A 72,089-nucleotide genomic window follows, 5' to 3' on the forward strand; every position below is an offset into this window, starting at 1 on the left:
TAAATAATCAAATAGGGAGAAATTGTTGGGTTAAGATTTTTAATGTTGAAGTATGTTTAAATCACGAACTCGCGTGGTTTTGATAATTTAGCTTAAATAATCAAAATGAGAGAAATTTTTAGGTTAAATTTTTTAATTGATTTAAAATAACTTAACAAACGTGATTTTAATGATTGATGAAATTGTTTTTAATAATAAATTGATAAAACTAAGTTCAATAATTGTTATTGTTAGATAAATTCATACCGGTTCAAATAAACCTAACTTAAACAAACTTCCTACGCAGGAACAAGGAACCGGACCGGATGAACAAAAGAAAACCAACTGAAGAAACCGAACCGGTCAAGCTACCAAACCGATCAAGAGTATTCGGTACGTGACCGCACAGAGGAAGGATCGGCCAAAGCCTAAAAGCCAGATCCATCAAATAGCCGATCAATCCTCAAGACAAACATAACCGGAATAAGCCCGGTCACTTCACTATCAAAAGATATTCGGCCAAGTCAAGCGGCCAACCTAGGCCAAGTCAAGAGGCCGACCTGCACAAGAAGACAATTTGGGTATCTGTTGAGAATGATACCAAAGGAACAGACTGAATACTTCCATATCCATGCAAGTCTGAGGAAAGACTGTAGGCTGCAGAAAAACAGTACTACCGGATCCTTCTACTTCGGGATAAGCCAGAAAGGAAATCTTCAAAGTACAGACAACTGTCCAAGCAGACAGTGTCTACATTGAGTAAAAGACAAACCCGGCAGGTTTGCTTTACAGACCGGCAGGTCTGAAACAGGATGCCAGGTCTGAGATTGACCGTCAGGTCTGAGGAGAAGACCACAGGTCTGAGACACTGAATCACTGCATCTCTGATCAGCCAATCAGATTCAAGGCTTTGAAATATGACCGTTGGCATATTTCACCTATAAAAGGAGGCAGTTGCAGAAGAGTAAATGCGGGACATTAAGCGGACATTAAGGCAGTTACTAAGAATTACAAAGAGAGCATTTACTACAAGTGATAACAGTGTGGTATTCTAAGAAAGCCTAAGTGCTAAATTCTGAGTGTGTGCTACAATTTCAGTGAGAATTGTAAGAGTGTTATCGAGCAGGAAATAAGTCTCGATCGAATTGTATTTGTATTCCTTAGTGAATATCCTTCTCGCGGTTTCGAGAGGAAGGGGTGACGTAGGAGTTTTATCTCCGAACATCCATAAAATCTGTTGTGTTATTTACTTTCTGTTGGCTTCACTACAAAACCGACTAACCTAAACATACCGCCACAAACCAACTTCATACTGACAATACCGAATATCCAGATAACCGAAACCGACCCACCATCCTTCAAATCTCCATCATCCGAAACCGATTCCGCCTATCATATACGTGTACCGCTTCAACTTGAAAGCAAACCTCTTCCGCGCTTGAACCTAGTTCAAGGGTTTGTGACAGGTTGTGTAGTATTGAAACCCCGGTGTTAATCTCTAACCGGATTAACCACCACCCTACGAGTGAGAACCGCTAACCGGTCCAACCCCCGGTCCACCAGCGGCGACCTAGATCCTAACAATTGGTATCAGAGCAGTTAGTTTCAATACTCAAGCAAACATGTATCAAGATAGGCCTCCAATGCTAGAAGGTGATGACTTTGCCAACTGGAAGGCACGCATGCACCTACATCTAGTCACCTTGGATGATGAAATGGAATCCGTTCTAACCGAAGGACCGATAGTCATTGATAAAGACAGAAAAGAATGGACAGCTGATGATAGGAGAAGGAACAATCTGGACAACCATGCAAGAAACCGGATCTCCAACAGCGTGGACAGAAATACATACTGCAAGATCAGAGATTGCAAAACCGCAAAGGAGACTTGGAACACGGTCATCCAGATCTTTGAGGGAAATGAAAGAACAAAGGAGAACAAAATAATGGTGGCCACACAGAGGTTTGAAAGCATCAAAATGAAACCAGGGGAAACTATGAAAGAATACAGTGACCGGTTCACTGGCGTATTAGATGAGTTGGCAAATCTGGGCAAGAAGTACGACAACAAAGAGGTCATCATGAAGGTTTTGAGATCTCTTCCGAGTGCTTGGGATATAAAGACGATGGTCATGAGAGAATCAAAGAGCCTACGTAAGATGAAATTATACGATGTATTCGAAGATCTTAAGGCATACGAGTTCGAAATGAAATCCAGAACCGAAGAGGAAGTTTCGGCCTCAACATCAACCAGAGCATTATTCACATCTACAGAACCGGCTGTACCTGCTTCTGTACTCACACCTGCACCGATACCGGTCCCTGCACCCGCACCTATCAGAACAGCCGAACAGTTCACTGAGGACGCCATGGCAATGCTTGCACAGAAGTTTGGGAGGTTCATGAAAAGGAGCCAACCGACAAACAACTACTATGGTGACAAATCCAATATAAGATGCTACAACTGTAACTGTATGGGACACTTTAAGTGGGAATGCAGGAAACCAAGGAGGGATACCCAGAAACCGGAATATCAAAATGACAGAAACAATTATCAACAAGCCGGCGAAGGAAGTGAGGTGCCGAAAGCACTGATAGCCGATGATGGAGGAAGCCTATGGGCTCACAGTGACAGTGACGATGACCTCACATGTCTCATGGCAAATGAGGAACAGGTATTTGACTCTCCCTGTGATGAATTTACTAAAGATGAGTTATATGAAGCATTGAATGACATGGTAGAAGAATATAAGAACCTATTGACCATGTTGCCTAAGCACCTCAACATCAAAACCGATCCTATAGTACTTATCCCAGAAGAACCAGAGGTACCTATCATAACCGAACCGGAGGTCATACAATCTGATGATACTCATACCCTAGAAACCGAATTAGACCTTAAGATCGAACAACCTAGTGAGCCGACTAGAGACCTAACCGAGAAAGAGAATGCCAGATTTCAGTATACGATGGCCGCCTATAGGAGATCTAGCGATATAGTAAAGAACCTGAATAAAGAATACAGGCATCCACGTTGTAAGAATGGCCTAGGATACACAGAGAACAGATCTAAAAACCGAAAATCCATATGGAAAGCGAAGCTTACAAAAGGAAACCTTCCCTTTATAAAATTCCTTAAGAGCACCTGTACAGCTGAAGAAGAGGAGACCGCGTATTATAGGGAAGAAAAGACAAAGTATGACTATGTTGGCCCAACCGATTCATGGCTTGACCTTGAGAAAAGGAAAGCAGAAATCCTCAAATATAAGAAAGACTTCCCTGAACCACGTAGATCAAACTATAGATCATCAAACCAAAGACCATCATCATTTAGGTCATCTGTAGGGAAACCGAAATACACCAGACCAAGTGTGAGGAGAACAGTTGAAACTTTAGCAAAGAAGACCGTTCGATTCATCAAGGTTTGGGTACCTAAGGGACTAATCGCATGTGGACCCAAGTAAATGTGGGTACCAAATAGTTGTAAATATGTACTTTTTGCAGGATCCAAAGAAACGGCTAGGAAACTCCGAATGGTTCTTGGACAGTGGTTGCTCCAGGCACATGACCGGAAATAGCAATTTGATAATCGACATCAGATCAGTAACCGGTGCTCCAATTACCTTCGGTGACAATTCTAAAGGTAAAACCGTGGGCAAGGGTAAGATTGTCCATGGTAACCTAACTATTGATAATGTACTTCTAGTTGAAAACCTACGTTTTAATCTACTTAGCATTAGTCAGATGTGTGATGCCGGATACACAGTAGAATTCCTTAAACATGCATGCTTAGTTAAGAACTCTCAAGGAATAGTACTACTAACCGGAAATAGGATAGGTAACATCTACAAGGTAGACTGGAAAACTAGAGTAGAACATCCTATATGCATGATAGCTAAGACTGATCAAACCTGGCTATGGCACAAAAGACTAAACCACCTAAACATGAAAACCTTAAACTACATTCGTGGTAAGAAACTAGTTGAAGGCATCCCAGATATAGTATTCAACCAGGATAAGGTTTGTTCAGCATGCCAGATGGGTAAACAAACTAGGTCATCATTTAAAAGCAAAGGAAATCTACAATCTAGCCGATGTCTAGATCTTCTTCACATGGATTTATTTGGACCCATTCAGGTCATAAGCCTAGGAGGTATGCTTTACACCATGGTAGTTATTGATGATTACTCTAGATATACATGGGTAATATTTTTACCATCTAAACGTGAAACGGTATCAAACCTAATCAACCTCCTTAAGCGTTTGCAAAATGAAAAATCAACTCGTATAAATTGCATTCGAAGCGATAGAGGTACCGAATTTACTAATAGCACATTAACTGCATATCTTGATGAATCCGGCATTAGACACGAGTTGTCTAGTGCTAGGACTCCTCAACAAAATGGCCTGGCCGAGAGAAGAAACCGGACTCTCAAGGAAGCCGCACGGTCCATGATAGCCGACTCCGGCATTGCTCAGAAATATTGGGCTGAAGCTATCAATACTGCATGCCATACACAAAATCGGTCTTTGATAAACAGATTTCACAACAAAACACCATATGAGGTTTATTTTAACAGAGTTCCTAAACTTAAATACCTCAGGATTTTCGGCTGTAAATGTTATATTCATAATAATGGTAAAACCCAACTCACTGCTTTTGATGCAAAGACCGACACCGGCATTATGCTAGGATACTCGTCGGTAAGTAAAGCATATAGAGTATATAACAATAGAACTGCAACCATGGAGGAAACAATTCACGTTGTTTTCGATGAATCGGTTGAAAGCAACACTGCTTCATGCTTTGATCTACACAACAGACTGGAAAATAACGATATCCATTCTGATAGCGAAGATGAGACCCCGGTCTTCAGGGGATTTGTCCATGACCTAATGGGTAACATTGATACCCAGCCGGATCAAGCTGTTTCACAACAGGAAGCTGACACTTCGGTCCAACCCGAGGAAGCCGGTCGGTCTGACAATCTCGGTCAGCCTACCGACATGTCTAGCCTTGATCAATCAAACGGTAACTTGGTAGACACCCTTGAGCTGAATCTCAGAAGAAATAGTAAACATCCTCCTGAGCAAATTATAGGTGACCCTTCAGAACCTGTTCGAACTAGGAGTCAACTTCTGGAAGGATATTTTAACTCTGCTTTTATATCCCAGATTGAACCGAAAAGAATAGATGAAGCATTGTCAGATCCGGATTGGATCTTGGGAATGCAAGAAGAGCTAAACCAGTTCGAGAGTAGTAAAGTCTGGTACTTAGTTCCCAGACCGAAAGATAAATCGGTCATAGGAACAAAATGGGTATTCAGAAACAAACTCAATGAGGACGGTTTGGTCACGAGGAACAAAGCCAGATTAGTGGCTCAAGGCTACAAACAGGAAGAAGGCATTGATTTTGAAGAGTCATTTGCTCCTGTGGCCAGGATTGAAGCCATTAGAATTTTTCTTGCATTTGCTGCTTTCAAAAATTTCAAAGTTTTTCAAATGGATGTTAAAAGTGCATTTCTGAACGGTGATATACGTGAAGAAGTGTACGTTGAACAACCACCCGGTTTCAAAAATGCTGCATTTCCAAACCATGTATACCGACTGAACAAAGCTTTATACGGTCTAAAGCAAGCACCAAGAGCCTGGTACGATACACTAACCGCATTCCTATTAGAGCATGATTTCACCATCGGTTCAGTGGATAAGACCTTGTTCAAATTTGAAAAGAAGGAACATATTCTACTTGTTCAAATCTATGTAGATGATATTATTTTTGGTTCCACTGACCCCAAGCTTTGTGACAAATTTTCAAAAATGATGACTGACAAATTTGAAATGAGTATGATGGGAGAATTAAGTTTCTTCCTAGGTCTTCAGGTTAAGCAACTCAAGGAAGGAACATTCATCAGTCAACCGAAATATACCAAGGAGCTTCTAAAGAAATTCGGTATGGACACCTGCTCCTCGGCGGCCACTCCAATGAGTTCATCCATTAAATTGGACAGAGATGATGAAGGGCAATCAGTAGATCAGATTGCATACCGGGGCATGATCGGTTCCCTGCTGTACCTGACAGCAAGTAGACCGGACATCCTGTTTGCAGTTGGTGTGTGTGGGAGATTCCAAGCAAATCCAAAGCAATCCCATTACACAGCAGCAAAGAGGATATTGAAGTATCTAAAGGGCACACCTGATGTCGGTCTGTGGTACCCAAAGGACTCATCATTCAATCTAACGAGCTACTCAGACGCAGACTATGCAGGCTGCAAAATTGACAGAAAGAGCACCAGCGGAACATGTCAGTTCCTTGGTGACCGACTGGTATCATGGCATAGCAAGAAGCAGACATCCGTGGCTACATCAACCGCAGAAGCTGAATACTTGGCGGCCGGAAGTTGCTGTTCTCAACTTCTCTGGATCCAACAGCAGTTGAAGGACTTCGGTATTACAGCCGAAGAGTCCCCAATTTTCTGTGACAACACAAGTGCCATTGCGATTACATACAACCCGGTTCTCCATTCCAGAACCAAGCACATCGACATACGGCATCATTTCATTCGAGAGCATGTCACGCTGAAGCATATCCGGCTGGAATACGTACCCACCGACCAACAAGTAGCCGATATCTTCACAAAGCCTCTACAGGAAGCTAAGTTCTCTCAATTTAGACTTACTCTCGGTTTAACCGACATCAGTCAGATCCTTCCTAAGGATACTTAAAAGGAAAACCGGCTTCGACAGATAAAACATGTAGTTCTTCTTAAGCTGCTGATCTTTGAATTCTCAAGATGCCTATGGAAGAACCGCCCAGCTCATCAGACAGAGTAAACCGACCGGCTACTTGGTGGAGACACCAACTAACCGCATCGGGATGAACAACTGATGACTGACCGGTTCGGAAGCAGGTCATCCCAGATTATTTGAATTTCACAGATGTGGAACAACTACCAATGTTTGTAGATATCTGTTCTGAAATGTTGCCTTTTCAAAGAAAACTGGTCGCGCCTAAAAAGACGTGAAGATCTTTTGATATCTTTCATGGTTCAGGCCTATGACCGACACCTAGACTGCAAACATACCCATTTTGGTGAAAAACCTTTTATCCTGCAGTTAATACATGTCATTCCATTTAATGCCTGGACAATAGGTTAGCCCCTAAACTAGTATTTAAGAGAGGGAAACACTCACCACAAAACTCACAAGTCACAAGAATACTCTCTCACTAAGGCAAACTAACCATGTCTCAATTCCCAAACATCCTCCAAGTAGATTTTGAATCCTGTACCGGTACCGAACACTATGAAGTGTATCGGATGATTAAGAAGTTAGAAGATACTGGTCTCCAGTATTTTCTGGATGATAAGCAAATCATCTACCCTGCATCCGTTATGGAATTCTACTACAATGCCAGAGTATTCCGGGGAACACCCCATTTTGAGACCCACATCCAATCCAAGGTTGGGGGTGTAATTTTCGATTTCACCGAGCAGGACTTTGGTCGGTGTTTCAGTCTGCCCAAGCAAGGGATCACAGATCTCAACCCTCCTGCAGACATTAAGGCTGAGGTATCCCTAGCCTTTGCCCGGTCGGATGAACCTGTCAATGATCATGGTTCTAAATCTCTCTTGAGGGTTGAGTATCAGCTCCTCAATGATGTGTTAGGAAGGGGCATCTTTGGAAGAGATGTCACTAACACCTACTGCGTGGCAAGTTTCAATATGATGGCCGCCATCATTACTGGCACACCGGTAAACTGGTCCCGGGTGCTGTTCGACACCTTAGTTTGGATGATTAACGTTCAGTCAGTCGGTCTCATTCCCCAAATGAGCACCCTTCTGGTGGAACTCGGCGTCCCAACTTGCCCTGGCGAAAGCCTGAACCAAGCTCAGGTGCTAACTAGGGAAATGACCGACTCTTTCTACAGTCGGTTTGAAAGAGAATGGAGGAGGAGGAACTTCAACCCTCCTCGCTAAGTCATCTCGTCTGGCATCCGGTCGTTTTGCTGCATGTACCGGATGCATCATTCATCTATTCAACTCTGACCATATCGGCCACATCCATGTCCACTTCGGTTTTATTTGTGCTTTTCTTAACTTCATCATTTATGTATGTCATTTTCGGTGTTGTCTCTACCGTTTTCGGTCTCCATCTAATCTATATCATTATGTGTTAAATGCATTTAATGAGATAATTCCATTTAATGAGATAACTCCCAACCACTCGCATATTTAATTCCCAACTAATCTGGTCACTTTCCAACTACCATTTACCTCGAGATCTGCAAACCGCCACTTCCCAATGCACTTTTAAAAGGAAAAGATTCTCTTCCTTAATAAAACAAAACTGACCATCAATGCACAGATTTTCCCTCCAAAAACGATTCTATATAAGGAGCCATCCTCCTTTCATTTTCTCACACCCACAATCACTAGTATTTCTCTTGAATCTCTCTCTCTCTACATCATAATCATGCCAAGCCGAACTTTGGGAAATTTTCTAAGTGTTGACTTCGGCTCATGCTTGGCCGAATGGGACTATGACCACTCAAAGAAACACATGTTTGAGAGTCTCATTGTTACCGGTCTTCAAGCCTTCCTTGACGAATCCGGTCCCATACTGACTGAGGATGTCAAGGAATTTTTCAGAAATGCCGTGAACTGGGGAGATCGCATTGTAACCACGGTAAGGAATCATACCTTCCGGCTTGTTGAAGCCGAATTTGCCTCCCTCTTCAATCTGCCTAAAGAAGGGTTCTCTGACTTTCCGGCCATGGAGGGAACTGATGAATACTACTATGTGTTCCGCTGTCTTGGAACCTTCGATACGGTGGAAACCTATGGGTTAAAGACCCGTCTCGGTCGTAGCACTCAGCTACTTCTTGAGATTGTCACTCGGTCCATTCTGTGCCAATCTGTAAATCAGCGGTTTTCAAAGAATACCTACAATATGATGACCCACATCTACAACCACACGCCCATTAATTGGGCAGCGGTCCTCTTTCAAACTTTGAGGAAAATGGTGCGGACCAAGAAGGGTCTCGGCTTTGCACCCCACATCAGCAGGCTGATTCTCAAGTACCGGCCAGATTTTGGACCGGGTACGCCGGCATCCCCCTCAAATATTCTCGATAGAGATGCCGTGGTGGAAAAGTATTCCAGAATGGTGTTTACTGCTTAAACATCTTTATTTCAATGTCTTTCTTTCGTCCTATCGGTTTCCATTCTAATGAAATATCGTTTCAGTTTTGATCGCTTCTCTTTACTCTATGTATCTATCTAACATAACCGGCTTCATATCGTTCGCATCCGGTTTCTTAAAATCTGCTTAAAACTGTTAAACGCCGATAAATCAAAATATCTGAATAAGCTTTGACATAATCTACCATTCGGTCTCGTAGAAAAATATGTCATCCATGACATAGGCAAAGTTTTGGAGGGAAAAACTCCCGCTCAAAGACACCGCACACCGTTTCGCACGAAACCACGTCCTTTCATTTTGGAGGGAAAATTCCCGCCCATTCATGATGGGACGGTTTGGCTTCCAAACCGTGCCTATAAAAGGAAAGCCTTCATCACATTTGTCATTTTCACAGAAATTCACTTTCTCTCTCTAAGCTACTAAATCCTTCGAAACCGATTTCTCTCATTCTCAAACTCCTCAAACATGGGTCGTGATGCGGCATTGTTCAAACTATACTCTCAAGTGGACTTTGATGAGATTCGGCAAAATGGAACAACCGAGGCAAAAGACGTAATTGACCGACTCATTAAAACCGGTCTGGGATATTTTCTGGAGGGACCTCACGTAATCTACAAGAACGCGGTTGAAGAGTTCTTCAAAACCGCAACCGTTTCCTACGACAGGATCCTCGCAACGGTTTGCGGCTCCCAAATAGAAATCACCGAAGCCGTAGTGGCCGAAAGTCTGCATCTCCCAACTACCGGTATGGATGCAACAGCAGAAATGGACGATGACGTTTTTAAGATGGCTTGTCACCGTGTATCAGCAACAAACAAGCCGGTTCCCACTTCCGGAAAGAAACAACTGCTGAAACCGGAGCTCATCCCGGCGTGTGACGTTTTTGCCAGGGCGATACTGGCAAGGGGAGGAAATTTCAGCAATCTGACCAAAGACAAAATCAGAATGATTTTTCGTTTAATGGAAGGCACAGAGATCAACTGGGCGAGATCGGTCTTCGGCAATCTTATGGAAATGGTAAGACCGGACTCAGATAGGTCTTGGGGGTATGCAGTTCAACTCGGTAAGATCTTCTTACATCTGAAGATCAAAGTCGGTCCCGGTGTTGGAATACTAAAACGCAGCATCATCCGATCGAGGCATTTTCTTCCAAGAAAGCCATCAGCCTCCAGTTCCTCAGGTGGCCCGCAAACAAAGAAGAAAGCCGCGAAGAAAAATACCCCGGCAAAAGCAAGCACCGGAGGAAAGAGAAAAGAAAAAGTAATTTTCGAAGATCCACCTCAACAAACAGAGGATGAGGAGTGGGACGATGAGGACGCCGATACAGAGGGAACCGAAAACAGAACGGACCATGACGATGATCTTTCGGCTCGGAGTCCGACCGATGCCGAACAAAGCTTCAATCCTGAGACCACCGAGGGTGAGGACGGGGTTGATGAAGGAGACAATGATGAAAGAGCCGATGATGGAAACTTCAATAGAGAGGAGGCCGACGAAGCGGAGGCCGAAAGACTAGCCCAGAATATCTTTCAGGGCATTATCAGAAGAGACGAAGATGTCATTGACCTATATCTGGAGTGGCATGAGTACCGGTTTAATACAAAGTATAAAGACATCCTATCGGACCACTCGCAAGAACACTGCATCGCCAGATTGGAGGAAGTGGAGGACAATATCCTACGTCTCACCAAATCCAATACCATTCAGGAAATACAGTGCCGAACTTGCCTACTGATACCGAGAAGTCATCTTCGACAGATAAGAAGGCGTATCAGAAAGATTAAGGAAGAATATGCCGAAGGGGGATCGGTGTCTACAGTAGCACCGCTAGTATTAGAAAAGCTTGAAAAGGGCAAATTGGAAATACGCCAAGAGATAGAGCGGTTAGAAGCTGTATGCAATCAGAAACAAGTTCCGGTGTATACCGCTCCGGTCATCGAAGATTTTCAAACAGACTGGACAACAGAAGACACTGTGACACCAAGGGACATTGAGACACCACTGCCAGAAAATGATGAGGTACCGACTTCAAAGACTGTTGAGGTACAAAGTTTAGAAAATGTCGAGGTACCGATCTCGGAAGTTCCGGCTGCGAACTTGGAGGAGGCGGTCACATTAGAAACACCTACTGAGGTTGTTGACATAACAGACTCCGATGAGAGAGCCGATCCTGATCCAACCAAGCAGTCCCATCCTACTCCACCACCGGCAGCCACCGCTTCAGTTCCCCCTAAGGAATGGATTGAAGACCGGCTCCAAGAGTTTGAAGCATCCGTTTCGGGGCGGGTTGATGAACAACTCAAGAAATTTGAAGTGTCCACGTCGGGGCAAATGGAAGACCGGCTTCAGAAATTTGAGGCATCAATATCAGAGATGATTGATGACCGGATAGTTGAACACAACACCTCTAAGCTTCAACCATTCAAGGATAGCGCCGATAAAATATTTGACTCGGCCATAAAGTTCGCCAATGCGACGAAGCTGGTTGTGGATCACACTCAAACACGCCTGGAGCAACTCAGCACCGGACTATGGGAAGAGGCCGGTGAGCGAGAAAACTGTGCTCAGCATATTGTAGCTCTGGAGGGTCTCACTTCGGAATTAAAGAAGGATTTCGAACGGGTCGACCCAACAATTGAACGAGTCTCGGTACTAGAAAAGAAAAACGATGATCTCGTGGCCGAAGTAAAGGCACTTACTGCACAGATGGCCGAAATCCTGAAAGCTAAGGAAGCCGCGGATGCCGCGGCTATAGAGGCCGATGCTCTGGTTGCTAAGAGAGTCCAGGAAAGGCTGGACGCCGAGGTTAGCAGAGACAAAGAAGCGCCGCGAGCGACTCCGCTGACCGAGGAAGAAGTAGAGGCCGAGAGAATAAGAAGGGCTGAGATCATGTATCCAGGGTATGCTGAGCAAATAGCAAGACAAGTTGCGGATGATGCCGAACGGCTGGAGAGACAAAAACGTGGGCTGGAAGAGTTCTCCGAAGCAAACAAGAAGAAAAGGAAAGTGGCTCCTTCTGCTTCAGCACCAGCCGCCTCTGCCTCAGAACCGAAGAAAAGAAAGAAGCCGGCTAGTAAGAAAGTTCGGATTGTGGAGATGCTCAATATAATTTCTGACCCGGTCGAGACGGGTACTTCGCAGCAAGACGACCAGGTCGAGGATGTGCTCGAAGAACAGCTGCGGTACCGATCTAAAAGACCACGACACTCCACGCAACCGCAACCGCAACCGCCACCGCAACCAAAGAGAAAGAAGAGTGCCTACGAATTCACGGACTCAGAATAGGGACTATCCTTCTTTTTCTTACTTACCTTAGTATCTTTGCTTAGTACTTTCCGGTTATCTATGAATATATAAAGTTATTTTTGAATACCGGCCTTATTTTGCATTTCTACATGATTTTGATAATTTTAAATAAAATAATCAAAAAGGGAGAAATTGTTAGATAAAAGATAGAGATCCCTCCAAAACCCCTCCCCCAAAATTTTTCGAAAAATTCTCTAAATCTTTTTCAAAATCGGCCAAACAAAACAACCGGCCTACGGTTGCAAACTTACATAGTTTTGATAATTTTAAATAAAATAATCAAAAAGGGAGAAATTGTTAGATAAATTCATACCGGTTCAAATAAACCTAACTTAAACAAACTTCCTACGCAGGAACAAGGAACCGGACCGGATGAACAAAAGAAAACCAACTGAAGAAACCGAACCGGTCAAGCTACCAAACCGATCAAGAGTATTCGGTACGTGACCGCACAGAGGAAGGATCGGCCAAAGCCTAAAAGCCAGATCCATCAAATAGCCGATCAATCCTCAAGACAAACATAACCGGAATAAGCCCGGTCACTTCACTATCAAAAGATATTCGGCCAAGTCAAGCGGCCAACCTAGGCCAAGTCAAGAGGCCGACCTGCACAAGAAGACAATTTGGGTATCTGTTGAGAATGATACCAAAGGAACAGACTGAATACTTCCATATCCATGCAAGTCTGAGGAAAGACTGTAGGCTGCAGAAAAACAGTACTACCGGATCCTTCTACTTCGGGATAAGCCAGAAAGGAAATCTTCAAAGTACAGACAACTGTCCAAGCAGACAGTGTCTACATTGAGTAAAAGACAAACCCGGCAGGTTTGCTTTACAGACCGGCAGGTCTGAAACAGGATGCCAGGTCTGAGATTGACCGTCAGGTCTGAGGAGAAGACCGCAGGTCTGAGACACTGAATCACTGCATCTCTGATCAGCCAATCAGATTCAAGGCTTTGAAATATGACCGTTGGCATATTTCACCTATAAAAGGAGGCAGTTGCAGAAGAGTAAATGCGGGACATTAAGCGGACATTAAGGCAGTTACTAAGAATTACAAAGAGAGCATTTACTACAAGTGATAACAGTGTGGTATTCTAAGAAAGCCTAAGTGCTAAATTCTGAGTGTGTGCTACAATTTCAGTGAGAATTGTAAGAGTGTTATCGAGCAGGAAATAAGTCTCGATCGAATTGTATTTGTATTCCTTAGTGAATATCCTTCTCGCGGTTTCGAGAGGAAGGGGTGACGTAGGAGTTTTATCTCCGAACATCCATAAAATCTGTTGTGTTATTTACTTTCTGTTGGCTTCACTACAAAACCGACTAACCTAAACATACCGCCACAAACCAACTTCATACTGACAATACCGAATATCCAGATAACCGAAACCGACCCACCATCCTTCAAATCTCCATCATCCGAAACCGATTCCGCCTATCATATACGTGTACCGCTTCAACTTGAAAGCAAACCTCTTCCGCGCTTGAACCTAGTTCAAGGGTTTGTGACAGGTTGTGTAGTATTGAAACCCCGGTGTTAATCTCTAACCGGATTAACCACCACCCTACGAGTGAGAACCGCTAACCGGTCCAACCCCCGGTCCACCAGCGGCGACCTAGATCCTAACAGTTATCATATCAAATATATGAATATATATTTAGATATTAACATTTTAAGTGGTGTAATGGTAAGTACACCCGCCTATCATACGTGACCTGGGTTCGAGTCTCATTAGGTGCAGAATTAATAATTGGATTTTTGTTAATTTGCAGACACAACTCAAAGTCAACGCGCGCGAGCAGATGTCTCAAAGTTAACGCGTAGTTAGACGTCGAAGTCTAACTCCATTAGACGTGGTAGTCTAATGGGACGCGTAGTTAGACATCGAAGTCTAACTCTATTAGACGTGGTAGTCTAATGGGACGCGTAGTTAGACGTCGAAATCTAACTCCATTAGACGTGGTAGTCTAATGGGACGCGTAGTTAGACGTCGAAATCTAACTCCATTAGACGTGGTAGTCTAATGAGACACGTAGTTAGATGTCAAAATCTAACTCCATTAGACGTGGTAGTCTAATGGAATGCGTAGTTAGACGTGCTAGTCTAACTCGAGCTGATGAGCCGTCTAAGCAGATGGAAGACACGTGCCCAAAAGGAGGATTCGACCGTTGGTGTATTTCAAGTATATATATGGAAGACAAAGGACAACGGTAGAACAACTGCTTCATTCATTTGATTCAAGAAAGTTTCCGAAATCAAATATCTCACTTACTATCTAGTTGTGAATACATTGTAATTACATACTGTCTTTTCTGTGAGAAAACTTGGGTGATGTAAGTTGAACAAAGGTTATTTTGTTCAATAAAGAATTAACTAGATCAATGAGTTGTATTCAATTAAGATTATTTAGTGGATATCCTTCCAATTGTGGAAGAAGAGGTGATGTAGGAGGGTTTTTTTTCCGAACATCCATAAACAACTCCCTGTGTTCTTTACTTTCTACCTCTTTCATTCGATTGTTCAAAGCTTCAAATCCGACGAACACTTCCGCACTTGAATCCTTTTCAAGAGTTCGAATGATTTGCGAAGAGTAGAAACACATTTTAACTTCTAATAGAGTTAAAATCGAACTGAAGTATATATAAGCTGTTAATAATAGTTAGACCCTAGTCTCTATTTGTAGCACCAATCCTATTAAAATGAACTTATTTTCAAACTGGCGCCAAATTTCCTCTTTTAATAGTGTTTTGGGAAGCGCACTATTATAAATGACAGTTCAAATTCTTGGAAGTTTTTAAAACACGTACAACACTATTCCTTTAAAAACAGCATGCTACCGGATATTTTGGATTAAAAAGGAACATCGGTAAACCCTAAAACATACTTGCTCTACCTTCTCTCTAAACATATATTGTCTTCTTCGCGACTCTTCATTATCCAGATTTAGATTCCAAAATGGGAAAGGATAATTCTTTGTTCAATCACATTGTGTAAGTAGATTTTCAGTCTATCTACGAGTCAGGGAACATCGAAATCTGGCCTAAGATACTTCCTGGAGGGGCCTCCGATCTATTTACCGAAAGCTGTTTGGAAGTTTTTCAACTCCGCCAAAATGATCGAAGGTTCCATCGTCGCCACAGTAAACGGTATGGAGTTTACCATCACCGAGGAGCTGTTCGCTAAAATCTTGAAACTTCCAACCAAGGGAAGTGGTTTCTCTGAAGCACTATCGTCGTCCAGGTTACAAACATTATTTTTTGACAGCGATATTCCTGTAAAACTTAGCGAAAAGAAGAATGAATTAAAACGTGAATATCACGTTCTGTGCGATATTGTCTCCAAAGCGCTATAGGGAAAAATGGGTAACTTTGATAGTATGACCCAGTCCAAATTCGACATGATAGGTGCCATCGTCAGGGAGATATCATCAAATGGGGGCTTATTGTTTTCAACACCTTGTGCAAAATAGTATCCCCCCTTTAACAAGCGAAGTCTTGGGTATGCAATGCAGATCAGATGGATCTTATCACACTTAAATGTACCTACAAACCCAGGTACATCTCTAGTTTCCAACAGGATCTTGAATGCTCTCACCACCAGTCGATATTTTACAAGGATAAATAAGGACAAGGAGTCTAACTCCGAGGCCTCTAGTCAACAAACAAAAGGTGGAAAGGCTTCTAGTCAAAAGTCAGCAGGAGGTTCAAAATGCGTTCATATTCCACCCGTACAGCTTCAAGACTTGGATTAACTGCTGAAACCACTGTTAGTGCCGCCAATTTTTTTAGAACAAAACCAGAAGATGTGAATGTGTTGGGTAAAATTATTCTGACTAAGTGTTGAAATAGTTTGACTATTGGAATTTTGATGATGAATGGATATCTATGCATCTAATTATCTTTGGTGCAGATGTATCGAAATCAGACTTTATTAGACGTGGTCTTAATGAGGCTCATTAGACCGATTTGGCATTAGATGCATGGTGTTAGACGTGCAGTCTAACTGGAGAAAGTTAGACGTGCAGTCTAACTAAGTGGTGTTAGACGTGCAGTCTAACTGGTAAAAGTTAGACGTGCAGTCTAACTCCTTCAGATTAGTCTGAAGGGATTCGTAATTAGACGTGCAGTCTAACTCGTAGAGTTATACGTGCAATCTAATGGAAAGAAAAAGTTAGACGGGCAGTCTAACTCCTTCAGATTAGTCTGAAAGGATTCGTAATTAGACGTTGAGTCTAATGGAATGTGAAAGTTAGACGTGCATTCTAACTAGTGAAAGTTAGACGTGTAGTCTAACTCCTTCAGATTAGTTTGAAGTGACTGTAATTAGACGTGAAGTCTAATCCCATTAGACCAGGTGGTCTAATGGATTATGTTATTAGACGGGGACGTCTGATTTTATTAGACGAGGTCGTCTAATTGAAATACGTATAGTGCCATGCTTAAGTAGTTGCTTGAAGCTAGCACCCGCCTACCCACATGCTCTAGCTGTACGCTACTCCTGCTCCACTTTGTAGTGAAGATTAGTACGACAGCCAGCTGCAACCAATCAACCAATGTCACGTAAGTGAATATCCTTCACACTACTTGTTTTGCAGGTACATATTTGAAGAATATTCGGCGCACTACCTGTTGTGTACGACCACGATTCTTGTATTCATAATCTGTTGTGTACTATGGAGGCATTCCAATGGAATCTCACCACGTGTCATTCTGAAGATTCGACCGTTGTACCTGTTCCTTATTTAAAGAATCTCAAGGATAACGGACGAAGAGCTACAATTTTGAACTAACGGCTAGAAACTTTGATTGAACAAGCTGAACAATCAATCGATCATTTGATACTGAGATTATTGAAACTGTTAGCTGCTTTCTTGTTTTACTGTGTGTTAATCAAGAAAGAGTTAAAATCAAAGCATCGTTTTAGCTGAGTGATATTCTTTATCATATTGTAAGTTGAACAGAGTCTGTTCTGGTCAACAGTGAGCTATTCGTGCAAACTGTATTTGATTCAAAGCATATTATAGTGAATCCTTCCAGTGGTTGGAAGAAGGGGTGACGTAGGAGAGTTTGCTCCGAACATCCATAAACATACTGCTGTGTTGTTCCTTTCTATCATCTTCTCATTCTTGATCCTAAACTTCGAACCTAAGTAAACATTTCCGCACTTGATTCTGTTTCAAGTGTTTACAAGGGTTTGCGTAGAATAGAAAGTGAATTAAATCTCTAACAAGATTTATTTCAAACCATTTTTCCTAAGCCTTCATCAATCGCCAGACCCCCGTCTCTATTGATTAAGCCGATCCTATCAGAATGAAATCACTTCTATACAAAAGAAAGCTCAATCCAAGGTAAACATCCCTCCTCCTCCTCCTCTCTTTAATGATGAACCTATGTTGGTAGCCGCTGAAAAACATAAGGATGGTGCTACACCTCTTGCCACTACGATTGGGCATGTGGTTTTAGAGGTTCAATCGGTAGTGTTTGACACTACAATATAGGTAGTCAATTCTGCTACAACCGGTCAAATAGCGGAAACTGATCAAGTAAGCGGTGTGTCTCAAACCGACCGGTCGTCTCCTCCTAAAACCGACCAGTCAAATATGCCAAAAACCGGTCAGCCTGAAGTTACTTAAACCGGCCAAGACCACAACAAACAGAGTACATCGGTCATCCAAAAAGAACCTATTCTGACTCTAGCATGTCCACAGGGGATTACGCATACTCTGCCTCCTCCTAATGAACCATCGTTGGACTACAATCAACTTTTGTTGCCATGAGAAATGCAAGACAACTTGAATCTGAGAGCCCATTCAAGAACCGGAGACTGTTGTTGAGATAGCTATAGATCCCACGATAGGCAAACCATATAAAGACAAAGGCGTTGCATTACCTCCTCCCGACTCGCCTTTGGATGTATCCCTAGAAGCTCAGGAGACCATCAATCTCATTCTCAAAGAGGCCGAGATCACTGCCCAAGAAAAGATAAACATATAAAATACGTGGGTAGAATTAAGACTCGACAAGAACTTTGCTAAGATGTTCCCCGAAGTTTCCGAAAATGAGAAATGGGATGCAATCCTTGCTTTAGAAAAAGTAGCACTTTCTAAAGCCAAAGCCAAGTTGGTGGCTGAAGCGATGCGAAGAAGTATTTTTGTGGATGCATATGCAAGGGGCTGATCAATCTTTCCTTTTTTTAAAAGCTTTAAAAAGAATTTCGATCCATCAGTAACAACCGCAAAGGCAAACGGGGAAGTGATTAATCACTTGGAAGTTGTTATGAATAAATACTTGTCCACCACTACAAGATTCATAAATGGAGAGTCTACCTCAACTTCTGAAGAGTTCGGTATTCCTTGCCCGCGAGCCGACCTAAATCATGACAAGGGGGGGAGGGGGGAACCATTGGACTTCATTGAAGACATGCCTCGTTCTCAAAGTGCACCTCATATTCTCGGAACCGAGCAACCATTGGTTGAAGAAGCTCAACCCTCAAAGCCTACCTGGACTTCCTCCGAGGAACGAGAACTATTTAACGGCTATAATGTTGAAGGCCCGTGCGTTAAGGAGAAGTACCTTTGAATGGGAAGACATGAGTATGAACGGATAACCAAAAGACAGAAAATTACTTCGGCTGATGAAATTGAGTCTGGTTTGTTGGGATCAACCGATGATGAATCTAAAAATGAGGATGGCCAAGACACGACTAACTCTATTCCTCCCCCAGCACAACCAACCATTGTAGAAGTACTTGAGGCTCCACCCACCAAGACACTAACACCTGCTAAATATAAATCGGGTACGTCTTCTACCCCTAAAGAACTATCCGGTCATGGTCATTAGAATAGGAATGTTAATACTGAAGGACCAGTTTATCCGAAAAATTTATTCAAATCAGTTCTCATCAAGTCCATCCTATTCGATCTATGGCTATCGGTTCTCACATCTCGCCTCGATCCGAATCTGAAGAAACTCTAAGGTCGGACACTAAGCAGATTATCTGAAATATTCTAGCTCCATGGAAAGCATCGGTTATAGCCCGATTGGATGAAATGGACAAACAACGAGCAGCCTTGTCAGGATCTCATAATCAGGAACTAGCTGAAATAAGGCAGGAATTGGGACAGATAAAACCCATGATCTACAAGAGTCTATCTACTGTTGAAATCGTATCTTCCCAACTTGTCGAGATGGTGAAATCACAAGGCGCTGCTGATGCTGAGAAAATTAGAATGCGAAGAAGTTTCCAGACGTCTTCAAGATGAAGAAAACACAATTGCTGAGGCCAATAAGCAAGCGGAAGTTGAGAAAATCAGGGCTGATGAAGAGGCTGCACGACGTCTTCAGGAGGAGATAAATGCAGATGAAGAGGCCATACAAGCCAATACTGCCAAAAAGACTAAGGGGGTTAAAAGGAAGAAAACTGCATTCTTGGGGGATAAAGAGTTGTTAGTACAATATACAAATCGAACCTCTCGGTTTGAGCCTGATAATCCTTCACCAGAAATTCCACGAAATGATTACGAAGAGATGAGATTTCCATTGACAACGATCCTGGTCATCTAAGTAGAAGAAATTCTGAAATCAACATTGCTGGTCAACCAAGTCAGGGCTTCATGTCAAGATGGATAAACGAAGACCAAGCACAACCGACTCCAAAACCGAAGAAAGGGAGATGCTAAAAACTTTCCTCTTTCTCTATGTTTTTTCCTTTATGACATTTCAGTACCTTTTTGTTGAAACACTTAGTTTACTCTACTAACATTATTTATCATTATGCTTATTGAACAAGATTGCTTCATGATAACTCCGATTTTAAAAATGATGGTTTTGATATTTTTTAAGGTTAAAATAATTAAAAAGGGAGAAATTGCAAGAAACTAAAATCACCATTTTAAATAAATCATTTTTAAATAAATCAAATTGGATTTGATAATTTATTTTAAACTATCAAAGAGGAAGAAATTGTTAAAATCAAATAAAATTTTGTTAGGATCGGGATCGCCGATAATAGATCGGGGTCCGGCTAAAGGTAAATCACTTTACAACAACACACACACACAAACTGGTACTAATCTGGTTAGAGATTAGAACCGTTCTTAACACTACACAGATTGTCACAAACACTTGAACCGAATTCAAGAGCGGAAATGTCTGTTTCAACTTGAAGCAACTGCACACGATTCGGTTTAAAGAATATAGTATGAGGAAATCTGTTTCGGTAAAGTGAGTTCGGTTTGGTTGAGGTGGGAAAGATCGGTTCGGTTAGCTTAGTAAAAAAATTAAATGAAGAACACAGAACACAAATTTTTATGGATGTTTAGAGCAAACTCTCCTACGTCACCCCTTCTTCTCAAATAGTGAGAAGGATATTCACTAATGGAATATTCAACAACACAATACGATCGAGTCTTATTTACTGCTTGATACACACTTTACAATACTCACACAATATTGTAATACACTTTTACAATGGAATGTTTAACGTTTACAATTGTTTCACTTTGATCAAAGAAGCTGTATGAATTCAGATGCTTTTCAGGTTTGATCAGGTGAAAGCTGGGTTGATAGCTCGCGCGTTGGCTCTTGTTTCTCCAATACCATTGGCTTCCTTTTATATGGGAAATATGACAACGATCATATTTCTCACTATTGAGTTGATTGGTCATATGTTGCCGAGCCGGACAGAGTAGCTAGATTTTCTTTTTGTACACATGGTAGTCATGCATTAGGGCGACCGCCTGCAACGTGAAGGTTGCTTGTAGGCTTGGCTAAATTTGCAATCATTAGATTTGTCGCATGCCTTATCTCAGAACCTTCTTTTGCATATTCCCAAGATATTTTCATTACTTCATCTTCTGATTATTCATCACTTTGAATAATCTTCCCGTTAGCCTTATGATCTTCAATGCGTTGAGCCAGCCGAAACTTATCGGTTAGTACTTTCTAGCCGGGCCTGAGTTTGAGCCGATTCGGCTTGACTTCGAATATGTTTGAGCCGATTCTATTAAACTGAGAGGATAGATCAGGTTGATCATTTCGATTTAGCTAGTCTTGTTTGATGGATTCAGCAGATTCGGTTAAGGCTGTTCCTGCACACATGATTGAACATTTATTTAGTTTTTTAAACCGAAAGAAAATTAACTATCTTAATTTTTCTAACAATTTCTCCCTTTTTGATTATTTAGAATAAATATTCAAAATTTGTGATTGTTGGCTGGGATTTTTAAAGAACTTTAAATTTAATCAATTTCTCCCTTTTTGATGTTTTTATCCGAAAAGTATCAAAACTTGTGTAATAAACCGAAATGATATTATATATATTGTAAATAGAGTCATAAACCGAAAGCATAGTACTTAATAGATTAAAGTATAGAGGCAGAAAATAAATCTTAAGTTCAAGAGTTTGGATTTTCCCCTGTTCTTTTTCCTTTGCCTTCTCCTCCTCAGTCCACTCTCTTTCCCTCCTATCCGCATCGAGACACCAACCAGATATGAAACCCGGTCTCGAAGCTGTTCAGTCGAAGTTGAAAAAGCCTCCTTCCGATCTGGTCGGTCGAGTCTGATTTCCGGAGGGTGGAGTTCTTCCATAAATGGGATGGGTTCTCCATGCATTCTAGAAGCACCAGACCTCAGGTTATAGTGAGTCGAAGAGTTTTCATAGTTCTTCTCGCTCATTCTCTTTTATGTCCTTCTAAGGACAAGCGACCATTGACTCAACTTATTGAAATCACTCTGGCCATGGAGGAAGTACCACATGATTTGGTCATATTAGTGCTTATTGAAACTATCATGGGTTGAACAACTTCCCACGATATACTAATGTATGTATACGTAGCAGATCCCCTCTAGCCTTGTACCTTTAGCTCATGGATAAGCTCAATTTCTTTCCATATCCCTCCGCTCCTTACTTTTCCTTCTCTTAGTTACATAAAAGTAGGTTAAAAAAAATCCATCATGTTTATCTAATTGCGAACGACCAACCGATACGATACTTTGTGCCTTGCTATCATTTCGACACTTTTAAGTATTACATGTTGGATCTTCCTTTCATTGTTTTACTTAGTCTGGAACATAGTACTTATTACTATATTGTTAATCTTTTTTGACAGTTTGATATGAGTTCCATGACACCATATGAGGGTCCAATTCCTCAAATGATTGTCCCTCTAAATTGTATTCTTTGTGAGGAGTACAATGATATGTGGAATCGATCGGATCAATTAAGGTTCCCATAGAGATGGATTGCATGTGTGGAGATCGCTAGGAGTCTCTTCAGGCCATACGACGATGAGTTAATGCTCATGGTCGATTCATAAGACGGAGTAGATGACCTCATGAAAGTGAACAATGAGACAGGCTTTAACTGATAGGTCATCTCTCTAGATTCACTTTTGTTGTTTCATTTGAGTATTAATTTACTACGTGCACAAACTCTTTGTGTGCACGAGAAATGACTATTTCGTTGTTTATATGAACAATATTATTTAATGTCAGAATGGATTTAGAAAGCGTGTGTCTATTTCTATCATAGGACAGGATTTGCATTATTAACAATGCGGGTTGTCACGATTTTTTTATATAAATTTCTTATGAATTACCTTGTCGGATTACATGACATCTTTGTTGCATGCATGCCTTAATTAGAATTTTAAGTGCCTGTGAATGTATAAAATGGAGTTTTTCTTTAAATATAAAAAATCCAATTTAACATTTCCACCTCCATGTGTAAGACATGGAGCTCCTCAGTTTAGAGGTCTAATCTACATACATCGAGTTGTACAAGGCACATAGGTTCCTTTTCATCATTATGGTCTTGACCATATTCTATCTTTGGGTCACATTAAGGTTAATATAAGTTTTATGGATCATATGAAGAGAAGATGATGTGTTATTCCAAAACATTTTCTATTGGGCATTGTCGTATCGCTCCTACGTTAGAAGAGTTCAATGCTCTTTTGTGACCTCGTTCACGGAGCATGCTTTTTCTTTCGTATGAGGAAAGATAAATATATCTAATAGAGGTTCCCATAAATCACTCTAAGTTCAATGATCAAGATTCCCGCACTCTTGTTTGGAACGAGGGTCTGAATCTTCGACTATGGCATAATCTGTTTGGATACCATTTCAATATGAATAATGAATCGTGTTTGTTTGGTATAGGACATTAGTCATCCTCTTATCGCATATTCTTCTGAGTCTGCATACTCTCATTTCAATATGGATAATGAATCGTGTTTGTTTGGAGGTGCTAGTATCCCTATAGTACAAGCAATATGATTTGACTTGTATGATCATTGCCGAAACATTATTAGGTCTTAATCACCTAGTGCCAAGTGTGTCTTGTATGTCGCGAAAAGACTCTACATTCATCTTTTAATTGTGGATGATGGATAAGCTTGGTCTTTCATCCTATAGCCAAAGTTGTTCTATTGTTCTTATACTAAGAGAATGGGAAATAGACTTTGTCTAGTTGCCTCCGTACGATCTATGTAAGATTATTTTTCTATTCAATTTGTGATTCTTTCATATCCCATCAAATCCATTATTTACACCATGAACAATTTTGCGTTCATCATGCTAGTGGGCCTCGAGAGGTTGACATCATTTAAAAAAAATAATGGCTTAAAATAAATAAAATAAAATAAATCTACAATTGGGTGTAGTCTCACTGCAACATAATAAGACGAGCGTGAAACAATAAAGCAACAAAAGGTTGCTCCAACGTAGTCTCCTCCAAAGCAGACAAAATGCTCGTACCCTGATTGAAAGCTCTGCGTCCGCTCTTTCATATGAAATGATGTTGTTTCGCTTGGGATCTTCGTCTTCATCACGACACTAGGAGGATAAGAACAGAAGCCATCAATTTTTCAAAGAAGAAACTCTATCATTTCTTGACCATTTGGACTGATTCAAAAAGTAAAATGATCACCATACTTCGGTGATTATTTCCCCTACATCTAGGATCGCAATTGGTCGGAAGAACATCAAAAAGATCATTGATGGATTTTGACTATTGAGGCTAACTTGATCATCAAACTGACTTTTGGAGGCTATAAATAGCTTTATTTGATGAATCTGAAGGCAAGAGATCATCTCTCAAGCCCTCAATCGGAATTTTCAGAAAATTCGTCATTAAATCTCCAAGATTCTAGATTTTTGAAATTTTCATACTAGGCCTTAAAGCTCAGATCCATGCATCCCAAAATCTTCCCTAAGGTCTAAGGAGTGTTCTCCAATCCTTGAAAAACTTCCAATCATCCTCTAATTCAATCTCTTAGTTTGAAATTGAAATTTTTATATTTCAATTTTCATAAGTTTGTATGTTGTCTAGTTTCTGGATTTCTTGATTGGAAAACGATCCTAGGATCATTACAAGCTTTCTATGAAAGCTAGAATCAATCAATCGAACTAAAACAAAAAAAAACCCAAATTTGAATTAAAAAAAAATAAAAATTCGTGTTTTTTGTTCTTGAGCTAATCCTCAAGAATAACAGTCCATAAAGCTTCTTAACATGTTTTTAATGATGTTGGACACGTATTTTGATCATGTTTGATCAAAATCAAAATTTTCAAAATAAATGAAAATTTTAAGTTCTTGAATTAGTCTAAATGAACAAGCATTGTTCATATTTTGGTACCATTCAACTATATCTTATAAACCAAAATCTAGATTTAGGTCCCTAAACTGTTTTGATGAAATTCAACATCATTCAGGTTGAATCAAACCTTGATATAATGTTCAATATATTCCTAAGAACTTTATGAAGCTACATAGGTCCTTGGATCAAATAATTCCAGCCTCCATCAAAATTTTAAAACATGCAATTTTTATGTTCTTGAGGACCGGAAGGTTTGACTATGACCGAGAGATCCGACTAAGGCTTTTCAGATAGGACCGAGAGGTCCGACCGAGGCTTTTCACCCAGAACTGAGAGGTCTAACTGAAGGTTTTCAGTTGGGACCGAGAGGTCCGACCAACGCTTTTCAGCTAGGACTGAGAGGTCCAATCGAGTTTTTTCAACAATGACCGAGGAATTTTACATCCACTAAGAAATAGAACCTAGGACCAAGGGACATCCACACCTCAACCAAGAACTACCGAACCTAGGACTGGTGGCTTTCGCACCTCGACCGAGGGACTTCTTTACCCCGACCGAGAATCCTAAGCTAGGACCGAAGGACTCCCGATCTAGGACCGAGGGCATTTAGCTCCAACCGATAATATACACCTAAGACCGAGGACACCGGTCCTAAGGCCTGATTGGTACAATTTTAAAATTCCAAAATTATTTTTGTAATTTTGAGACTTCAAATCATTTTCTAAAAATCGCAAAAAAAAAACATAAAATGATTTCAAAATATTTTTTGAATATTTTCCATAAAAAATATTTTTATAAAGGCTCGTTTGAGATTTATTTTTAATCCCTAATGCTTTTTAAATTGATGTTTTTAAGTATACTCCTCTTTAGTCATCATCATCAACAACAAATACCAGCATTTAAACATTGTTGTTACAATTTTAAATACACAAAAACGTGTGCATGTATTGGACCGGAAGAATAATTTGTTAAAATAAAACGTTGTACAATAATTTTCAAAAACCAAGATTTTATAAAGTAGTGAATCTTTTTAATCATATGATGAAGCGCGAAAGTCTTTCCCGAGTATCACCAAACTTCGAACTAAATGAAACTCTGGTGAAAATATGTTTACATACGTATATTTTTTTATTGATTTTAAAAATCAATTGACGACTCTATTTCAAACAAATAATCATTTTACTTTATTTAAATACAGATTTCTAAAACTTAAATTTTAAATTGATTATGATAAATCTAACGATTATTTAAACTTGAACCCAAATTAATTATTTTTATAATTAATTTTAAAGTTGTCAGGATTTATTTAAAATAATTTTTATTTTTAAAAGATTTTTGACACGCAAATCAAGGTTAAAATTTCTCGAATCTCGAGCTTTTCTAAGAAAAGGGTTTTCTGGGGGTTACTGCTTTCTAGCGACTCTGTTGGGGATTTAAATTGTTTAACTCGAAAATATAAACTCGGCTTTTGAAAAATGTTTGTATCATATTTTCAATTTAATAGGCATATCCCAAAAGGTACAACACCTAAGGGATGCATAAATTTTATCCTACTAAATGCCTATACCTGCAAAGGGTACATATACTAAAAAGAAATATGTCTTTCTTAATGGAAGAAGCATATGATTTGTATCCCATTTCAAATGAGTTAGTGAGGACTACACAAAGAAAATATGTAATGTCAATCTTGAGATCTAAAAAGCTTATGACATGGTGAGATGTGACAGTTTTCGTGGTACTCTAAAGTGATATTGGTGGTTAAAAATATAAGAAATATGAATTGAGATGTGTATTTGACTGAAGTATGAAATTGTGATGTATAAGATGAGACATTGTTTGGACTTTGGTGGTTTGCCGAATTGGGTAAAAGATTTTACGGTAAGGGATTAAAATGTTGGTAATAGTGTGTAAAGTAGTCTAGCATCACTTTAGAAAAAAATATGGATGACTTACAACTTAAAGTAAATTCTCAGGATCGACATATCATGACTAACAAAATAAAGAGTGTAATTGATTTGATTACTAAGTAGAAATTTGTTTTATTTAATGAAAGAAGCATGTGATATGTCTTTCATCTCAAATGAGTTGGTGAAGACTACACAAAGACAAAGGCAAGATGTAATCTCAATCTTGAGATTTATAAATTTTCTGACATGGTGAGATGAGACAGTTTTTGTGGTGCTCTTTAGCGATATTGGTGGTTAAAATATAATAATTTATGAATTGAGATGTGTATTTGACTAAAGTATGAAAGTGTGAGGTTTATGATGAAAGATTATTTGGATTGTGGTGGTTTGCCGAAGTGGGGTAAGATGTTGCGATAATGATATGAGATGGTTGTGGTGCAAAATGCTCGAAGTGAGATCTCGAGATTAGTAATATGATAGGTCCATTAAGAAATAAAAAATTTAGTAGTTAAATATGTGAATGATTTGGTTGGTTGACCAAAGTGTGAAAGTGAGGTCGATTGGGAAACAAAGTATATAGGTGGTTAAATATGTTATGATGATGATGATTATTATTATGATGATGATGATGAATATGATGATGACGACGATGATAGAGGCGAGTATCGTATATTTCAACTTCATATATGTTATATTTATATTCAAATTTGTTATATGACATTTTTTTAAAGTAAAATCTTTTTAGAGTTAAAGAAAAATTGGGATTGTTTATTTTTGAATTTTGTTTTTTATATAGACGATCACACGACTAATGACGATGATGATGATGTCGAGAATGAAGAAAATTTAAAATTTATTAATGTACTATGCTAGTTAGATTAACCTTGGAAAGAAGCCTTAGCAAATGTTAGAGATATGTAAACAAATATAGTAAAAATGATATTTAAAACCTAAACAATTTAGAAAAAATATTTAAAACTACCAAATAAAACTTGATAGAAATTAAAAATGAAAATATATGGAATTTTAAGACATTAAACTCTGTTTTTTTTAAACAAAATATTTGGAAATGAAGAATAATAAAATGAAGGATATTGAATTAAATAATTACAAAGTAATCACTAACTATCTATCTAGATTAAACTTGTAAAAGGCCTAAACTTGTTGGAAAATCCTTAGCAAATGATAGAGACATGTAAACAAAATTGATAAAATGAAGGATATTGAATAATAAAAATTGATATTTCAAAATTAAAGAAACTAGAAAAAAAAGATTGAAGCAAATAAGATAGAATTGAAGACTGCCAAAGTAACTGAATTAAATTAAAACAAAGAGCTAGATCTTAAAAAAAAAATAGTCAAATAGCTAGCTATTTAAAGAAAACATCTTCCTAGTTCATTAAGGCAATCATGAGACTATCCACGGTGTTGATGAGCAAATTAGTAAGAGTGTCCACAGATGGCTGTTCAACCACAATATTGGGATTAGAATCAACCAAATTCTGGATGGATAAAGTTACCAATGAGCCGGCTCCATCACTTCCATTGCCCAGACCGTCCGGACCTATCACAAAACCAGTAGGAAGCATTGTCACGTAGTCGGAATCCCCTCCGACCAAAGTTAGGTTCACCGTCGTGCTGTGAACCGGGGCATATACAATGTACGCTCCCATTGGATCCCAATTTTCCTCTTGCAGGACCAGTACTTCAGGCTGCATATTATACATATATGCCTTTTTAATAATCAATTAACTCATAATTTATATAAGCAGAAAAAGATTTAAGAAGATTTGTTACATTAAGTCGTAGCAAAGATACGCTGCTAGAAGAATCTCGGCCAATCACAACGCGGGAGATTTCTTTAAGTGGTTGTTCAGAAGATGTAAGAACATCCCACTGTTTATTTAAGACAAGATTAATTAATTAATTTGTCAAGATATATACAAAGACAGAATTGAAAGAGGTACAATACCTGACTCCTTGTTTGTTGGTTTTGGAGATATTTAAAGACAGACATGGGTGGGACATTGAGCCAAAAGGAATATGTAGCGACAAGGATGACCCCTACAGGACGATTGGGAATATCTGTGTTCCTGATCATGAGAACTCTAATTTTATTTGGGCCAATGTATGGAATTATATTCCAAACATTCCCTGTAGCCACACTCACTCCCGTATTAAAGATCCCTACCATCCTCTCAGACAACCAAGTATAGCTCCTTTTACTTTCCGTACTCATCGCCACAGTGATATCAGAAAAGGGCAGGGTGTTGGACATGACACTAAAGAGACGATCGGTTTGGCTCTGGAGAATACCAAGCCAACGTTTGGCGCCAAAAGCTAACCCGGAACTGACCAGAGCCTTGTAGATTGGATGAACACCAGTCACGTGTTGTGCTTCAACGTGCTCTATCCATGTCACGTTTGTGAATCCATTGGGCATATCTTCAATTATGCACCCGGAAGGCCTTTTCCTCGATTTCACTAGATGGAATTCCCGAAATATGTCAAGAGAAACGTCCACCACTGCCCACTTCTTTTCACCCACTTGCCTGCAGTACCTTGCCAACAGGTTGTCACGGATAGGAACAAAAGGAGTCTGCGCATGCGTCTCTAAAGAGATCTGCAGCAGCCAATTTCATTCATTCATATAAACTATATGAAATAATGCAACCAACCATTATATATAATTAAACAAACGCTTAATTAATTACCAATTGCAATGCACCATTATAATTTCCTGGAGACAATCCACTCGACAAGATTTCCAAACATGTCGCTTTTGACACAATGGCACTGAAGAAGGACTTCCAATTAGCCTGTTCATCGTCATTACATTTTTTTATTTAATAATTATTAATAATAATAATATATTCTAGCTAGATAGTACGTACCTGACTCATAAAAATATCCAGAAGAGAATGGGAACTAATATTAAGGGTGGTGGAGTGGCGAGAGGACTCGCAGTAAAGACTTTCAGGGCGAGGTCCAAATCCTATGGGGAAAATCCGAAAATACTCATCCTCATTCAACTTGAACCCGATACCGCAATCAGAACGATTTGGGATCCACAGAGGTTCCCCCATTTTGGCCATTTTAACAACCTCCTCCATGGATATCATTGCAATCTGCCAAATCATACTCCTGTCTATTTTATCCCCTGGCAGCAGCTGCTGTGGTGTCTGTTGGTGCTGGTGCTGCTGCTGCTGAACATGACGATGATGCAGATGATTAATCCAGGCCCTAGACATGCTACCACCTTGTCCTGGCATTACTACTGTTGTTCTTATCTGGTTTTGCTCTGATCCCATTCTTGAAGACTGCCCTTGGACCCCTGGCAGCAGCTGCTGTGGTGTCAATCCAGGCCCTAGACATGCTACCACCTTGTCCTGGCATTACTACTGTTGTTCTTATCTGGTTTTGCTCTGATCCCATTCTTGAAGACTGCCCTTGGACCCCTGGCAGCAGCTGCTGTGGTGTTTGTTGGTGCTGGTGCTGCTGCTGCTGAACATGACGATGATGCAGATGATTAATCCAGGCCCTAGACATGCTACCACCTTGTCCTGGCATCACTACTGTTGTTCTTATCTGGTTTTGCTCTGATCCCATTCTTGAAGACTGCCCTTGGACCATGTTATTGTTGTTAGGACTAGTCCACATGTTCCTACTTCTGTCACATATTGCATTATTTATTAATATACATTTTATTCATTTATAAGATATATAAACAAAATGAATGTATGAATTAATTCAATAAATTAATACGTATCCGGAAACTATATTAGAAACTCTAGCAACCTGCAACCATTTAAAATTGAATTGATCAAATTAAAGAATAGGATATTAATTGACACATAAATGATGATTCTTATATCATAGGCATCATATATGAATTGAGAACATATACATATATTGTTTGCGATACCTTTGAACATTCCATCGCTAAATGCGCAAAAATAAATGAAGAAAAACATAAATGCCAGAAATCTCAAGATCATAATGGTCTAGAAAATGAACTGAAGAATCAAGAATGAGACGACATATAAAAAAAGCCAAGAACACAACAGAAGAGATAAAAGAACAATCACTGGGGAAATTAGAAGCAGTTCAGACAAATGGAAAGAAAGAAAAGGGTAGTAACAAAGAAGTTGATAGTCAGATTCCCAAGAATACTACTGAAAACCAAGATGGAATATTAGGGGATGAAAGTGTAGATGAGAAGAGGAAAGCAGACTTAGGTAAAGCTGAAGTAAGGAAATGCACAAGAAAAGGAAAAGTTGGAACAAGCAAGGATGCAATAATTGATAACTCTACGAGTAGTAACAAACATCCCTTGACATACTGACATACTGAAACAAAATCTTTTTTTTCCAGTTAAGTTCTGATACAACTAAAGGGAAGTTTATTAAGAAAGTTCCAAGAAATTAGGTAATCATTGATCATAAAAAGTTATCATCAAATGAAATATTCCAATCACTAATTGTGGTAAAGAGTGCTAAACAGAAGAAAAAGAAGGGTGTTCGAATTGTCACTATCACTTGCAAACAGAAAAAAAGTAAAACGAATATAGAGATTCAGATGAACAGTAAAGAAAAATTGACGTTGATGCTGAAAAACAATATATTCACAAAAGAAAGAGGAAAATACATAAAAGAAAATGATTAACAACGTTTTGAATGCAATGAAGCTTATTCAAAGATGGAATTTCTCATTTGAATCAGACTATTAATGTTGTAGGTTTTGTATGCTCTCTAGCTTTTACTCATTTGATTTAATGAAAACTAGGGTTTGTCTAACTTTGATTTTGACTCATTTCGGATTCTCACTGATTTTTTTGTTTCTTTAATGAAATGACATTAAGTCGTGATCAAAAAATTAATTAAAGAATAATACATGATTTCAATTCAAATAAACTCTTACTTCTTCTCTTATGCGCTCGTTCTTCGCGATCAAAAGTTCCTCCTCCTCCGTTGAGATCTCTCTGTGTTCACTGCTGGTTTATAACACAAGGAATTCTTTATGAAATTTTTGTACCACAAATTGTCTACATTAAGTTTCTATTTTCATTATGTAGTTGACCATTCTCGTCACATTTTTTATTATGAGTAATTATCTAAAAGCTAAAATTAATTAATTGTCTTAAAATGATTTATTAATATTAACTATTTTTCCAAATGATTTATATTACAAGAATCACAAAAAGTGTGATTCCAAATAATTATGTAATGAAGCACAAATATCATATTTCAATTACATTATTATGAAACTTTTTTCTCGTTAAATAAATAAATTATTCTCATCATATATCCCAATATTCCGTCAAATAATTGAATCACAATTTAACAGCTTTTAATAAAAATTTATTTGCAAAACAAAACAAAATATTCAATGTTTAGATCCCACTAAAATAAAAAAAAATATGAAATTTATATATATATATATATATATATATATATATATATATATATATATATATATATATATATATAAATTTCATATTTTTTTATTTTGCTGGGATGTAAACATTGAATTTTTTGTTTGGTTTTGCAAATAAAGTTTTAGGGATAGGACAAAGAGCGAGAAAAACTAACAGGAATATGTAGAGAAATGACGTGTCATCCTTCTATTCGATTGAAAATTTTAAAATTCTCTCTCCTATTACATTTTCAATTCAATAAAGAGTTGACACATCATTTCACTACATATTCCTGTCAATTCTTTCCCGCTATCTATCATTTCCCTATATATATATATATTTTATTTTGGCAAAATTAGAATCCCACATTGGAAGATGATGGGAGTGAAAGAAGTTTCTTAGTATATAAAAGAAACTATATTCACAATTAGAATAAATCTCATATCGGAAGATGATGGGAGTTGGGGAAGTTTCTTGGTGTATAAAAGAAACTCTCCCCTCTTTGGTTTATTACACCCAATATTTGTACCTCTTCTTCCTTATTAATTGATAGCCTTAGTGTTCGGAGACATAAGAAACATTTTGGCCGAACTCCGTTATCAAATTCTATTAGTGTTCTTTCAGTTGTTTTCTTTTTTTGTTTTTCTGTTAGGGTTTTCCCAACAAGTGGTATCAGAGCTGAAGGTTCGTCCTTGGCATGGTGGAGTCTTCAAAAGGGGCGTCAACTTCTTCGTCATCCTGGACGAGGACATCAATGTCGAATTTGAAGTTTGCGGTAGAAATCTTTAATGGAACTGGGCATTTCGGCATGTGGCAATGTGATGTTCTAGATTGTCTTTTCAGTAAGGTCTAGATGTTTCTATTGAGGTCGGAAAGCCAGATGGTATTGAAGAAAAATAGTGTAGTATCATGAATCGGTGGGTGTGCGGAACAATTCGATTGTGCTTGTCTAGAGAGCAGAAGTATGTTGTGAAGAACAAAACTTCTGCACAGAAACTATGACAAGCATTGGAGGACAAACTTCTGAAGAAGAGAGGTCAAAATAAGCTCCTTATGAAGAAGCGACTATTCCTATTTAATTACCAATCAGGTACTACTATGAATGAACATATTAATAAATTTAATCAATTAGTAGCAGATCTATAAAACCTTGATGTTAAGTTTGAGGATGAAGATCTTGATTTAATGTTGCTATCGTCTCTTTCTGATGAATTTGAACACTTAGAAACAACGTTACTTCATGGGAAGGGAAATGTTTCTTTTGATGCTGTAAGTTCTGCTTTATATAGTCATGAAAAATAAAATAGGTACAGCAGATGAAGCATTGATGGTCAGGGGCCGTCAGCAAAGCAAATCAAAAGAAAAATGAAGAAGATCCGAAAGTAGAGTTGTCAAAGATGAATATGTTTTCTTTCGTGAGAAAGGACATTGAAAGATTAACTGCCAAAAGTTGAAGAAGAAAGAGAAAGATTATGAAGATGTGAATTTTGTAGAAAACAAAGGTGATGCAGATTCAGAATACTCTTTATCGATGTCACACATAACATCACATTCTGAGGCGTGGATATTGGACTCAGCCTGCACTTATCATACGACAACATTTCGAAATTGGTTCTTTGACTTTAAGGAACTTGATGGTGGAGTTGTTTACATGGGAGGTGTTATTTTATGTAAAATAAAAGAGATAGGTTCAATCAAGCTGAGAAATGATGACGGATCCACCAGAATTATCAACGATGTTCGGTACATACTGAATATGAAAAAGAATCTCATTTCTTTGGGGGCCTTGGAGTCAGAAGGTCTACATGTGAAAATAGAAAATGAAATTCTTAAGGTAATCTCTGGAGCGCTTATGATATTGAAAGATACTAGAAAAAGTAATAATTTGTATTACTATCAATGTAGTACAGTTAATGGGACAACAGGTGTATCAACTTCCGGGAGCAGTAAGGAATTAGAGACAACAATGATATGGCATATGCGATTGGGGCATGCTAGTGAGAAATCTATGTAAACTCTTGTCAAGCAATGATTGTTCAAAAGTACAAAAGTTTGTAAATTAGATTTTTGTGAACATTGTATTTTGGGAAAACAAAGGCGAGTAAAATTTGCACTACTATCCATAACACCAAGGGTGTTTTGGATTATGTGCACTCAGATGTCTGGGAACCTGCCAAGATCCTTCTCTTAGAGGTCGACATTATTTTGTTACTTTTATTGATGATTTTTCCAGAAGAGTATGGGTGTTTACTATGAAGAATAAAGGTGAAGTGTTTGGGATTTTTCTTAAATGAAAAACTCAAGATGAAGACGAGACACAAAGAAAGATCAAAATTCTCTGAACTGATAAAGGTGGAGAATACAAGAATGATTCATTCCAGAAGTTATCCAAGAGTGTGGCATAGTTTAACACTTCACAGTCAGAAAAACAACACAGCAGAATGGAGTATCGGAACTTATGAATAGAACATTGGTGGAGAAAGTTAGATGTATGTTGTCTAATGTTAGGTTAGACAATAAATTTTGGGCAGAAGTTGTGTCATACGCTCAACATTTGGTAAATCGCCTACCATCATATGCAGTTGGTGGCAAGACTCCATTAGAGGTATGGTCTAGAAAACCTGCAACTGATTATGATTTTTTGCATATTTTTGGTTCTACTATATATTATCATTTAGTTAAATCAAAGTTGGATCCACGAGAAAAGAAGGCTCTTTTTATGGGATTTACTACGGGAGTTAAAGAATATCGCCTCTAGTGTTTAGATGCAAAGAAAATCATTATCAGTAGAGATGTTACTTTTGATGATTATTCAATTTAGAATAAGGTGACACCAGACTAGTTAAAGATAACAGGTGGAGTTTGAGCAGATAAAGATAAGCCCAACTATAAGTGACTCTCCGACGACATACGAAGAGTTAAACGAGGAAGAGATTCCGACCCAAGAACCTTCAGAACAACGTGAATCAATTGCTTTAAACAGACCAAGATGAGTTATTCAAAAACCAGGTCGGTTTGTTAACTTGTCGGCCTATGTACTTGTAGTCATAGATGATGTTCTATCCACTTTTTCAGATGTCAGCCGAAGTACTGAAAATGGAAAAAGGAGAGGTGTTATGAAAGATGAGATGCAATCTATTCAGAAGAATGAGACATGAAGGTTGACGCATCTACGAAAATGGAAGAAGTATATTGGTTGTAAATGGATCTTCGCTAAGAAAGAAGGATTTCCCGAAAAATTTGATATTCGCTACAAGACAAAATTGGTAGCTAAAGAATACGCTCAGAAGGAAGGAGTTGATTATAATGAGGTACTTTTCTGATGTTGTTAAACAGTCTTCCATTAGAATTTTGTTGGTCTTGGTAGCGTAGATGAATTTGGAGCTAGCTCAACTAGATGTGAAGACCGCGGACATACACGGTCATTTGAACGAGGAAATCTACATTTATCAACCAAATGGATTCAATGTTGCTGATAAAGAAAATTGAGTTTACAAGTTGAAAAGATCATTTTACAGGTTGAAGCAATTGTCAAAACAATACAAGCGACTTGACAAGTTTATGATGGAGCACAAGTACACAAGAAACATATTCAATTCATGTGTGTATTTGCGCAAATTGAAAGATGAGTCTTACATTTATCTACTCTTATATGTTGATGGTATGTTGATAGCATCAAAGAGCCAATATGAAATTGACAACTTGAAGACTCAATTGGATAAAGAGTTTGATATGAAAGACATGGAAAAACTCAAATCTAAACATTATTTAGATTTGGTAAACACCTTACACGTTTGAGTCGGTGCTGAAGAGCGTCAATTGGAAGCACTAAAGTGTTATTTTTTAATATTGAAGATTAGTATTTGGATATTGTGCCAATGTGGAGATTTATTGTTTTGGCACAATTAGAATCCCACATCGGAAGATGATGGGAGTGAAAGAAGTTTTTTAGTATATATAAAAGAAACTATATTCACAATTAGAATGAATTCCACATCGAAAGATGATGGGAGTAGGGGAAGTTTCTTAGTGTATAAAAGAAACTCTCCCATCTTTGATTTATTTCACCAAATATTTGTATCTCTTCTTTTTTATTAATTGATAGCTTTAGTGCTCGGAGACGTAGATTTTGGCCGAACTCCGTTATCAAATTTTGTTAGTGTTCGTTCAGTTGTTTTCTTCTTTGTGTTTCTGTAAGGGTTTTCCAACATATATATATATATATATATATATATATATATATATATATATATATAGATAGATAGATAGAGATATATATATATATAGATATATAGATATATATATAGATATATATATATATATAGATATATATAGATAGATATATATATATATATATAGATATATATATATATATATATATAGATATATATATATATATATATAGATATAGATATATATAGATATAGATATAGATATATATATATATATATAGATATAGATATAGATATATCGATAATAAATGTTCAAAATGTAAGAAAATATAAATAAATAAATAAAAGTATACCTTCACCTGAGTCCGTTTATTCTGAAACCAGAAATCAGAATAGGTCCGGACAAATCAATAGGAAACCAGAATTTAACCTACACCATATCCAATTGGAGGCTCAACATCCGTCTTTGTTTGTCATCAGGGCATGGACAGTCCTTAATATAATAATATGATGAATAATTAATTTAATGTTCTAAGAATGTGTGTAAAGGGATATATATTGAAAGGAAAAAAATAATATATTTCTCAAATTCATGAATCTGTGATTGGGTATGGAGATGATAAGTTTTTCTCCTCCTCAAGCTCTCTCCCTCGTCGGCCTCGCCTTCGACGTTTGCGTCGTCTCCGTCTTCACCCTCGCCTTCTTTATATTCACCGAAGGCTTCCACTACCTCTAGAACATGATTTTCACTTTCGGACATGTTATTTTTTTCTCCAATTTCTACATCTATATATGTTAAGATTCTCCACTATCATATGTTGATTCGGTTCCTCGATCGCGAGTGCATTCGGTTCATTAAACATGTTTGGTTGTTCCATCATATTCAAATTTAATGTTTACTTGTTAGTTAGCATATTCACATTCAAGTACACCCGGTTCATGAACATGTTAATATTCAAATTTAATGTATGCTCGTCCATTAGCAAAATTGTATTCCGATTTTTACCTTGCATTTGTTGTCTATGCAGCATCATTCTCATGTATATGTTCATCTGCATCTATATAAGTTCAAAATTTTATATCAATTTTTGTCACAACATAGTATACAACAAATAATTAAATATATTTAGTTAAACTTCAATTTTAATTTTCATGGTTAACTTTTCAATACATAAATTAAATTTAATAATTGACCAGCTTTATTTACTCATAAGTGAAATAATGAGATGAATTTTAATATATACAAAAATCAAATGTTTTAGCTAAGACCTCTAATATGATTTTTTTACATAAAGATTGTTATATTCAATAAGAGCTTATTACACTAATCAAACCATAAACATAAGAATAAGAAAAAAAACAAATAAAACATTAGCATATATAACAAGGGATCCACAAATATTAAAGAACGTTTAAACTTTGTAGCCAATACCGATAATTGATCGATGTGTACATTTTACTTTATCACATATAATTAATCAAAGATAATGATGTAGATGAATTAAGATAAGACATTGCATATCTCTTTAAGTTCAATAAACCTCACGATTTTGGTCTTCTTGTGTGAGGTAGAGTTAGTCTCCGAAAATATGTCAATCCACTTCAATAATAATTTTCACTTGTAATGATCTGATCATGCATATCCAATCACCTCTTTTAATGAAAATAAATAAATAAATAAAATTATGAAATATATATATATATATATATATATATATATATTTATTGTGAAAACCAATGCCAGCTCTAGAACAACCAAAATAAAATGATCATATGTTTTTAGCAAAATAAAAAATTTCCCTTAATTTGATTTTACACATATAGGAATTGTTTAATATTTAGTTATTTCAATTGTACCTAAATAATTTAGTCAAACAAATAGAAACAAAAAATTATACCAAAATAACTAGTTGTTATTAATTCCATTAATTTTTTGGAATGAATATCACATTAACTATTAGATACATAAATACAATTTAATTTTATTATATATGAGTAATATAGATCCAAGAATATATATCCTTTCAAAAATAAATAGATCCAGGAATAAATCACTCAAATTGAAATATATCTTTTATCACTAAAATATTTAATTATTCTTAATATATATATATATATATATATATATATATATATATATATATATATATATATATATATATATATATATATATATATATATATATATATATATATATATATATATATACTGTTTTCTCATATATTAAAAATAAAGTATTCATTTGATCTAAATAATAACTAATTTTCAATCAAACAAGATAGTTAATTCTAATATAAATCACATACAAACAGAATTATATACAAACAGAACTATAAGTAAAATACAATTAAATTAAAATGATGATTTAAATCACATTTCACAATGAGATCTTAAAATCAATGATTTAAAATAAGAATAAAAGATTAATTTTAAATACAAAATTAATAGATTTAATTGATTATCATTAAATTAGTCGGATCAAAAAATTAATATAAATATGTATACAAGTTTTTTTCCTTATTTGCATCTCTTTTTCAATATATATATATATATAATTTAAGAGAATGAAATCGATGAAAGAAGTCAGATCTAAAACCATTCCTTTTTAAAATTTAATAAAAATGTATGGTATAAATATATAGATATATGATATACAATCATATTTCCTTCTCTATTCAATATATAGATACAAACACATATAATTTATGGTTATACAAAATTAATCTTAGTATATATAATTTAAAGTGATACAAAATGAATAGATCAAGTAAATTTATGGAAAAAAATCTCTCAGATCTAAAAATCAAAATAAGTATCTATATAAATTGTTTTATTTTGCCTATTTTGATATATAACTTAACTATCTATTGACCTAAAAATATTTATGTATATACAATCAGAAAACACTTCGAAATAAATGAGATAAACATAAACATAAACAAAAGCATTGCATATATATATATATATAAAATAAAAGTGTTAGAGATTAGAGAAATTCACAAAATTAAAATTTTGTAGTGAGAAATTGTTTAGGAGGTGATTAGAAAATGGGGTATTGGTATGCCTTTTATACTTGTGGATAGGACTTCTCTAGAGATAAGTACTAAAAACACATTAAAAAATAATGACTGTGACAAAAAATTAAAAAAAACATCTGTAAAACAATAATAAAAATAAAAATATTGGTGGAGAATATTCATTAAAAATGGTATAAAATATTGAATGAAAAGGTAAAATGTATTTTTGTTTATATTTTAAAACAACTCAAATAGAGGCTAATATAAAAAAAATTAAAAAACAATGTTTGACATTTTTATTTGAGTTCATATCATATACAAAAATAATTCAAAAAAATATAATAACATTGTATTAAGATTTGTTTGGCACGCACGTTTTATTTTTTAAAAAATTAAACGTTAAATTAAGATATAATTTGAAAATTAAATGATTACATTTGAATTAAGAGTGCCAATAAAATTTCTTAACAAATTAATGTGAGGAATAAGTGCAACTTAGTTTCTATTTCGATCTCACATTTGAAATTTTATACAGATTAAACATTTATATATAAACGTTGTGATATGGTTCCTTCTATATTTTCATTAATATTTGAACACTCACATTTAATTTGTGTTTGAATCAATTTTAAATAGATATTGGATACTTAAAACTATAGCCAAGGTAACGGGTAACGAATGTTGTAAAATATTATGGTGATTAAATTGTTTATATGAATCATATATATGTATAAATAATTATTTAAAAATGTATTTTTAATATACTTTTGTCTTATTGATCAAATATTTTTGAAATTTTAATATATTCTTAAGGTTTTAAAAATAATAATAATGGAAAGCATAAAAAATTGAATATTATTGTGTATGAAAGTAATTAATAAATTTTAACTTTATTTTATTTTGTTTTCTTAATTAACCTTTTTTTAATAATTTCTTGATGAATTTTCAGATTTGTAATATAAAATAAATGAATTCTATTTAAAAAATAATTGAAGAATTTTATTTTTTCTTGAAGCATGAGACCTTAATTTCAAAAACAAAAATAGTAAATAAAGATAATTGATTCTAATTATTTTATGCAATCATTAATTTTATGTCTTAATTTGATTTAATTTTTAATTTACCAATATCAAAAAAAGTTGAATTATTTACCTAATTTATTTAAACATTAAATAATTATTCTAAACACCGTTTCGGTCATCAACCCGATCTTTTCGACGAACTTTGGTCCCCGGTTAAATTAGTGGTCGGACCGGATTTTAATTTTTATATTATTTAAAGTAATAAATTACAATGACTGAGAAGATAATACCAAAAGAAACACTGTACCTCCCAAATCAATCATTTCTTAACTTAATCATAGTTACTCTTAATCATGATTACTCTTTTAACCTTAATTTACACAACCACTTCTCCATATTTAACATAATCATAGTTACTTTTTTAACTTTAATTTACACAACCACATTCACCACCGATGATCTAATGTTTAGAGACAAATTGATGTCTCTATCTCTGTCTTTCTTCTTCTTCCCATCTCTGGGTCTCTCGCTCCCCTTCATTTGAACCTTTTTCTCTACAAAATGGAGAAATCTCGTCGATCCTTTCAAGATATCAATCTTCAGTTTTAACAAACATAGAAAGAAATCGATAAGAGTTATCAGATGCTTTGAAGACATCGCAGCTACCGTCTACCACTAGTTGAACTTTGGTTTGACTATGGTACAAATTCTTTTAAAGATGATTAACCACAAAGCGTTAAAATGCATATGCGGAAATGATTAGAGTCAAAGTCGCCTACCGAGGAGAAAAAATATATAAAAGTATAACGGATCCAATAGAATAATGGATAACCTTTCGAACCAGAAATTTTTTGTTCGGATTTCCAATCGAACCATTCGGTCGGACCGGTTTTTGGCTAGTTCAAAAGGTAACCGTACAAAAGTCAAAAGCCGGGTCGCCCATTCAACCATTTCGAGGTAGGACCGGTTGAACTTCCGGTCGAATCACGTATTTAAAACTATGCATTAAATCTGTATATCTGTAAATTTTATCTAATTAATAAGAATATGATTTTGACCATTCATTTCTTATAATGGTTAACGTGTAAAATATTATTAATTAAAATAAATTAATTAAAAAAGAGAAAAATTATTTAACTATATTATTTGCAATTTATATTAATATTTTTTAATACTAATTATTATTAAGTTAATAAATAAAATTAAGCAAAAGTGATTAAATTTAATTATATAAAAATGATTATATAGTTCACCTTTAGTTAATAATATTAATTAAACTAGCATGAATATCGTCTATTTGTACGGACAAAAATATATAAAAAAAAAATTATTTATTTATAAATGTTTTAGATAAAATTAATATTATTCAAATGTAATTAATTTAAAATTGATTTTAGTTTGTAAAAAATAAGTTTAATTTTAAACTTAATATTAACATATAATTTATACCATCGACACCCACTTAATCCCACAATTAACCATGACACACCTCTTATCTCTCATCAAACTCAACTACTAATCCCCCAATTGACCCTCATCTTATAACTTACATTTGTTCATATGTATCTTTATCCCTTCGGCAAACCACCCACTGACTATAAACATGTGACTCACACTTTTCATATACTTCTTTATCCATCAACAAACCACTCACCAATCTTAGTCGACCTCTTTTTTACTTCCACTTAAACAAATAAACAACTAATCTCAACTAATCATATACCTCTTATCCAACGTCAAACCAATCACTAACCACCACCCAACCTTCATCTCGGGACCTCACAATTTCAAATGCTCGTCAAACCAACCACTAATTCCGACCTCACACTCGACAAACTATCCGTCACCCGACCTCCATCTCGTGACCTCACACTTTCAAATACTCACCAAATCAACCATTATTTCTGACCTCACACTCGACAAATCACCCACCACCCAACTTCCATCTTGTGACCTCACACTTTCAAATGATCGCCAAACCAACCACTAATTCTGGCCTCACACTTTAGATATCTCGTAATCTTTGTTTAAAAGTTGCGCCACCAGATATTATAGTCAAGAATGTATCCCTAAAAATTTTAATTTGCATATTTTAGGATTCGAACTAGGTTTTAAGCATTAAATGAGAACACTTTAACCATTAGACCACTTGAGATTATTGAAATAATTTTATTATTTTGTGTGTATATATATTTAAATTATTGATAAAAAAAATTATATATTTTATATGATGAGTAAGAATATATATATATATATATATATATATATATATATAATTAATGAGAGAGAAAATAATTATTATTATTAATTATCATTTATAAAACTTTATATATATATTATAGTGTTATTATATATATATAATTATTGATAAGACAATATATATTTTATAAAATTAGTGATAAAAAAGTATATTTATAGTCACAAATGCATTTTGAAAAATTAAATTTGCATATTTTGAAATTTGAACCCTAATCTTAAGTATTAAATGTGAACACTTTAATCTCTAGACCATTTACGATTGTTGAAATAATTTTATTATTTTGTGTATATATACATATATATATATATATATATATTTTTTATATTTAATATTTATTATCAATTAGTTAATTTTATATTATTCAACAAATTATTTATTTTCATAAATAAAATATTATATATAAAAATATATGATGAGAGAAAAAATGTATGATAAAAGATAAAATGTATTTATATAAAATTAATAATGAAATATAATATAGTATAATATATATAATGTAACTACATTTAATGTATATATATATATAAAAAAAATTATATTATCGAAATATTATTGAATCGATAAAGTAATAATTTATTATTTTACATGTATAATAATAAAGTATAATTTTATTGAATATTTTTGAATTTCAAAATTCAAATTTTATATAGTAGTGTTCATTTATTGTATAAGTTGTTAAAGTATAATCAATTGTAAAATCTTTTTTTATTCATAAAGTCATTTAATATTTAAATGGTGTAATATCCTATGTTGTAAGATTATTTTCATTTCAAAATATTCATTTTCAAGTACATATATACAGTACATAATCTTCTACAACTCTTCTCTCTTCTTTCTTCTCTTCTACTATTTGTAAGATGAAGAAATCATTGAGGGTCTTAATTAGAGAAAACAATCAAGATGAAGACAATGAGGATGATAGTCGTGTTTTAGAGTATGTTTCTCGCAAAGAAGCAATTAGAGAAGTAATGAAACTTATTGGTTTTCTCTTACAATATGATAGAAACACTCCACAACTTCATAAAGCTTTACAAAAATGAGAGATGAGATTCAAATGGATATAAATTTTTCATACAAAACAGACAACGTTTGACTCATATTTCACTAAGGTACTCTGAATTATTAAAAAAAATATTATTACTTTATATAACGGTTGAGACATATATGCGCCAAAAAATTATATTACTTAATAAATTTATCGAAATTATTACTTTAGTTATTCGGCCCCAGTCGGTACTATAAGAATTTATTACTTTATCAATGTTATAATTTTATCGAATATTATTTTATCGAGAGTCTATTGTATATTTTTTTTCCGCTAATTATATGATATATATATTTTATTATTCATAAAATTTATATTTATATATAATATTATATAATTATTTTATTTATATATATATTTAGAAAAAATAAAAACAATTAAGAAAGGAAGAGTAAGAGAGGGAAATATATATATATATATATATATATATATATATATATATATATATATATATATATATATATATATATATATATATATATATATATATATATATATATATATTCAATTACCGTATGAGCCTCGAATTTGTGTCATTTTTGGTTTGAACTTGTAGATGAGTCATAGGAAGATCGAACTTTACATTTAACTAACTTTATAAGGATCGAAACCTCAAGTCTCTCGCTGAGCAAGCCTGGATAAAGAAGTAGGGAGCTACCTTAGCCAGCCCGTAGCTTCAAGCGAAAGAAGCCTGCATACCCACTCTTCTTTCCCCCTATCGCTAGAGGGCCTCGCCTTTGAAGTGAAGGCTATATTAGATTCATCACGCTGCCCATCATTAATCCTGCCACCCTGGTTCTTCCCAAAAAGTAAGTCGTCCTACTCATTATAGATCCTATTTTTTAACAATCTATAACTCCATCATTGTTGATGAAAATCAATCCACATGGACATGAAGAAGAGATAGGATCCCCTCCCCTCCCCTAACAGCACGTTCTATTATATGCATAAGTAAATTGCATTCATGGAATATCTCGTATAAATGTTTAATTAGATTATTAGAACATAAGGCTATGTCTTATGTGTCATTTTCTTGTACTTATTTTTATATTACCAAATCATTTATTTTTTCTACATAATTTAGATAATTTATATTTCTATCTTGCATCTCTCCAAATTCAAATTCTATGGCACTTTGAATTTGATGCCCGACGATGAGCCACCGTTCATTGAAGACGATGTGACCCTACTTTCGAAGCCTACAAAATACTTTGCCTTGCTGAATTCACTGAACTTGGCGACATTTTTCAGAGGAAGAGGAGGATTCGATAGCTGTGTTTTCCTCAACGGCGAAGCGACGTGGCAGGTTAGAATTTTAAAACTATATATATATATATATCAATAACAAATATGATGAGTAGTCCAGTTGGCATTTGATTGAAACTATAATGGGGAGGTTAGGTGATCAAACCCTGGCCTCTCCCTCATTTTTTTTTTATTTAAATTGATATATTATTTAGTTTTCTAAAATGATTTATATGTATTAATGATCTATAATTTTTTTTTCAAAATGTTTATTCACTTAATAATATATTTTTATCATGATTTTGTAATTTTATTTTTTTTTTCAAAATATCTATTCACTTAATAATATATTTTTAAATATGATTTTGTAATTTTATTATTATTTTCATATTTTATTTACTTTTTCCTATATTCTCATCTAATTAGTTTCACTCATTATACTTTCCTATTTTCCATATAGTTAGTTTTTTTATTTAAAATTTAATTAATTTAACTTTTAATATTTTTAAACTTAAATTTTTGTAAGTTTTAAATTTATAAATTTCTTTTTTAAATGAAATATTCTTATCTTTAATTAGATTTTATATATTTATTTTATTTTAGTAAGGATATTCATGGAACGATTTGATTAATGTTTTTATTTATTGCACGAACAATAATATAAAAAACTATAAAAAAATTACTGATAACATTTTTAATTTTATTTTAAACTGTTTTAAGTTTATGGGTGGGTCAACCCACAATCCGACCCAAATATTCAATTACTCAATATCATTATATATATATTTATATATATATATATATATATATATATATTAATTAGTTAAAAAGTTGAACTTATATTAATGTTAAAACGTCCCTTAAATTTAAAATATAAAGTCTTAGTAACCTAGTTGGTTAAAATGTTGTACTTGTTTTTGTTAGGTTGAAAGTTCGAAACATACCTCTAACATTCTTAATTTTATTTTTAACCGTTTTAAGTTTATGGACGGATCAACCACAATCCGACTCAAGTATCCAAATTAACCACAACTATCGACCCGACAATCCGGAAATTTTAAAAATTAAGCATCATTATATATATATATATATTAATAATATTTTTAGCCCAGTGAAAAAAATCCTGAATTCGCCCTTGATTTTCCTAATCTTCTACATGCATAGTAAACGAAGAGAGATGAAGTTCAAGTGAAGGCTTCTTTGCTTTTGCCTCAATGAATGATCAACCGATTCTGAAAGACCAAATTTCATTGGATTAATTTTCCTTAGCATCCCATAATGGCTTATATTTCTAATTATTACAAGCATTGTTGTGAAGCTGGTAAGAATTCACAAGCAAAGATCCTTCATTGCATTTTAATTCCCGAGATATTCCTATGGAATAATGTCATCAGTTCTTATGCAAAACTCAATCTTCTTACTGATGCACACCGAGTGTTCGATCAAATTCCATATTCAAATCTTTGCTCCTAGAAAACCATCATTTCTATATATTCCATGTCCGGCAAGCTGAGATGCGTGATATCTTTACTCGAATACTAGGAGAGATGGAGTTTCCTGTAACACAATTATATCTGGGATATGTGTCTTCCAGTTTGACTAGTACAAGCTCATGTTGAAAGACGATCCTGAATATTTGAATCGTATTACTTTCTTAACTATGATCATTTTATCATATAAACGAAGGTTCTATTGATTTGGGCAGATAGATAACAGATTCATGGGCAGATTGTGAGATGTGGGTTTGAATCGTATGTTTTCGTAGGCAATCCGCTGGTGGATATGTATGCAAAAGTTGGTTTAATAAATGATGGACAGATGGGTGTTAGATCCTTATTTATTTTTGAAGAAATTATGGATGGAGAGAGAATTTGTTGAGGGAGTGAGGGAGAGAAGTTTGATCAAATGACTCTCAACATTTTCAAAACTAACCTTACTAATTTCATTTTTTTATTTTTAATCTTTTTTTAAAAATTTGGACACTTTTACCTTTACTAACCTTTTTTCCCTCACTTTTTTTCCCATTTCCCCATATTCACTTTTGTCTTCATCCTCTCTCCGGGCCCCCGATCCCCAACCACCTGCAACGGTCCCCCTGCGACGCCGGAGGACAATGAGACCCAACAGCATCCGTGTACACCCGACCGACCTAACATCGCCTTCAAAATGGGTATGTTTCCCATTTCTTTAATTCCCATTTAGCTGAACACTAAATATGTTTGGTACGTTTGAAATGGTGTGTCATACGTTTGAAATGGTGTGTCATACGTTTGAAATGTTGTCAAAATGGATATGTTTACTGAACAACACACGCACTAGGACCCACGCACAACGACCACGCACCACGCACAACCCCCACGCACCACGCACCACTCCATGCCCCACGCACCACCCCCACGCACCACCCTCACGCACCACTCCCACTCCCCACCCCCATGCCCCACGCTCAACCCCCACGCTTACGCACAAGACCACGCCCCCATGCCCACGCACTCACCTCACGCTCAACCCCCACGCACCACCCCCACGCCCAACCCTCACGCACCACCCCCACCCCCACGCCCCATGCCCACCCCATGCCCACCCCACGCCCCACGCACAACCCCCACGCCCACGCACTCACCCCACGCTCAATCCCTAAATACTACATATGACGAATTAACTGACATTGTCTATGATGCTATTAGTCTGGACAAATTGAGATATGATTTAGTGTTCAAAGTCAAGTATACTTTGGTTTTGAAAACTGCTCCTCCTACTAATATCTGATATGATAGAGATGTGAGGTTCAATGTAAAAGAAATTTTGACTTCACCACACGAGCTTCGCACTCCTTTGTGTGTCTCTTTAGTAGAGAAATCACTACCTTCACACCCAACTGATGAAATCCAAAGAGAGGAGGTTCCCGAATTCCCTATATTTGAGTAGGATGTCTTACAAAGTCAAAATGAGATACACCATGCAGAAGATGAAGAACAACAAGTCACATGTTTGCATTCGAGTGAATTGGTTGCTAGTACCCCTCCTTTTGCACCCCGGCCAACCATCAACACTTCCCCTATGAGGAAAATATCCAGCCATATTGAATTGCTTGATTCATTTGAACCAATCTAGGTTGAAACACATGCTCAATTAACCCTTGAAAACGGATTGGAAGTGGGTACGTTTTTTGAGAACAAAAAAGAACTTCAATTGAGGGTGCATAGATATGCGATGGCTAATCATTTTGAATTCAAAGTCGAAAAATCAACAAAAGATCTTTGGTTTGTGAAATGTGTGAATGAGGACTGCAAGTGGAGATTGCGTGCTGTGAAAGGAAAATTCCAGCAGATGTTTGAGATTCGAAAATTAGTAAATGAACACGCATACTCAATTTTGACGAGGCAAAAGAATGTGAGGCAAGCACCAGCATGGGTAATTGCGGAGTGCATCAAACGTAAATACATAGACCATCACCATGACCGCATGCCTAAGAAAATAATGGAAGACAACAGACAAATTATGGGTTTAAATTGACCTATAATAAGGCTTAGAGGTCTAGAGAAATGGCCTTAATGGCGGTGCGAGGAACAGTGGAGGAATCCTATGGAAAATTATCATCATACCTATTCATGTTGGCGAAGATTAACCCAGGTACCATAACTGACATTCAGACGGATGAGCATGGCCACTTCAGGTGTATGTTCATGTCCCTAGGCTTCTCAATCAGAGGTTTCAGGTATTGTCATTCAGTATTGTGCGTCGATGCCAATTTTCTTAAACACAAGATTGGATGTCAATTATTGGTTGCGATTGCATTAGATGCAAATGAACAACTATATCTCGTTGCTTTTGGCGTCGTTGATTCGGAGAATAATAACTCTTGGACATATTTCATGCAACAACTAAGAGTGGCAATTGGAGTAGTCCTGGATCTCGTCTTCGTATTTGATAGACACCCAAGTATTGTCAATGACTTGTCCTCTGTTTTTCCAGAAGCGCATCACGCTGCATGCACATACCACATCAAAATGAATATTATGGCCAAATTTAAAACCGATAATTGCCACGATGAGTTTGACATGGCTTCACGCGCATATACAGTGTCACAGTTCCATCACCATTTTGATAAGATCAAGACTAAGGACCCTCAAATTGCTGCCTATCTAGAACAAATATGAGTGGAGACAATGGCGAATCCAGGATTTTTTTTTTCACTGGGCTGAAAATATTATTAATATATATATATATATATTAATATATATATATAATGATGCTTAATTTTTAAAGTGTTCGGATTGTCGGGTCGAGAGTTGTGGTTAATTTAGATACTTGAGTCGGATTGTGGTTGATCCGTCCATAAACTTAAAACGGTTTAAAATAAAATTAAAAATGCTTGAGGTATGTTTTGAACTTTCAACCTAACAAAAACAAGTACAACCTTTTAACCAACTAGGTTACTAAGACTTTATATTTTAAATTTAAGGGACGTTTTAACATTAATATAAGTTCAACTTTTTAATTAATTAATATATATATATATATATATAATGATGTTGAGTAATTGAATACTTGGGTCGGATTGTGGGTTGACCCACCCATAAACTTAAAACAGTTTAAAATAAAATTAAAAATGTTATCCGTAATTTTTTTCATAGTTTTTTATATTATTGTTTGTGCAATAAATAAAAACATTAATCAAATCGTTCCATAAATATCCTTACTAAAATAAAATAAATATATAAAATCTAATTAAAGATAAGAATATTTCATTTAAAAAAGAAATTTATAAATTTAAAACTTAAAAAAAATTAAATTTAAAAATATAAAAAGTTAAATTAATTAAATTTTAAATAAAAAACTAACTATATAGAAAATATGAAAGTATAATGAGTGAAACTAATTAGAACTAATTAGAATATAGGAAAAATTAAATAAAATATGAAAATAATAATAAAATTATAAAATCATGATAAAAATATATTATTAAGTGAATAGACATTAAGAAATAAAATTATATATCATTAATACATATAAATCATTTTAGAAAACTAAATAATATATTAATTTATATAATATTTTAAATGTATAATTATGAATTATACTATGTTTTAAAATATAACAAAAAAAAATTATAATAATTAATAAAAAAAAATGAGGGATCAAATCGTTCCATAAATATCCTTACTAAAATAAAATAAATATATAAAATCTAATTAAAGATAAGAATATTTCATTTAAAAAAGAAATTTATAAATTTAAAACTTAAAAAAAATTAAATTTAAAAATATAAAAAGTTAAATTAATTAAATTTTAAATAAAAAACTAACTATATAGAAAATATGAAAGTATAATGAGTGAAACTAATTAGAACTAATTAGAATATAGGAAAAATTAAATAAAATATGAAAATAATAATAAAATTATAAAATCATGATAAAAATATATTATTAAGTGAATAGACATTAAGAAATAAAATTATATATCATTAATACATATAAATCATTTTAGAAAACTAAATAATATATTAATTTATATAATATTTTAAATGTATAATTATGAATTATACTATGTTTTAAAATATAACAAAAAAAAAATTATAATAATTAATAAAAAAAAATGAGGGAGAGGCCAAGGTTTGATCACCTGATCTCACCATTATAATTTCAAACAAATGCCAACTGGACTACTCATCATATTTGTTATTCATATACATATACATCTACATTGTTTTAAAATTCTAACCTGGGCTAGAGCCCACCGCAGCCCGCCACGTCGCTCCGCTGTTGAATGGAGAGATGGAGTCGTGCCTTTTTTCCTGGTTCGCAATACAATCAAATGACAAGCAATTACGCTGAGAGCTTTAATAGTCAATGCAGGGATGCTAGAAAATATCCCATATCGACAATGGCTGAGTATTTATGATTAACACTACTAGAATGGTTTCATAATAGAAGAGAAAAAGTTTCCAACCACACAGAACATTTATCTCCATCATATGAAAAGTTCTTACGTGAACAAGCCGAGAAGGCCAGATTTTACAACGTTGATCCGCTTAACAGATACAAGTTTCATGTGAACGACGATGAAAATGATTTTCAAGTTGACTTCCAAACTTGAACTTGTACTTGTAGAGTATTTAATATATCTGGTCTTTCTTGTAAACATGCCCTTGCTGCTGTTCATTCCCAGAAAACTATTCTCCATGAATACTGCTAAAGGTTAGAGAATGATTGATGTTTACTTTTAAGATTGAATTTATATGACTTAAATATTATTTTTTAGGGTTTTTACAACTCAAGCGTGGTGCGTGGCATATGAGGAGACAATTTATCCAGTTTGCAATGAAGGTTCTTGGGATATTCTAGAAAATATCAAGGAACGAGTTTGCCTAAAACCGCCCGTCATGGTTAAAAAGAATCGGACAACAACAAAGCGTAGGCCATCACAAGGTGAGTCTCGTAAGGAACAGAGAGGGTGCAACTCATGTGGCGGTCGAGGCCATAACATGGCAATTTGTCTTTTAGAACCTTCATTATTAATTTTTTCAGAAGTTTGCCTAAAAGTTGAAGAAGCGATTTGTTTCAAAAATTAATTTGATGGCGAATAGTGAGCAATCGAAGTAATTAGAGGACTCCCAGATAATTTGCCCTAAGGTTAATAATGCATAATTAAAAAATAATTTAGATAATATATATGAGTGATAAGAAGAGATTTTAATAATATATTTTTTTTAGTATTAAAATTATTAATTATATATATATATAATATATATATATATATTAAAGTGCATAAAATATAATAAATATTTGTTATTTTAATTTATAATATTCCTATATAGGTATATTTTAAAATCTATATAAATTAGAAACAAATTTAAAAATGTATTTAAATAAATATATTTCAAATTTTTAAAGTGATCGAAATTTATTTATTTATTATTATAAAAATAAGACATTATATACTTGAAATAATATTTTAGAATTAATGAAAAAAATTAAAAATAAAAATGTTAATTTTTATATTAATTTTTTTTAATATTTTTAATAAATGTTAATTCTTACGAGATTGATAATTATATACTTGATGAGTTTATTCCCATTAAATTTAAATTGAATTTAATTTTATAAATTAAAATAATTCAAAATTTTAATAATATTATTTTTGTTTAAAATATTTATATATAAATAATATTTTATTTATAACTAATGTTCTTTAAAATTTTATCCATTTTGTAATAAATTTTAGTTTTAAATAAATTGATATACCTCTTATCATTATTTTTTAATGGTTAAGATCTAAAGACTAGATCAATAATCATGAAAACATGAGTAACTGTGCTGAGTTATGAGTTTTTAAGATTTACTAATCATTATTCTAAAAAAATGTTAATCAATTATTTTGTATTAAATATATACTTTTGTCTATTTACATATTCTATTATTTGATTGGTATTTGCTATTCAATCTGTTTTGACATATATAACAAATTTTGTATAACTCATTCAATTTTCATTTAGAATTAAATTGTATTAATATTATCCTACCAAAATAATAATAATAAATAAACAAACAAATGCTACATCAAATTTGCTCACATCTAAGTCATTCATTCTCCTTTCATTTAATTCAACTCTTATCTTATTTAGAGACTTATGAAAAAAATAAAACCTCTATTGTAAAAAAAAAAAAAGGGTAAATAACTCCACAAAGATAGAAAAGTGTTAAAAATCGATTTAAAATAACAAAATATCACAAGTTCGAGGTTAACTGAAAGCATTAGTCCAGAAAATATAATTTTCAATTCCCCAATTTTTGTTGTTTGTGAGTTTGAGGAAGATAAGGTCTATTTGATCTTTTTCCTTTTTCTTCTATTTGACTACCATTTTAATGATTCATCTATTATCCCAAAAAATAATTTTATTTAAATATACATATAATATAACAAAAAAAAAAACTGAAATACTTCATTGTAAGGAATCCTAAACAAAAAGAGAGAAATGATTGGTAGATTAAATATTAAATCATATGACTAATAATTATATTAATTCAAACAATGCACATTATATTTCATTTTCTTACTTTTCACACACATAGTTGAAAGTACTCTAGATATTATTTTTTTGTAGAAGAAAAGAGTAAGAAGTGAAAAATAATAGTTGATATTAAAAAGAAAATAAACAATTGATAGCATATGGCGCACATAAAACTTGTTAAAATCATTGTTAAAATACAAAACTTATGGGGAGTCATTAAGATCAATTTAAAAAAGCACATGAACAAATATTGCCAATTTTATGAAGACAAGTAAAAGGGTACAGATGTTTAAAAACCAGGAAGCCAATTCATCATTCGAAACTGTTTTCAACATTGTTTCATTCTTTCATCTGATAACAAATACACATAAAACATCAAATGAAACTGCTGGTCTCTGCTAGATAACAACTCTTCTTCACTTAATTGAACCTAAAAAAATTATATTTTGATCCAAGCAAACCATGAAATGAAATCTCACTTTCCCCTGAGAAAGAAAGCCAATGAGTGTCATCAGATGTAATAAACTCACTTACAAAAATGTACACAAGGAACAAAGAGTTAATGGCGAACTTACGTGCTCATCATGAGGGTGATATTATCTCCTTTAAGAAGGATCCTCCCTAAAACACAAGAGAAAGATCAGCATAAACTGGATGAGTGGAAGCAAAACACAAATAAGTAATATAACTTGCAAGTAAATGACCCACCAAGAGGCTTTTTGATCTTCTTCTTTACATTGACCTCCTCAGCTTCATCCAAAACCAAATTCATATACTCATCGAATCCCTATTTTAGGAAAAAGAAAGCCACTTAGTACTATTTCAATACATTATAACCGATGTGGATAGTACTACTTGACATATACTGTTTCCCTTGCCACAATAGCATAAACAACTCATGTTTCATCTGATTTTATTTGAACAACCAGCTGATTATTTTAAATAACCTTGTTTGGTGTAATTAGAAATGGGTAATTTGAGTAAAATGACAAAATATTCTTATTATTTAATATTTTTCAATGTTGTTAAGATAAAGTGAGTGTATTTTGGTATTTGGCTGATAATTAAATTGACGTGATAGTATAGATTGAAAGGCGAGTTATTTGAAAATAATCTCAAATAATCCACTTCAATCAAGGCTATAGTTCAATCTGAAAAAAGTTCATAAAGTGGAAGTTCTTAAACACATGATCAGATTCAAATAACAACCACTACTACTAAAGAGCTAGTATATACATTTTGATGAAGATTGATGAATGAAATCCTAGACTTTCCTCAATTTTTCATGCATTCCATTTTCCATATTTGAATGCAATGTGAAATCATATAATACTACTTCACATCCTCAATCTTCTACAACATAACTAATATAACCAATTCAACCTGACACAATAGTTTAATCAACAACGTTCTGATCATGTGTTTAAAACTTGGAAGTGAGATTGTTCTATTAATACAAACTAAACTCTTGAAATATATATGTATCAATACAGTAAATAGCATCAGAAAGCAATGCAGCGTTGTGCAAGCATAACAATGACACTAAATTGCACATTGCATTACATAGTTCTGTCAAAACGTTAATCATTGATGTAACTTTCCTAACCACATGACAAATGTAGAAAAAATTCTTTGTAGATACACTTCTTATGTTATCCTTTAAAAGTAAGCTCCAGGAGATAGTGAATATTGAGAAAACATGAAACAGGTAAAAGAATAATAAATCTTTCAAAATCTAGTTACAAACTAGACGTGTGTGTGTGAGAGAGAGAGCATGAGACAGATACATACTATAATACGCCCTTCAATCCTCAAGTCCTTCTGCTCAAAAAGCCATATCTGGATACGGGCTTTCTGCGTCAGTTTAAACAGAAAGAATCAGAAGCCAGTCATCTTAACAAGATAAATAAGAAACTAAATTATCAAGAAATAACAAAGTGAAGCACTTACACTTTGAAGAAACCTGAAAATGAGATTCTGAATCCATGAATCACCAATTTTGACAAATAAAGAAACATGTATCAGTAAAGAATTAGAGTTGGTAAACGGATGCAGAAACGTAAAAAGATACAGAATTGGAAGATACAATGGGTTGTGTCATGATTCTCTGAACTTTGGTGGACGCCATGGCTGTTGATTTCTGAGTTCCGATGCGAGAGAGAAACTGAGAAAGAGAACACGCCTCTTTTGTAAACCCTAACAAAAATGAAGTTCAATTCCTTTGACGCGGAGAAAGTACAGATTAACCCTTCAACTTTAATAGAGATATCAAAGTTGAATCCTCAAAATGGGGCTCTAACTTTTTGACATTTTCCGATTTGAGCTTAAATTTGTAAAATCAACTATAAGAGGTTGAAATTACAATTATAATTTTTTTTTAATAAGACGGAACCTCCGTCTTTAATGGATCCGTCAATTTAGTTCCCAGCAGGGCGACCCTAGGTAAGCCCGGCAAACCCTAGGGGCAATGGAAACTCACTCCCCAGATAAACCCATTTATTAAAAATAATAAGATTTTAATTAAATATATTATAATTATAAATATAAAATATTGTAGTCTAGTGGTTTTAGATAAAACTTAAACCTTCATTTAGTTATGAGTTTAAACTTCATCAAAAATTATTTTTTATTAAATTTTTTAACTCGACCTAAGGCAACAAAAAAAATATCGAGTTTTTGGCCGACAAAACTCGGGACCGACTCTGGTTCAGCAATTTATTTTTTAATCCAACTAATATGTCATTCTTTTATATTATTAAAAAAAATAATTAATCTTAACTTTCAAATACATACATTATGTTTTGAAAATAAGTGTGTTTTGAAAATAAGTGTATTGGCTTCAACCAAATATTAATTTTTTAGGGTTGGTGTGAGTATAAAGAGAATGGATTATGAATATCGATCTTTTTTAACATTTATATATTTCTTTTACATTAATATATATAATTCTACTTGAATTAAGTCACGGATTCGGGTTGATCCAACCTTAAATTTTGATAATTTATTAAAAAAAAATAAGACTAAATTATATATATAAACTTGTAACAGTTAAATTTAAAAAAAAAATAAATTAAAAATACTATATATAAGTATTTAATTTTATCACTCAAAACAAATATAACATTTTAATGAAACTAGACAAATATGAATTAATATTTTAAATTAAACATAAAATTTGATAAACGTATAATATTTTTAAAATATAAATTTAACATTTTAACTAACTAATTTATTTAGGCTTTATTTTAAATTTAATATAAAGTTTGATAAATGAAGGGTTTATATAATTAAAATTTTTGTGTTATATTTTATGAATTATATTACACATTAGTTTATTTCCATAACAATATACTTTAATTCATATAATAAAAATAATGGTTAATTATTAAAATTTGTTCTATTTGCGGATTAAGAGTTGTGGTTAAAATATTTAATTCTTAAATTACTATAACGTTGGGTTAATATATGATTAATTTGGATTTTAGTATGAGTATAAATGGGTACAAGTTGAGATATAAATATATTTTAATAAAAATGGACCTGATTGACTTTTAATAAATTTTACATTAATATATATATTTCTCTCCTTATATTTTAACTCTTATATTTTTATTTTTTATTAATATGTAATTTTTAATTTTTTTCATATTTATTAGAATGAACTACTATTATTATTATTTATTTTATAATAATAATTATTTTATAATCTATATAAATATATTTATATTAATTATTTTATAATCTATATAAATATATATATTATATTATATATCTATAACAACCTATTTAAAATAATTTTAAAGCATAAACTATGTTTATGTTTAATGAATTAGATAATTTAGTTACTCAAAAAATTACCACATATATATATATATAAGTTGAATTCAACAATCATGTGATCAACAATCATGTGATTAGTTCACATGATTAAAGTATTTACATTTCATACTTGAAATTTGGGGAGATTTGAATCTCACCTAATGCGAATTTAAGAGTGAGTATTATAAAGATTAATTGACAATGATGGTGGTATATATAGGGATGAGGAAATTTGAATTTTATAGAACTTATTTTTTTATTAATGTCATCTTTATCTTTGTTTATAACTATAACCGTGCAAAGCATGATATCTTAGTTAATATATATAATGATGCTTAAACATTTTTTTTCTATTTTTCGAGAGATGTGATTAATTTAGATATATATATAAGAGTAAATGAATACTTGTGTCAAGTCGTGGGTTGACCATACCATAATCTTGGAGTGGTTCATTAAAAAAAATTAAATTAAAAATAAGGAAAAAAAATCACTTAGATGTATGTAATTGTACAAGTAGCTCACTTAGACGTATGTACTAATAAAAGATCATTTAAACATACCTACTATCAAAAATTAACCCATTTAGCCTCTTTTAGAAAACCATAGTTAATTTTTATTTTTTAATTTATATATTTATTAATTAAATATTAATATATTTTTTCTCTCCTTCTTTTTCATTAATTAAACCGTTAAATTTATTTCATTCTTAAATTTTTTATTATTTTTATATTAGTTTCTCTTTTTTATTTCATCTTCTTTTTATATCAGTTTTTATTTTTTCATAATTTTTAAATTTTCATTTTGTAAAAATAAATTAGCAATTTTATTTTTATGAATTTTGTATTTTACTATAATATTTGTTTGAATGATTTATTTCTTATTTAATTTAATATGAATAAAAATATAACTAATAATTATTTATTTAATTTTTGATTCATGGCTTATAGTAGTAATAAGAAACATTATTGTGTCTAATATTTGATTATTACTCTTTTGTTGTTTGATGAATGAGTTGCTATTATTATCCAATTCTTGATTATTAATTATTTTATTTTTGTGTTAAAAGATTTTTATTGTTCAAAGGATAAGTTATTGTTATATCCAACCCAATCATTTGAGACCAAACAATTTTAAAATAATTAATAATCAATGTTAATATAAGAAAAATATATAAAAAAGAATAAATATAAAATTAAAATAATTAATGATGAATGCTCATATATATATATATATATATTATATATATATAATAAATACTTATATAAAAATAATATTTTTTTATGAAAAAGATTAAAATAGAGTTCATTCATTAATGAAAAAGAAGGAGAGATAAAATATATTAATATTTAATTAGTAAATATATAAATAAAAAATAAAAATTAACTATGATTTATTAAAAAAAGGCTAGATGAACCAATTTTTGATAGTATATATGTTTAAATGACCTTTTATTAGTAAATACGTTTAAGTGAGTTATTTGTACAAGTATATACGTCTAAGTGAGCCTTTTTTCTAAAAATAATAGTGTAAGGCTATAACTAACTAAGCTATATAACTATTATTTTTCAAATTCAATCAAAAAAAAGTTTTATATACATATCTGCACTTAAATTTTAATTTTTTTTTAATAATTTTTATAAATTTTGTTCTTTTTAATATTAGAAAATGAAATTTTTAATGTGAATTTGATTTTTTTTAATTAATACTCATAAATTATATATTCATACATAAAACTATAACTATAAATTAATAATTTTAAATGCTCTAGTGGGTAAAATGTGCAGGGTACATAATATAAAGACAAATGTTCAAATTCCATTATACATAACTTTTAAAATATTCTTATGAAGAAATAATGGTGGTTAAATATTTAAATAACAATATTGGTTTGCATAAGTTAGGGTAAAAATGATGAGATGGTTGGGTGCAAAATTCTCAAGAGATTAAAGATTAATTGTGATTGTTGGTTGGTTTGTCAAGAAATAAGAGTTCAATAACATTTGGATTGGTGGTTGGTTTGTTGAGGGTATAAGAGGTCAATAACAAATAATATATTGGTGGTTAAATATAAATTATATATTACTACATACAATTATAAATATAAATCAATAATATTTAGTTGTTTAGTTGTTAAAATGTACATTATACATAATAAAGACCAATGTTCGAATCTCACTAGAGGCAACTTTTAATAAAATTCTAATGAAGAAACAATAGTAGTTAAATATTTAAATAACAATGTTGATTTGCAAAAGTGAGGGTAAAAATGATGAGCTGGTTGGGGTGCAAATTCTCACGAGATTAGAGATCAATTATGATTAGTAATTGGTTTGTCGAGAAATAAGAGGCCATTGACATTATGATTGATGTGTGGTTTATTAAGAGAATAAGAGGCCGATAATAAATGAGATATTTGTGGTTAAAAATATAAAAATCAGATATTTGATTGACCAACGTGTGAGGTTGTGAGGTTAAAGGTTGTTTGAGATTGGTGGATAGTTTGTTGAGAGATAAGAGGTGTGTGAAAGTGTGATTGGGATGTGGTTTACTGAGGGATAAGAGGCCAATAACAAATTATCGTGAGGTCATAAGATTAGAGGTCGATTAAGATGGTGGTTGGTTTGTCGAGTGATAAGAGTCATGTGAAAGTGTGATTGGAGATTAATGGTTGGTTTGCTTAGGGATAATATGCACGTGAAAATGTGATTGAAAATTGTGGTTAGTTTATCAAGGAATAAGAAGCATGTAAAAGTATTTGATTATGATTGATGGATGGTTTGTCAAGAAGTAAGAGATCGATAACATTGGAATTGATAGTTGGTTTGCGGGGGGATAAGAGGTTGGTAACAAATAAGATATTGGTGGTTAAAATATATGAATCAAATATTTGATTGACCAAAGTATGGGGTCACGAGGTTAAAAATCGACTGAGATTGGTGGTTGATTTGCCAAGGAATAAGAGTTGTGTAAAAGTGTGATTGACATGTGGTTTGTCGAGAGATAATGGACCGTAAAAAGGATCGTAAAGTCACGAGAATAATGGCTAATTGAGATTAGTGGTTTATTTTCTGAGGAATAAAATTCGTGTGAAAAGTGTAATTCAGATTAGTGGTTAGTTTACCGAGGGATGAGAGGCCGGTAATATTTGTTTGACGAGGGATAAAATATGTGTAAATGTGTGATTGTCATGTGGTTTGCCGAGGATAAGAGACTAATAACAAAGGATTGTGAGGTCACGAGGTTATAGGTCGATTGAGATTAGTGGTTGTTTTGTCGAGGAATACGAGGCTAGTAACATTGGGATTGGAGGTTAGTTTGCTGAGGGATAAAGATGTCACTAATAAAGAATCGTAAGGTTACAAGATTAAAGTTCAACTATGATTGGTTGTTGGTTTTTCAAGGGTTAAAGAGGTTGGTAACAAAGGATTGTAAGGTCACAACATTACAGATCGATTGAGATTAGTTGTTGGTTTACCGATGAATTAGAGGCATGTTAGTGTAAAAGTGTGTGGTCATGAGATGAGTGTTCAATCGAGATTGGTAGTTGGTTTTCTGAGGGATAATAAATTGGTAACATTAGGATTGGTGGTTAGTTTGTTGAGGGATAAGAGGTTGATTCATGTCGGTGGTTGGTTGCCGAGGGATAAGAGAGACATGTGAAAGTGTGATTATGAATGATAGCTGGTGGTTGATTTTTCGAGGGATAAGAGAAATGTGAAAGTGTGATGTCACACGAGATAAAAATGTTCACCAAGATTGATAGGGTTTGACGAGAGATAAAAGTTGTGTGAAAGTAATGAAGTTACAAGATGAGAGGTCATTTGGAATTTGTGGTTAGTTTGTCGAGGGATAAATGACAAGTACAAAGGATCATGTAAGATCACGAGATTAAAGGTCAATTGTAATTGGTGGTTGGTTTGTCGAGGGATTAGAGGCATGCGAAAGTGTGAGGTCACAAGATAAGAGGTCGATTGTGATTGATGGTTGGTTTGTCTAAGGATAAGTCATCAGTAAGATTGAGATTAATAGTTCATTCACTTATGGATAAGAGGTAGGTAACAAATGATCATAAGGTCACGAGATTATTGTGATTGGTTGTTGGGTCATGTGAGTGTAAAAGTGTGAGGTCATGAGATGAGAGGTTGATTGAAATTGGTAGTTGGTTTGCCGATGAATTAGAGGTCAATAACATTGGGATTGATAGTTGTTTACCGATAGATAAGTGGTCAATTCAGGTCAATGGTTAGTTTGTTGAAGAATAAGAGAGGCACGTGAAAGTGTGATTGGGATTGATGGTTGGTAGTTGGTTTTCCGAGGGATAAGAGGTGTGTGAAATTATAATGTCACACGAGATGGAGAGGTTCATTGGGATTGGTGGTTAGTTTGGTGAGAGATAAGAATCATGTGAAAGTAATTAGGGCACAAGATGAGAGGTCATTTGAAATTGATGGTTGTTTTCTCGAGGGATAAAAGTATAGTAATAAAGGATCGTGTAAGATAACGAGATTAGAGGTCTATTGTGATTGATGGTTAGTTTATCAAGGGATTAGAGACATGTGAAAGTGTGAGGTCATGAGATGAGATGTCGATTGTGATTGGTAGTTAGTTTACCAAGGGATAAGAGGCCGGTAAGATTGAGATTGGTAGTTGGTTCGCTGAGGGATAAAATGCTAATAATAAAAGATCGTACGTTATGAGATTAGAAGTCGATTAAGATTGGTGGTTAAAAATATATGTGAATGAGATGTTGATTGACCAAAGTATGAGGTCACAAGATTAGAAGTAGATTTAGATTGTTGGTTGGTTTGTCGAGGGATAAGAGTCATCTAAAAGTATGAGCTCACGAGATAGAGATGTCAATTTGGATTTCAGGGTTGGTCTGACGAGAGATAAGAGACGTGTAGAAGTGTGTGAGGTTACGATATTAGTAATGAGAGTTATCTATTGAGTAAGGATTAAATGTGTGAATGAGATAGTTGGTTGACCGAAGTGTGAAAAGTGAGGTCACGAGATGAGAGGTCGATTTGATTAGTAAGGAGGTCGTAGTAATGATATAAGATTATTGATATACAAAATACTTGAAGTGAGGTCACGAGAGTAGTAATGAAATGTTCATTGGAGAACAAAAAAAATATTTGTTGTTAAATATATACTGAGATTGTTTGTATACCTAATAAGTGAGAGTGTACATGTTTTTATGGTTCCATGGGATTCTTCCATTTAAATATTCGTTTTATGATCTGTTTGGAAAAGAATATGTCATTTTAATTGGTTTTTCCATTCGAATGTCCCGTATTTAAGGGAAATTTGTACAATCTAAAAATTGGTTAGTCTCATACCTTATCTAACCTTTTGTGTGCTCCGCCCATGGAGGAGTCACAACGAAGGACTTCGATGGTAGACACAACCTCGGGGATGCATTTTAGGAAAAAAACTGTTCGATGAAAATTATGCTATAGAACCCCTTGGATTACCTTTCTCTCAAATCTTATAAAAGTAGACAAGAAGACTATCCTTTTGGAATTTATCATGTCTTAGAGATGATGAACCAAATAGAGTTCTATAAAATAGACATTTTCTATTTGGCCCATACATGTTTTAGATTAGTATGTATTGAGACTTAATAATCCAATTGACTTCGAGAGTCTCCACTTTAATTTATTTCATAAAGAAACTAAAGGAAATAAAATCAAAATTTATTTTTAAGGGTTCAGTGTTTGGTTACACATTAGGAAAAGGTCTACGAAGCTATATCCTATGCGCATGTCCTAATGGATAGTCTCTACTCGAATGCAATCAAACATTGATTATTTTGAAAGGATTGTTACACATGCGTTCTGATTTTAGAACTTTTTTGCTCTTTTAATTATCATAAAATGTATCTAATCCAAGGGCCTAGCCTCATTCTTTCCTCATTCTTTGCTCAAAGATGACTTTAAGCGTCCATTAAATTTAAACAAGGATGAGACAACAAAGTCAAGAATGTGTCCCGATCAGAAGATGAATACAAATGTGATGTGAAAAATTCTTATGTTGCTTGCTTAGAAATTAGACTCCGGATCCTTGTAGAAAAGGATTCCACGAGGATTGAAAAAATCGCATTGAGAATTTTGAAGTATTTGAGCACTATTTATAGAATCGCAAAAGTCAAATATTTTTTCAAAAGTGTTTGAAAATTTCTAAAAATTTTCATGTATGTTAAGAGTAATTTTAGGAGCACGTTGCACTCGAGTTTGAAAATTTAGATTTATAAAACTCCATATACGACATTGAAAAAAAAATATTTTTCCAAACTTGCCCCAAAAATTCCGAAAATGGTTGTGGAGGTCCAAAATATTTTCATGCACCTGTTATAAAAACTTCACAATTTTTACACTTGTAGCTAGAATTAGAGATCTGGACCTCCAAATATAGGCTGTTTTTCAAACTAGTCTTAAAAATTAATTATGGAAAAATAATATTATTGTAGAAAATAATATTTTTGACCACCATGTTTTTTTGGGAATTTTTAAAAATTATTTAGAGTCTTCAATCTATATAGAGAGGCCGGTTAATGTAAAAGGAAACCAAACAAGCTTTAAGAGATATTAAAAATTTCAAAATTGAGACTTTTGGGTCAAAATTGGACATTGAAAAATTCCAGAGGCCAATTTGGATGTGAGCGGAAAGTCCAAGGCCGAATTATTTAAATGAATTTCAATTGGATGTTTAAGGTGGAATTTAAATGTAGAAACTTATGTTCAGGATCTTGGAAAATCAGAAAATAGAAAACAATTTTGATCTTCGTCATCGTCGACTCCTCTCGTGAGCTCTCTTTTCACCAATTTTTGAGGATCTTGCTGCGTAGAGAATCTTTGTTTGTAGGTTCTCCACTCGGAAAGGTCTCGAAAACCTCTTAACTTCGTGGAGTAGTGTTTGACAATGACATGCGTTTAGGAATCAAGAATAGAGAGGTGCTCCTTTCTAGATCAAAAATGTCTTCGATGTAGAACAATTTGCTTGCCACTAATATTTGGCTCAAACTTGGATTATCTATTTTCGCGAGCCTCTCCTTTGCAAATAATTTCATCGAATAAAGCTTTGGATTTCTGGAATCATTCGAGGCATTGAATTCGTCTTCATTTGTAAGTCAGAAATCCGAGAAAGCAATTTCGTTTGGAAATCTCCTCCCTCGTCGCTTCGATCTAAATGAGCTCATGGCCATCTTCCACGTGAGTATACAACTCTATCATTGCTTTAACCGAGACTTTCAAACGCATGTGAAGAACGAATGAAACACACAAACTTATCCTTGGACGGAAGAATAGGACATTCAGCCGACGAATATCAACTAAATTAGAATCAACATAAACTAACATAACATTGTGTCTAACCCTAAACTAATTGCACATAAGTTTAACCTATAAATTCATCAAGAATTCAATAAATCATATAACATTCAAATGAACTAGTTGATGATTCAATTGATGAATGTATACAACCTCGATTCAAAGAGATTATAAGTGATATGATAGCTAACATTAAGAGAAGAAAAACACTAGAGACAATAGAGACCTCAGTTAGCTGCTAACTTTCTTCGTCGGAGTAGACGAGCTTCGTTGGAGATGGTGATCAGCGTGGTCTCAAATTCTCTTCTTCTATCTCTAGAGTAGTTCTCAAGTATCTCTCTAGAATTTTAGAAAAACCGTGTCTCAAATGAATGAGGAATAATGTTTAAATACTCTTAGACATTTAGTTAATTTAATTTCAACCGACTACAAGCTCAGCGAGATGACTAGGCAATGACTCATGTTTAGGGTGAGTTTTGGTCGAGTGGACAATGTAGGTAACAAGTCCAACTTCATCCTCTAGCTTGAATAACCCATTTTCATGCTAAATAGCTCAAGTTATGATTTGTTTAAAGTCAAGCCTCTTTTGAGTTTCATTTTCTGCCTTTATGTGAAAACATAAATTTCATCGAGCCATGCTAGGAAACTAAGGCGACGCCAAGAGCTGAGATCAGGCTTATTGGAAATGTGTACTCATCATCTACAACTTTTATGTTGCTCAAAATGTCAAGACATGTCGTAGGTTCATGCATTTCTCACTGGAACGTCATTGACCATGAATTGGACATTCAAGCTTGCGAGCCTAATGTGGGTTGTAGGTCGATCCATGTGCAATAATTGGTGCCTTTAGAAAGTTAACACAAAGAAGTTTCCATTGGTAGCCCATTCACCCCAAATGGTTGAATAATCATGATTCATGAGCTACGAAATTTTATAGTGGCGCATAGATTTAGCTCGCTCCTGAAACTAAGCTAGTGCACATGCATCAACTTGTGCTAGCATGGAAGGTCTCTTAGAAATCAAATGATAACATGACATCAATTCCATTTGATAGGGCCATGCCTCAGCTTTCCACATAGTGTAGAAATCATTTTTGAAGCACTATAGCTCAAGTTACGGATTTTAAACCAAAGGTTTGTCAGTTTTGGTCTGATTTTGGGCACATTTCATTGTTTCGAAGTTACGTTGCGTTCGAGGATTTGAAGAAAAAATTATCTGAGAGATAATTTAAAGAACTCTCTTAACTTTACAAAACATCCAAGATGATCAAAATCCACCGAGTATTGAAGTTTGGGTGATTTTTAGAAGTTTTGTGTTGTTGATCTTTCTTCAGTTGGGTGATACAAATTGAAGAACATATTTGAGTGTTTCCAAATTTGGCTTCCGCTAATGTAAAGACGAAATCATTTCTGTGTATTTGACTAGTACACAACTTCTCGTCTAGAAGAGCCACTCGCTATTCCATGTTGTCACACAAGATAAGCATGTCACCCGCCTACTATCCGGGCGAATCAAACTTATCATCCGGTCAAATGTCCACCCAGTCAAGTGCAAAAAAACAAAGCGTCTTCCCCATCTTTCATTATTTATATTTTATGTCCTGGGATAAAGATATTAATTATGCCCCATTATAAATCGCCCATGTTTTCCTACTTCTCTATTGTTCCAATTAGATGGGAAAGAGAAAGAAATAAAAAGTCAGTCTTAGCGCGGTTGACTTGCGTTGACCATGCCTTGAACCGTCCAGTTTGACTCACTTTTCTTATTTTTGGCTTTTGGAATACTTTACCTACAAAATCCATCTAATATTAAAGTTTGGGTCATTTTTAGAAGTTTAGTGTTGTTGATCTTTCTTCAACTAGGTGATACCAATTGAAGAACACATTTGGGTGTTTTAAAATTTGGCTTCCACTAACGCAAAAATGACATCATCTCCGCGTATTTGATAGGTCTTAGAGCGGTTGACTTGCGTTGACCAAGCCTTGAACCATCCGGTTTGACTCAATTTTCTTCTTTTTCGCTTTTGGAATACATTCCCTACAAAATTGCCAACATCAATATTACCCTAAAAATTCATAATTTTTTGAACTAGTCAATCTGAACGTATCAGGTCTCTCGAATTCTAGTTACTTATGAAAAGTTGCGTTTGGGCACAAAAAACGAGTGTTAAAATAGTTGTTTTGTACTGTAAGCACTAAAAAATTACACACAATTTATAAAATGAAAATAATTATTTTGATTTATTTCCATGACCTAAAACAATTAATTATTGTAATAATTAATACCTAATTAATTAAATAAATTGGTCAAAATAATAAAAATAAAATTATTTGGGTAAATGTTGTACTCATTTACCTTTTTAGAAAAAATCAAGTAATGAAAATAAATAATTTAGGTTGAAATGAATTACCCATTTCATCCCCAAAATTATTTATTTAACCCTAAAATATGGAAAAAAATAAAATGAATTGATAAAATATTTTGTGTATTTCAAAAGATCAAAATTAAAAGCAAAAGGTGAAAGAAAAATCAATTTCAAATAAATCCTTAAAGTTCTAGAATAAAAATAAAATTCGCAATATAGTGTGGCCGAAATTGTGGAGATCGACTATAGTAAGAACCGTATCCATCGGATGTGCGCTGAATTTTCATCCAACGTTCCAGACACGCCCAAGTAGCCGGTTGTAACTGAGGAAGTGCACACATCGTACTAGATCAGCCAACTGAGCGTTAACTTTGTTAGCCAAGACGCTGACGGAATGCCCGATTACTAACGGACAATTAACGGATTGCCAAAACACGCATGAAATGACGTTGTATCTTACGCAACTTTCGTCTTCGTCGCGATCGCCGGAGGGATAAGGATGAGGTACTGTCTTTGATTTCTCAAAGATGGAATACATCCTACAGTCAACCATGCTGCTAATTTAAAGGATAAAATGATCACCCTACCATAGTAATGATTTCTCCTACATCAATAGGGATGATTCATCTCTATTTCAGCAAGTGGCCAGAAGAACAACCAAAACCCTAGTAATGAATTTTGGTTGATTTAGTCCACTTGAAGCCTCTGCCGACTTAGTGATGCTATAAATACACCCCTAAGTCATTTCAAAACCAAGGAATCCACTCTCCACCTTCAAATTGAAGAAAATAAAAAATCTATCATTACAGTTGTAAGTTTTTGAATTTTTTGAATTTTCTGTTTGAGGCCTTAAAACTTTGATCTGAGCATCCCAAAAGCTTCTCAAAAAGTGTTCTTTATCCCTTAGTAAGGTTCCGATCACCCTCTAATTCATATTTACAGTTTGAATTTTAAATTTATATATTTCAAATTGCATAAGTTTGTATGTTAGCTATTTATGCAATTTTATGGTTTGAAATCCATTCTAGGATAAATTATGAACTTTCTGAATTTGTTAAAAACAATCAATCAACCTAAAACAAAAAACCTAAATTTGAATTTTAAAAATAAAAAAACGTATTTGTTGTTCTTGCGCTAATTCTCTTAAATCACAACCCTAAAGCTTCCCAACATGATTGTAATCATATTCGGAAACTATTTATATCATGTTTGACCATTCCCAATCATGTTTGATCAAAATCAAAAATTTCAAGTTATTGATTTGGTCAAAACGAATAACTAGTGTTCTTGTTTGGTACTAATCAAGTATATGAGATATATGGAAACTATTGGATAGCTCATTTCTCCTCAAAACCACTTTAAAATAAAAAACTCAAATTTTGATCAAAAACTGTTTTGAACAATTTAATCATCATCCAGGTTGATTGATACCTTGAGATGATGATCAACATGTTCTTGTGAGCTTTATGAAGCTACCCAAGATCTTCGATCAAAGAATTCAAGACAAAAAACAATTTTTTTTTATAAAACTATACTTTTGAGTTCCTAAGGACGGAGAGGTCCGACCGACAATCATCGGTCTGGATCGAGACCTAGTCGGTCCTAGGACCGAGAATTTCAACAGGACTGAAGATTTTTATCTAGGACTGAGATGTCCAACTTAGGACTGATAGATCCAACCTAGGACTGAGATTTTTATCTTCAGACTGTTCTTCCGTTGTCCTTGAGAATCTTTAAATAAGGAGAAGGTATCAATGGTCGAATCTTCTATAATGACACGTGGCGAGCTTCCATTGGAACGCCTCTATAGTACATAACAAACTCTGAGCACTAAGATCGTGGCCATACAGATCTGGTAGTGCGCCAAATATTCTTCTAGGATATTCCTACAAAAACGAATAGTGAGAAGAATATTTTCTTATGTGGCATTAATCAATTGGTTGCAACCGGCTGTCGTACTGATCTTCACTGGAAAGTGAAGTAGGAGTAGCGTACAGCTAGTTGATCGTGGGTAGACGGGTACTAGCTTCAAACAATTTCTTAAGCATATCATTAGACGTATTTCACTTAGATGACCTCGTCTAATGAAATTAGATGCCCCCGTCTAATAGCAGGATCCATTAGACCACCTAGTCTAATGGGATTAGACAACACGTCAAATAACACATCCCTTCAGACTAATCTGAAGGAGCTAGACTACACGTCTAACTTCCATTAGTTAGACTACACGTCTAACTATACATCCCTTCAGACTAATCTGAAGGAGTTAAATTGCACGTCTAACTACGTCTGTTAGATTGCACGTCTAACTACGTCTGTTAGACTGCACATCTAACTACGTCTGTTAGACTGCACATCTAACTACGTCTGTTAGACTGCACGTCTAACTACGTCTGTTAGACTGCACATCTAACTCAATGCATCTAATGCCCAATTAGTCTAATGAACCGGTTTTCGATACACCTGCACCAAAAACGATTAGACGACATAGATTGAGTTTTATATATATTCATCATCAAAATTCCAATAGTCAAACTACTTTGACACTTAGTCAAAATTATTTGACCGAACAGAAGGAATCTCTGTAAAAAAGTCCAGACCCTCCATCGAGAGCCTTAGAATCTCAACGAACGCGGCTTCTAATAGAATGATATCTGTTCCTTACACCTTCGCCAAAATGGAATCTCCGATGATCTTCGTAGAGTCAAAGAAGGCCCGTAATTCCTCATCATAGCTGATAAAGGGACCCCCTAAAAACTTCCTGAGGCCGGAGGCCTCAAGAGATTGGAATACGACCTCCATCTTTAGTAGCCCAAAGTTGTAGATGGATTCGAAGTCCACCTACATCACTTTGTTAGAGAAAGTATTTTCTTTAGCCATTGCAAGAGTCTAGAAGAACTGAAGATGATTAAGGAATTTTTCTAGAGATAAGGCAGAGCAATCGAAGTTTTAAGATTTAGGAAAATCTCAAGAATAACGTGAAGCGAAATTTTTGGCATGCAAGATGTTATTAAAGGACTGAACGAACATGTTTGAAACCTCATTTAATACAACGGAAGACAAACCGTCATGTTAGTGGAGCGTGTTTCATAGACGATATGATTAAAAGAAATAAGGCGCTATTTTAAAAATATATTCCCAAGGAAATTCATCATTATTTACTACATTAAGCATAAGAGTCTTGTAACAATTATATTAATATATCATAATAATGTGTATTAATTATAATTTTTAACAATGAAAGACACGTGTCTTCATGTTATTCGATATTTGAGGATATTTAAAAAAATATTTCTTCCAAATATTTCGAAATATAACTTTTTCATGTTTAGTGGGAAAGGTACAAGGACAGATAATGACAAAATAAGACATCTATCCCATTTTGGTCCGAAGATGAGACTACCGAAATTTATGTGTAAATAACCAAAATAAATGTGATATCCGCATATCATGTATCTAAGAATTCAGTTATTTATTTGACAAAATCGCTTCCACTTATAGCAAAGACTTACCAGGAAGTATTTTGTTCAAAGTGTAAATAACCGACCGACTTAAATTCCAAGTTGCTTAAGCGGTTTCGGTCCGATCTATAGTGGTTTTGGTCGAGTGATTTTATCGATTCAAATTGAGAAGTCCGTCCGATTATTTCCGTCTAGTTGATTTACTAACTCATTTCCTCTAAACTTATGCAAGGTATATGCAATAAAAGTGGTTTTATAGAGAAAATTTCTCCCTAAATCCATGCATGGTATTTTATAAATGTATTTAATACAAATATTTTTAAGACAAAATTCTCCTAAATTCATGCATGAAGTGTTTGAAGAAAATAGATGAAGAATGAGTTTAGTTAAGGTCTAGAAGACCCAAAACGTTTCAAAAGTAAGAAAACTTAGTCTCTAGGAGTGACTTGGTGAAAATGTCGGCCACTTGTTGATCTGTTGATACGTATTCCAGCCGGATGTGCTTCTGCGCTACATGATCTCGGATGAAGTGGTGCCTGATGTCTATGTGTTTGGTCCTCGAATGCAACATCTGATTGTAGGTTATGGCTATGGCACTAGTGTTGTCACATAAGATAGGTGACTCCTCAGCTTGGATATCATAGTCTCTCAATTGTTGTTGAATCCACAACAACTGAGCATAGCAGCTCCCAATAAATAGATATTCCGCTTCAGCCATTAAGGTTTCTATGGAAGTCTATTTCTTGCTATACCAGGAGACAAGATGATCACCAAGGAATTGACATGTTCCACGGGTGTTCTTCTTGTCCACCTTACAGCCTGCATAGTCTACATTATAGTAACTTATTAAGTTGAGACTGAAATCCTTTGGATACCACAGTCCAACGCATTGAGTATCCTTAAGATATTTCAAAATTCTTTTAGTATCTACATAATGGGATTGTTTAGGGTTAGTCTAAATTTTCCCACAGACGCCAACATCGAAGAGGATATCTGGCCTACTTGCTGTTAGATAGAGTTTAGAGCCGATGATCCCACGATATGCAATGATGTCAACGCTTTGACCATCTTCATCTTTATCAAGATTGAGAGACGAGCTCATTGGTGTTGAGGCAGTATAGTAGCTCTTCATGCCGAACTTCTTCAATAGCTCATTTGTGTACTTTGTCTGGTTGATGAAGGTGACTCCTTCAAGTTGATGAACTTGAAGGCCCAAGAAGAAACTTATCTCCTTCATCATGCTCATCTCGAATTTATCTGTCATTATCTTAGAAAACATCTCACATAGCTTGGGGTTAGTTTACCCAAAAGTAATGTCATCAACATATATTTGAACAAGTAAAATATGAGAATCTTTGAAAAATTTAAAAAATGTCTTATGAACAGAAACTATGGTGAAGTCATATCAAATAGGAATTTGGTAAGTGTATCTTACTAGGCTCTAGGAACTTGTTTAAGACCATATAAAGCTTTATCTAGTTTAAAAACATGATTCATCAAGGTATGATTTTTAAAACCATGAGGCTTCTCAACGTAGACCTCCTCATTAAGTATCCCATTTAGAAAGGCACTCTTAACATCCATTTAAAAAACCTTTATGTTTTTAAAAACAACAAAATCCAGAAAGATTCTGATTGTCTCAAGTCTGGAGACAAGAGCAAACGACTCCTCGAAATCAATGCCTTCCTCGTGTCTGTAGCCTTGGGCCACTAATCTAGCATTATTCCTCGTAACCAAACCATCTTCATTAAGTTTGTTGCGAAAGACCCATGCGGTTCCAACAATAGATTGTTTAGCTGGTCTTAGAACTAAATGTTATACTTTGTTTCTTTTGAACTTAGCTCCTTTTGCATTGTATGGATCCAATCTGGATCAAGAAGTGCTTCATCAACCTTCTTAGGCTCAATATGAGAGATGAAAGCAGAGTTT

The 72,089-nt window shown here is 34.3% G+C and overlaps 3 protein-coding genes across 3 annotated transcripts; 1 reads left to right on the forward strand and 2 right to left on the reverse strand.

The window, feature by feature from the left end:
* Positions 1-28,386: 28,386 nt before the first annotated feature.
* LOC124935118 (homeobox-leucine zipper protein MERISTEM L1-like) lies at positions 28,387-30,246 on the reverse strand. Its single transcript, XM_047475576.1, has 5 exons — positions 29,890-30,246; positions 29,710-29,814; positions 28,968-29,618; positions 28,793-28,891; positions 28,387-28,707 (listed from the first exon to the last, which is right to left on the reverse strand). The coding sequence occupies exons 1-5, from the start codon at positions 30,244-30,246 to the stop codon at positions 28,387-28,389; spliced, it is 1,533 nt and encodes a 510-aa protein (XP_047331532.1).
* Positions 30,247-48,718: 18,472 nt separating this feature from the next.
* On the forward strand, positions 48,719-49,333 carry LOC124935119. The gene has a single exon (XM_047475577.1). It carries the CDS (start codon positions 48,719-48,721, stop codon positions 49,331-49,333), a length of 615 nt encoding a protein of 204 aa, XP_047331533.1.
* A 4,093-nt stretch (positions 49,334-53,426) lies between these two features.
* LOC124936470 (small nuclear ribonucleoprotein E-like) lies at positions 53,427-55,409 on the reverse strand. Its single transcript, XM_047476972.1, has 6 exons — positions 55,274-55,409; positions 55,138-55,164; positions 54,979-55,041; positions 53,896-53,974; positions 53,763-53,808; positions 53,427-53,672 (listed from the first exon to the last, which is right to left on the reverse strand). The coding sequence occupies exons 1-6, from the start codon at positions 55,313-55,315 to the stop codon at positions 53,663-53,665; spliced, it is 267 nt and encodes an 88-aa protein (XP_047332928.1). The 5' UTR covers positions 55,316-55,409; the 3' UTR covers positions 53,427-53,662.
* Between the last annotated feature and the right edge of the window lie 16,680 nt (positions 55,410-72,089).

The sequence above is a fragment of the Impatiens glandulifera genome, chromosome 4 (assembly GCF_907164915.1).
Source record: "Impatiens glandulifera chromosome 4, dImpGla2.1, whole genome shotgun sequence".
NCBI lineage: Eukaryota > Viridiplantae > Streptophyta > Magnoliopsida > Ericales > Balsaminaceae > Impatiens > Impatiens glandulifera.

Bases quoted from the DNA above. Each gene is read 5' to 3' on its own strand.
- LOC124935118 (XM_047475576.1), bottom strand. From the start codon at position 30,246: ATGTCTAGGGCCTGGATTAATCATCTGCATCATCGTCATGTTCAGCAG. The intron at 29,815-29,889 runs GTACGTACTATC...GACGATGAACAG, and splicing joins TGGATATTTTTATGAGTCAG to GCTAATTGGAAGTCCTTCTT. The intron at 29,619-29,709 runs GTAATTAATTAA...TGGCTGCTGCAG, and splicing joins ATAATGGTGCATTGCAATTG to ATCTCTTTAGAGACGCATGC.
- LOC124935119 (XM_047475577.1), top strand. From the start codon at position 48,719: ATGGCCTTAATGGCGGTGCGAGGAACAGTGGAGGAATCCTATGGAAAA.
- LOC124936470 (XM_047476972.1), bottom strand. From the start codon at position 55,315: ATGGCGTCCACCAAAGTTCAGAGAATCATGACACAACCCATT. The intron at 55,042-55,137 runs GTAAGTGCTTCA...AAACTGACGCAG, and splicing joins TTTTCAGGTTTCTTCAAAGT to AAAGCCCGTATCCAGATATG. The intron at 53,975-54,978 runs GTATGTATCTGT...TTCCTAAAATAG, and splicing joins GGATTGAAGGGCGTATTATA to GGATTCGATGAGTATATGAA.